Source organism: Somniosus microcephalus, chromosome 4 (assembly GCF_052327205.1).
Source record: "Somniosus microcephalus isolate GS21.2 chromosome 4, FLI_Smic_1.0, whole genome shotgun sequence".
In the NCBI taxonomy this organism is placed as follows: Eukaryota; Metazoa; Chordata; class Chondrichthyes; order Squaliformes; family Somniosidae; genus Somniosus; species Somniosus microcephalus.
The window spans coordinates 184258431-184330519 of NC_140990.1; the positions used below are offsets into that span (position 1 = coordinate 184258431).

Sequence of the window (72089 nt, forward strand, 5' to 3'; positions counted from 1 at the left end):
GCCAGTCTTTTCCTTTTCACATACCTATGGAAGCTTTTACAATCCGTTTTTATATTTTGCGCTAGTTTGTGCTCATATTCAATTTTCCCTTTCTTTATCAATTTCTTGGTCCCCTTTTACTGATTTCTAAAAAGATCCCAATCCTCAGGTTGACCGCTTTTTCTGGCAACATTATAAGCTTCCTTCTTTGACTTAATACTAGCTTTAATTTCTTTTGTTAGCCATGGTTGGATCACTTTTTTCCTTTTGGGTTTTTATGCCCTAGAGGAATATGTTTCGTGCAAATTATGCATTATTTCCTTGAATGTTAGCCATTGTATGTCCACCTTCATACATTTTAGTGTAGTCTCCCAATCTACCATGGCTAACTTGTCCCTCATACCCTTGTAGTTTCCTCATGTTTAGATTGAAGACCTTAGTTTCAGATTGGACTACATCACTCTCAAACTTAATGTAAAATTCAATCATATTATGGTCACTTGTCCCTAAATTCCCCATTACCACAAGATTATTGATTAGCCCTTTCTCATTACACAGTACCAGATCCAGAATAGCCTGTTCCCTGGTTGGTTCCTCCACATACTGATCCAGGAAACCATCTCACATTCATTCCAAGAATTCGTCCTCCACACCATTAGTGGTAATTTGATTTGCCCAGTCAATATGTAGATTAAAGTCCCCCATGATTACCGTATTGCTCTTGTTACATGCACTTCTAATTTCTTGATTGATACTGTGCCCTACATTACCCCTACTGTTTGGTGGCCTATACACAACTCCCACTAATTTTTTCCTCTCTGCTGTTTCTTAGCTCCACCCGAACTGATTCCAGTTCGACATCACGATCTGCCGAGCCAAGATCTTTTATCTCTACTGTACCGATCTCATCCCTTATTAACAGCGCTACACCACCTCCTTTTCCTTTTAGTCTGTCCCTCCTAAATGTTGAGTACCCTGGGACATTCAGTTCCCAGCTTTGGTTACCCTGCAACCATGTCTCTGTAATGGCAATTACATCATACCCATTTACTTCTATTTGTGCCATTAATTCATCCAACTTGTTGCGAATGCTACGTGCTTTTAGATAAAGTGCCTTCAACTTTGCCTGTTTAATATTTTTCTGCACTTTGACCCTCTTTACTGTTGGCCTTTGTTTCTGCTCCCTACTAGTTTTGCTGACTACTTTTCTAACTTGCACTTCCAGCTTTGTTTCTCTCCGTTCTGGGCCCCCTGACAAACTAGTTTAAATCCTTCCCAACAGCACTAGCAAACCCCCCTGCGAGGATATTCGTCCCGGTTCTGCCGAGGTGTAATCCGTCCAGCTTGTACAGGTCCCACCGTCCCCTGAATCGGTCCCAATGCCTCAGGAATTTAAATCCCTCCCTCCTACACCATCTCTCCAGCTACGCATTCATCTGGTCTATTCTCCTATTTCTACTCTCGCTAGCACATGGCACTGGGAGTAATCCTGAGATTACTACCTTTTGAGGTCCTGCTTTTTAATTTATTTCCTAGCTCCCTATATACTGCTTGCAGGACCTTGTCCCTCTTTCTATCTATGTCATTGGTACCGATATGGACCACGATCTCTGGCTGTTCACCCTCCCCCTTCAGAATGTCCTGCAGCCTTTCAGTCACATCCTTGACCCTGGCACCAGGGAGGCAACATACCATCCTGGAGTCACGTTTGCAGCCACAGAAATGTCTGTCTGTTCCCCTTATGATAGAATCCCCTATCAGTATTGCTCTCCCACTCTTTTTCCTCCCCTCCTGTGCAGCTGAGCCACTCGTAGTGCCACAGACTTGGCTCTTGCTGCATTTCCCTGAGAAACCATCTCCCCCAGCAGTATCCAAAACGGAAAATCTGTCGGAGAGGGAGATGGGCCCAGGGGACGCCTGCACTACCTTCCAAGTTCTTTTACTCCGTCTGGCGATCACCCATTCCCTTTCTGCCTGTGCACTCTTTACCTGCGGTGTGACCACCTCATTAAACGTGCTATTCACGTAGATCTCAGCCTCGCGGATGCTCAACAGTGACTGGTTGTGACGTCACTTTAGCGGTTTTGCAGTTGTTGTTGTTTGACTGCTCCCACTCTCTGACTCTTTCCTTGGTATGAAGTAAGAACCAATTCCTACAGGGTGAAAAGTTAGGAAAAGCAAAGGTGAAGCAAGGGAGCTCCTCTTTCCACTCCTCACCTAACTCTCTCACTCACCCAACTCCCAGCACTCGGTGCAAATCGCACTGCGAAGCCTGTTTTTATAGGCCCTGAAACAAAGGAGCTGGCTGAGCCCTGCTACAGGAAAACCAGTTTAATCTAGTTTCCCTAATTAACTGCCTTCAGCTGCTCTGAATTGTAGGCCTTGTATATCCCTGCTTAAGGCTGGGAAATTTAGATTTTAAACAGTAACAGTAAATGTGAAACAAACAAAAGTTTGATTTTTAGAAAACAGTTAAGACTCCCTCACTCACCCAACTCCCAGCCCTCTGTTCAAACCGCACTGTGTGTCTGTGCTGGGTCAGTGGGGCTATGTGTAACTGCTGCGTCAGTGGGGCTCTGTGTCTATGCTGGGTCAGTGGGGCTGTGTGTGTAACTGCTGGGTCAGTGGGGTTGTATCTGCTGGGTCAGTGCGGCTGTGTGTAACTTCTGGGTCAGTGGGGATGTGTGTACTCTTCTGATGGGTCAGTGAGGCTGTGTGTCTGTGCTGGGTCTGTGGGGCAGTGTGTAACTGTGCTGGGGCTGTGTGTAACTACTGGGTCAGTGGGGATGTGTGTGTAACTGCTGGGTCAGTGGGGCTATGTGTGTGTCTGTGCTGGGTCAGTGGAGCTATGTGTGTGTCTGGGCTGGGTCAGTGGGGCTGTTTGTATAACTGCTGGGTCAGTGGGGCTGTGTGTAACAGCTGGGTAAGTCCGGATATGTGTAAGTGTGCTGGGTCAGCTTAAAAAATGCTGGAATTTCAGTTTGTGTTAAGTGAAAGTTTTCCTGACTGTTTAAGAAGTTACAGTATTCCTTTTGTCTGAAAGTTTGTCTTTTTAAAAAAAATAAAAAAAAATTTTAAAAAAATGACTTGTGTGTTTTAGCTCCACCTACTCCTCTGTTTAAAAAAAAAAGAGTTTAAACCTTTTGCCTTGTCTTGAACATTGGAAGTTTTAAGAATGTGTGAATAAGATTGTGCACCCAGAATTGAAACAAAACTTCAAACTACAATTTAAGTTAAGCTGTGTGGAAAAACTGAGAAAAACAAAAAGTTTGTTTAACAAAAGATTAAGTTCCAGTCTAACATTTAACCGTGGAGTCGTGGTTGTCATGGTGAAATCTTCCAAAGCAATTTGATTTGTTTAAATGTGAAAAACTAATTTTTCTCCAGTTGTATTCAATGTTTTTACCGTCATTTGAAAAGGCATCTGAAGAAAGGACAATAAGAAATATGACACAATGTACTGTTTTCTGCAAGCATGTGCTATTTTGTTTTGTTTTATCTGTGTGTTTAGCTAAAGTGTGAAAACACAACTGTCTTTTTCGATATGGAAACTTTTTTTTATATAAATGTATGTGAAGTAATGCAATTGCGTGCGGCTGACAATGTTTTGCTCCACCTTCTTAAAAAAAAACTGCAAAGGAATTAACCCTTTCCACTGACAGCTGTTTAAGTTCACCAAGCAACAACTTTCATATTGCTGAATGAAATTTAAAGATATTGGACGTTATTAAATTTAAGTTTCTTAATTTTAAGTTAATATTTCCCCACAGTGACAGAAGGAAAATTATGATTTGATAAATTAACTCCTTGGGCTCTTGGACAGAGCCACAATGGATTCTCTGCTTTCTTTTGTTATATGAAAGTTACCTTGTAAACTAATTGTAACACTTATGTCTCTAATGATAAAACACCGTGTAAACCACCCAGCCTGGGAATCACTTGTTTCTGAAATCGGAATTGATGAGATAAATTGATAGGTTTTGTCAATGTTCAGTTTCATTTCTGTCAGTTCAACGATACTGCTGTTTAGATTTTGGAATAATTTTGAAATGACAAAATGGACTCGGGCACTATATATTGGGTTACTTTTGGGAAAATAAATGATCCTCTAAAATAATGATAAATAAAAAGTGTTACAATAATAACTTGGACCAAGTGAGAACGTTTAATCTATGTTTTCTATCTTAAATATTGTACTGGACAGTAAAGCTCCTCCAGGGCTCATGAATGAGACATGAATGGTAATTAATGGGACGTGTAAAATGGAGAGAGGAAGTGATTGAGGGTATAAGATAGAAACAGGAAAATTACACTACCAAATAACAATTTTCCTAGCTTTCTAGTGAAAGTCAGAAAAGTGTAGTTACAAATAGTAAATTGATAGCTTTCTCTTGGAGACATTTGTGTCCCTGCATTGACACTTACTCCAACGAGAAACTATCTAATTAATGAAACAATCAGAATAGAGTTAAACACACTGGTACCTGTTAGAGGAATTGAAATTGAAGTTTAAATGGAGAGTCACATGGAATTTGGATTGGACGGCTGAGGGCATCTTTGGGCTTGTGTTCACAATTTCCAGAGGTATGGGCTAGACACAAATAGGATTGCGGGAGGGTCGATATGACACCCGTCATGATCAAGGGGGAAAACCACAAACAATATCCTACTTAATACTGGAAGGTTAAGAGCAGTATCAGATAGCTGAAGAGCAGCATGGGAAGCGGTACTTATAGTCCATAAAGATTGTTAAAGACGGTGGATTAAACCCTGCAGTCGGCATATTAACGGAAGGAGAACATCATTGTGAACTAGCGGTAGAGGATGAGGAAAGGTGTGGGGTAAAAGATAGCCCACTTGAAGGGAATGTGAAGTAATGTTTGTCGATGGTTCTAGGAAATTCATAAGTGGGAAACCCCATACGGGATGGGACTAGAAGGGTGCAATGAAACAGGGCCACTGAGGGATAGAATTACACGGTATGTAGCGGAGCTATGTAAACAGCTTCAAGGGATGAAAGTGGAAGTAAAACAGCAGCAAGAAGTGGCAGATCGACACGGGCGCGGGCCTGGTAATGGTAAAAGGGCTGCCGTCCAAACCGGGACTGGCGCCTCGGTGGCCTGGGCCTTACACAGTCATAATGACCAGCGATACATATGTGTGTTTGGACATACAAAAGTGGGGTAGGTGGAAACATTTGTCCCAGGTTAAGCCATATGACTCACATTCTGTTTCTATCAACAGGAAAGCTAGCAGCAGATCTCTTAATTACTTTGTTTCAGCTAAACCTATCTCGCAATGGCGGCCTGGTGGATGGCCGTGACGATGATCACCCTCCTGACAATTACGGTAGCGTGGGAGGCGCCCACCGTGCACATCGATAAAAGTACTTGTTTGCATCCAGGACAATACATGCAACTGCCACGGGGGGGGGGGGGAAGAGGAATGGGTAAAGAAACCCAATATATGGATCACGGACCAGGTCATCGCATGTACCCATACGACTAAGGTATAGAAAATAAATCCCAAATGTAATATGGGACAAGGATACTGAGACCTACCTGTGGCAGCAACCATGAACTGTCCGCCCCTGGACAACCAGTCCGATTGGAACGGCCTCCCTGCCCATCACAAAGGGAAAGATCAGGGTACCCAGGCGGTTGGTCATATGAACTTGAGGTCCATCCCGGCACCACGCAAGTAGACTCCCTCAACTCGGTCTGGATCCCTGTTGTCAGACCCAGAAGTGACAATTATACACAACTACAAACTAGCGTGGATACTGATGGACATATAACGGTCACTGGCATATATGATGATGCTGGACTGGGACGTTAGTCATATTCCTCCTGCTCACCGCACAAGGGGCAGCATGAAAAAATGATGGGTGTGGTCATCAGTACCATCAACATTATAGCAGGGTGGACTAAATTACACCCATTCATTTGGGAACCAGGACTTGAGGGACAATATTGCCAAGAATTGTGTAGCGATGTTCTTAAGTGGTTGGGACGTACTGATATAAGATGCTTTGATTTAACAACATGTGGATATCAAAAGCCGTTGCGATGTCCCACCACGGTGCCACCTCCAATGGATGGCATGATTAGGGTCGGGGGCCTGAAGGCATTGTTACATGATGTAACTATAGTCACTTTAGAAGTAATCTATAACCTGAGCAGTATAGTGCTGGTGTTGGAGGGCAATTGTGGTGATCACCCAGCATCAATTACTTGGGTGGAGCATAAATTGCAGTGATTACTTAGTGATTATAAGGACCGCATAGCCCCCGAAGTAGGGGCCCCCAAGGGGCGGCGGAGACGGAGTATATTAGGGGAAGTGGGGGGCTTGTTTGGACGTGCCAACTCGGTCCTAAATTCATGGCAAATCACGGGCCTGGATAGCTATGCCTCCTGGGTGGTGCAGGAAAGCGCCAAGGGCCTGCGGTTCACAGCTCAGGGATTAGAGTATGCACTTACGGCAGTAGAGGTGCTTGGAACCGGGTTACAGAGAGGTATAGAGGTCCTAGGGAAAGCCGTAATAAAGGCGACTGATTTACAGTCCAAGGGGTGAGCATGTGACATGCTGGCTCGGGACTTGATTGACAGCGTTGAATCAGACATTGAAGACATCAGGTTTGGGACGGTGCCCCATCATGCGCAGAAGTCAGCGGTCTTAATCTGATTAACTGGGAGGAAGATAGACAGGAGCTCTTGGTAACCCGACCAGCAGGCTGGGGGGCCTGCGGATGCATTTAGATTTCTAATGATGGTGCCACAGGGGCACAAGAATGGGACATGTCGGGGGGGGATGTAAAGTAGAGTCTCTGGGAGTGGTCAGAGGCGAATCGGCATACCGGGTGGGTATCCACAGATACGTAGCACCTGGCAAGAATGGCACCCTGCTTATGACCACGGATGAGTGCTGTACTGAGTCACAGCACTACATAGTGTGTACCTGTAACACCCTGAAACCAATAGATGAGGGCTCAGCAGTGGTGGTGATGGCAGAGCCTCTGGAAGGTGCCTTTAGGGCAATTCAGGCATCTCCAATTCAGTGGTGTTTTCTGACCGACGAGAATAACTACCTCTACGGAGGATTGGTATGTGCAAGTAATCATATATTTCGCCTTCAAGTTTCAGACTCTCATCTTGGGAGATTTCCATCGACCAGGCAGAACCCTCGCCGGCCTGGTCTTCAGCTCATGGTGGGATGACGAGTTGAGTGTGGATGATACACCAGGGAGGGCCGCTAGGGTGGCAGTGGAACAGGCCTTGAATGCCACAATGGAATACATTGCACGGAGTAAACAAGCTCTCACGGGGACGAGTGGAGGTGGACTTGACCAAAAGAACGGCGAGAAGGCTGGCTGCTAAAAGGCAGGGAGCTTCAGCCATAGGCCCAGTAGGAGAGGGCCAAAGACAGCCTAACTGGTGGGACATAGGTAGAATGGCAACTGCCATCGCCACCACGCTCATCCTTATCGTCAGTAGATGCATCTGTTGCTATCTTAAACGGATGATATCCCAAGCAGTGCAAATAGTGGTGATGTCAAATAGGGGATACGCCCCGGTGTCAGTAGCCAAGGTGCCACTCTGAGACTGGGGAAAAGTGGGATGCGTATGCAATATAAATCTGGCCGACTGGGTCCCAAGCACAGCCAAAGTCACTAGGACATCGGTGAGGCTGTAAGAGGACCATGTAATTTATGGATTTGACACTTGCGGGAGTTCAGTTGGATCCCTGGACAATCCAGCAGGTAGAGAATTCGGGGATTTAGTTATGTCCTACCTGGATCAGACGAGGTCTGACCAGGGGCCAACAGATGAAGTGGGGTGAGTACGTTAATTTATACCACCCAGTAGTTAGGTCTGTGGGCACGGCGCAGTCCCTCGGACTATCGGGGATCTCGAACAATACAGAGTCAGAATGGCTGTCATGTAAGCGAGAGAGAGGGCAACATTGCAAAGTGGTTGTGGTCGCCGACGGCCAAGAGAGGGCCGGGGTAGAGAGCTTAACGGGTGTCTCACTGGGGGTAGAAGACCCCCGCGATTTCTAAAGTGTTAAGTTTTGCAAGATGGCCGAGGGAAAGCCGGGTTCTCAGGGATCCATAATGGAGTATTTGTTAAATAAACATGACCAGGTAATAAAAAGAATGGGCAAGGAAGGCTCGGATCCTGAATGGGTTCCCAACCGACAGAAAGAATGGTGGAATAAGGAGGAGAAAACTGTAGTGGTTCTTTGTCAGGTCCACCTGAAAAATGTGTAAGATTGGAGCCACGCAGGAGAAGGAAAAAAGGGAATTAGTGGAACAGTTAATAAAGGTAGGCGCCAAGTGTGCCACTGTAATGAAGGCAAGGTCAATGCAAAGTGGAAGGAATGATAGTGAGGAGGTTGATTGGGATGATTTTGAAAGAGAGGCAGCAGAATGGGAGTGAGATGATGATATCCTCACGCAGGATGATAAGATGTTAGAACAACAAAATCAGATTGAGCTTCTGCAGCGTCAAGTTGCCTCATCTGCTGCGATCATGCAGCAGCAGAGTGTAAACGTGGTTCAGGCAGGCTCCACACTGCAGAATCTTGAGGAAGCCAGGTGTCAGATAGCCACCCTAACAAAAAATCTAATTTGCAGGCTAACCAATCTGAAAACTCAGCAAAGGAAGGGGAAAAAAACAGGGATTTGGAAAGCCAGGGAAAGCTGCTGAGATGCCAATTTAAAGAAAAAAGGAAAAAAAGAGAAATCTAAAGTTTTACCGACATGGAAGTTATTAACGTCTGTGCTGAGACAAATAAAACACCAGATTGCTGAGTGAAAGGAACCTTAAAAAATGCTGGAATTTTAGTTTGTGTGAAAGTGTGTGTTAAAGTGTGAAAGTTTTCCTGACTATGAATGTTTAAGAAGTTACAGTATTCCTTTTGTCTGAAAGTCAAAAAAAGAAAAATGTCTGTTGTGTGTTTTAGCTCCACCCACTTTGTTTTAAAAATAACCTTTAACCCTTTTGTCTCGTCGTGGATTTTGAAAGTTTTAAGAATGTGCGAATAAGATTGTGCACCCAGAATTGAAACAAAACTTCAAACTACAATTTGGTGTGGAAAAACTGAGGAAAAACAACGTTTGTTTAACAAAAGATTAAGTTTCAGTCTAAGATTTAACCTTGGAGTCGTGGTTGCTATGGTGAAATCTTCCAAAGCATTTTTAATGTGGAAGCAAGTCATCCTCGGTTCCGAGGGACTGCCTAAGAGAAGAAGAGAGAAGTTTCAGTCTAAGATTTAACCTTGGAGTCGTGGTTGCTATGGTGAAATCTCCCAAAGCAATTTGTTTAAATGTGAAAAACTGCTTGTTCTCCAGTTGTATTCAATGTTTTCAGTCATTTGGAAAGGCATCTGAAGAAAGGACAATAAGAACTATGACGTAATGTACTGTTTTCTGCAAGCATGTGCTATTTTGTTTTGTTTTATCTGTTCTGTTCATGTTTAGTTGAAGTGTGAAAGTCTTTCTCGTTCGGGATTTTTTTAAATACATTTACGTGCAGTAACATAATTGCGTGCACCTGACAATGTTCGCTCCGCCTTCTTAAAAAACCTACAAAGGAGTTAACCTTTTCCACTGACAGCTGTTTAAGTTCACCAAGCAACAACTTCAGTATTGCTGAATGAAATTTAAAGATATTGGACATTATTAAATTTAAGTTTCTTAATTTTAAGTTAATATTTCCCTACAGTGACAGAAGGAAAATTATGATTTGATAAATTAACTCCTTGGGCTCTTAAACAGAGCCACAATGGATTCTCTGCTTTTTTTTGTTATATGAAAGTTACCGTGTAAACTAATTGTAGCACTTATGTCTCTAATGATAAAACACCGTATAAACCCCATCTATCAAAAACAGATGACATCCCAAGCGGTGCAAATGGTGGTGATGTCAAATAGGGTATACGCCCACGGTGTCAGTAGCCAAGGTGCCACTCTCAGCGACTGGGGAAAAGTGGGACGCGTATGCTATATAAATCTGGCCGACTGGGTCCCAAGCACAGCCAATGCCACTAGGACATCGGTGAGGCTGTAAGAGGACCATGTAATTTATGGATTTGACACTTGCAGGAGTGCAGTTGGATCCCTGGACAATCCAACAGGTAGAGAATTCGGGGATTTAGTTATGTCCTACCTGGATCAGACGAGGTCTGACTAGGGGCCAACATGAGTAAGTGCTGCAGTTACACAGACATCCCCCCACTGACCAAGCACAGCTACACACACAGTCCCACTGACCCAGCACAGCCCCACTGATCCAGCACAGACACACACAGCCCCACTGACTCAGCACAGTAACAGACATCCCCACTGACCCAGCAGTTACACACAGCCCCACTGACCCAGCAGACACACACACAGACCCACTGACCCAGCACAGTTACGCAGACATCCTCACTGAGCAAGCTCAGCCACACACAATCAGTCTGACTGATCCAGCATAGACACACTAACCCAGAACAGACACACACAAAGCTCCACAGACCCAGCAGTTTTACACACACAGCCCCACTGACCCAGCACAGACCTACACAGCCCCACTGACCCAGCACACACAGAGCCCCACTGACCCAGCAGAGACACAGCACCACTGACGCAGCAGTTACGGACAGCCCCACTGACCCAGCACAGTTACACAGACATCCCCACTGACCCAGCACAGTTACACAGGCATCCCCACTGACTCAGCAGTTACACAGGCATCCCCACTGACCCAGCACAGAGACACAGCCCTCCCCACTGACCCAGCACAGACAGACAGCCCCACTGACCCAGCACAGACGCACAGCCCCACTGACCCAGCACAGTTACACACACAGCCCCACTGACCCAGCACAGAAACACACAGCCCCACTGACCCAGCACAGTTACACACAACGCCACGGACACAGCACAGTTACACAGACATCCCCACGGACACAGCACAGTTACACAGACATCCCCACTGACCCAGCACAGTTACACAGATATCCCCACTGACCCAACACAGACACACAGCCCCACTGACCCAGCACAGACACACACAGCCCCACTGACCCAGCACAGTTATACACACAGCCTGATAGGGTAACCTGTAGGTTTGGATAACTTTTACATGTATATTATGGTTGCGTTAGAAGCCATGCTATTAAAATGTTACTGTAACTGCAAGGCATGATGGGAAGTTTGACCAAAACCAGACCAAAGCGTAGTGTCAGCATTTAACAGTAGCAGTAGTTGTAATAAAGTTTCTTCACGAAACCTTGAATCAGGAACAATGAACAAAGATAATGGCAACTGGAGGCCGGATAAGATAAACAAAACTGCAGAAAGGCAGAAGTAAGGACCTTGGGTCCAGGACAGTTGAGATAGCGGGAAACATCTGCCAAAGCCTACGTAACCGGTAATTAACAGTTGATTATGTATAAATAAACTGTCTTGACCATTGTAAATTTGAGAGACTTCGGTACGCTGAAGGCTCTCCCCTGCATGCTTGTAATAAAGTTTCTCTCATATCACAGCCTACCCTTGACTCCAAGTGGTTTCTTTCCACAACAACTATCTAATTAGTGAAACAATCAGAATAGAGTTAAACACATTGGTACCTGTGCTCGCAATCGCTTTTCAGGGTTCTATTCATACACTCCACCATTCTGGAACTCTGAGGGTGGTAAGGTATGTAGAACCTCTGCTTTACCCCCAATAACTGACATGCCCTCTTCATGACCCTACCCGTAAAGTGGGTCCCCTGGTCTGAATTAATTTATAGGGGGACCCCCCCACTGGGGTATCACCTCCTCTGCCAAGATTCTTGTGGCCATATTGGCGGTGCAATTTCGTGTTGGGAAGGCCTCTACCCAGTTCACACTGATGTTCTTCTCCTTCCGTTAATATGCCACCTGCAGGGTTTAATCCACCATTTTTAACAATCTTTACGGACTATAAGTACCGCTTCTCTTCCCACGCTGCTCTTCAGCTATCTGATACTGCACTTAACCTTCCAGTATTAAGTAGGATATTGTTTATGTAGTTTGTGGGTTTCCCCCTTGATCATGACGGGTGTCATATCGACCCTCCCGCAATCCTGTTTGTGTCTAGCCCATACCTCTGGAAATTGTGAACACAAGCCCAAAGACACCCTCAGCTGTCCAATCCATATTCCATGTAACTCTCCACTTAAACTTCAATTTCAATTCCTCTAACAGGTACCAGTGTGTTTAACTCTATTCTGATTGTTTCATTAATTAGATAGTTTCTCGTTGGAGTAAGTGTCAATGCAGGGACACAAAAATGTCTCCAAGAGAAAGCTATCAATTTACTATTTGTAACTACACTTTTCTGACTTTCACTAGAAAGCTAGGAAAATTGTCATTTGGTAGTGTAATTTTCCTGTTTCTATCTTATACCCTCAATCACATCCTCTCTCCATTTTACACATCCCATTAATTACCATTCATATCTCATTCATGAGCCCTGGAGGAACTTTACTGTCCAGTACAATATTTAAGATAGAAAACATAGCTCAGATGTTCTCACTTGGTCCAAGTTATTAACACTTTTTATTTATCATTATTTTAGAGGATCTTTTATTTACCCAAAAGTAACCCAATATATCGTGCCTGAGTCCATTTTGTCATTTCAAAATTATCCCAAAATCCAAACAGCAGTATTGTTGAACTGACAGGTTTTGTCAATGTTCAATTTCATTCTTATCAATTTATCTTATCAATTCCGATTTCAGAAACAAGTGATTCCCATGCTGGGTGGTATACACAGTGTTTTATCATTAGCGACATAAGTGTTACAATTAGTTTACAAGGTAACTTTCATATAACAAAAGAAAGCAGAGAATCCATTGTGGCTCTGTCCAAGAGCCCAAGGAGTTAATTTATCAAATTATAATTTTCACTGTGGGGAAATATTAACTTAAAATTAAGAAACTTAAATGTAATAATGTCCAATATCTTTAAATTTCATTCAGCAATACTAAAGTTGCTTGATGAACTTAAACAGCTGTCAGTGGAAAGGGTTAATTCCTTTGTAGGTTTTTTAAGGCGGCGGAGCGAAACATTGTCAGGCACATGCAATTACGTTCACATAAATTTATTAAACTTTCCCGATCGAAAAAGACAGTTGTTTTTTCACACTTCAACTAAACACGAACAGAACAGATAAAACAAAACAAAATAGCACATGCTTGCAGAAAACAGTACATTACATCATATTTCTTATTGTCCTTCCAAATGACTGTAAAAGCATTGAATACAACTGGAGAACAAGTAGTTTTTCACATTTAAACAAATTGCTTTGGAACATTTCACCATAGCAACCATGACTCCACGGTTAAATCTTAGACTGAAACTTAACCTTTTGTTAAACAAACTTTTTGTTTTTCTCAGTTTTTCCACACAGCTTAACTTAAATTGTAGTTTGAAGTTTTGTTTCAATTCTGGGTGCACAATCTTATTCGCACATTCTTAAAACTTCCAAAATCCAAGTCAAAAGGGTTAAATGCTTTTTTTAAACAGAGAAGTGGGTGGAGCTAAAACACACAACAGACATTTTTCTTTTTTTTAAAGACAGACTTTCAGACAAAAGGAATATTGTAACTTCTTAAACATTCATAGTCAGGAAAACTTTCACACTTTCACACAAACTAAAATTCCAGCATTTTTTAAGGTTCCTTTCACTCAGCAATCTGGTGTTTTATTTGTCTCAGCACAGACGTTAATAACTTCCATGTCGGTAAAACTTTAGGTTTCTCTTTTTTTCCTTTTTTCTTTAAATTGGCATCTCCGCAGCTTTCCCTGGCTTTCCAAATCCCTGTTTTATCCCCCCTTCCTTTGCTGAGTTTTCAGATTGGTTAGCCTGCAAATTAGATCTTTTGTTAGGGTGGCTATCTGACACCTGGCTTCCTCAAGATTCTGCAGTGCGGAGCCTGCCTGAACCACGTTTACACTCTGCTGCTGCATGATTGCAGCAGATGAGGCAACTTGACACTGCAGAAGCTCAATCTGATTTTGTTGTTCTAACATCTTATCATCCTGCATGAGGATATCATCATCTCGCTCCCATTCTGCTGCCTCTCTTTCAAAATCATCCCAATCAACCTCCTCACTATCATTCCTTCCACTTTGCATTGACCTTGCCTTCATTACAGTGGCACACTTGGCGCCTACCTTTTTTAACTGTTCCACTAACTCTTTTTCCTTCTCCCGTGTGGCTCCAATCTTACACATTTTTCAGGTGGACCTGACAAAGATCCACTACAGTTTTCTCCTCCTTATTCTTGCTCTCCTTACTCCACCATTCTTTCTGTCGGTCGGGAACCCATTCAGGATCCGAGCCTTCCTTGCCCATTCTTTTTATTACCTTGTCATGTTTATTTAACAAATACTCCATTATGGATCCCTGAGAACCCGGCTTTCCCTCGGCCATCTTGCGAAACTTAACACTTTAGAAATCGCGGGGGTCTTCTACCCCCAGAGAGACACCCGTTAAGTTCTCTCCCCCGGCCCTCTCCTGGCCGTCGGCGACCACAACCACTTTGCAACGTTGTCCTCTCTCTCGCTTACATGACAGCCATTCTGACTCTGTATTGTTCGAGATCCCCGATAGTCCGAGGGACTGTTCCGTGCCCACAGACCTAATTACTGGGTGGTATAAATTAACGTACTCACCCCACTTCATCTGTTGGTCCCGGAACAGTGTCCTTGTTTCGGAACTAGCAGCGGATTCTACCGACTACGCCAAGTTGTTGTGGAAGAAACCACTCGGAGTCCATGGGTAGGCTGTGATATGAGAGAAACTTTATTACAAGCATGCAGGGGAGAGCCTTCAGCGTACTGAAGTGTCTCAAATTTACAATGGTCGTAGTAGTTTATTTATACATAATCAACTGTTAATTACCGGTTACATAGGCTTTGGCAGATGCTTCCTGCTATCTCAACTGTCCCGGACCCAAGGTCCTTACTTCTGCCTTTCTGCAGTTTTGTTTATCTTATCCGGCCTCCAGTTACCATTATCTTTGTTCATTGTGCCTAATTCAAGGTTTCGTGAAGAAACTTTATTAAACTACTACTGTTAAATGCTGACACTACTCTTTGGTCTGGTTTTGGTCAAGCTTCCCATCATGCCTTGCAGTTACAGTAACATTTTAATAGCATAGCTTCTAACACAATTATAATATACATGTAAAAGTTATCCAAACCTACAGGTTACCCTATCAGGCTGTGTGTATAACTGTGCTGGGTCAGTGGGGCTGTGTGTCTGTGCTGGGTCAGTGGGGATATCTGTGTAACTGTGCTGGGTCAGTGGGGATGTCTGTGTAACTGTGCTGTGTCAGTGGGGTTGTGTGTAACTGTGCTGGGTCAGTGGGGCTGTGTGTTTCTGTGCTGGGTCAGTGGGGCTGTGTGTCTGTGCTGGGTCAGTGGGGCTGTGTGTGTAACTGTGCTGGGTCAGTGGGGCAGTGTGTCTGTGCTGGGTCAGTGAGGCTGTGTGTCTGTGCTGGGTCAGTGGGGATGTCTGTGTAACTGTGCTGGGTCAGTGGGGCTGTCCGTAACTGCTGCGTCAGTGGTGCTGTGTGTCTGCTGGGTCAGTAGGGCTCTGTGTGTGTGTGTGCTGGGTCAGTGGGGCTGTGTAGATCTGTGCCGGGTCAGTGGGTCTGTGTGTGTAAAACTGCTGGGTCTGTGGAGCTTTGTGTGTGTCTGTTCTGGGTCAGTGTGTTTATGCTGGATCAGTCAGACTGATTGTGTGTGGCTGAGCTGGGTCAGTGGGGATGTCTGTGTAACTGTGCTGGGTCAGTGGGTCTGTGTGTAACTGCTGGGTCAGTGGGGATGTCTGTTACTGTGCTGGGTCAGTGGGGATGTCTGTTACTGTGCTGGGTCAGTGGGGATGTCTGTTACTGTGCTGAGTCAGTGGGGCTGTGTGTGTCTGTGCTAGATCAGTGGGGCTGTGCTGGGTCAGTGGGACTGTGTGTGTAGCTGTGCTGGGTCAGTGGGGGGATGTCTGTGTAACTGCAGCACTTACTCACCAATAACTTGCTCACTGATGCCCAGTTTGGGTTCTGCCAGGACCACTCAGCTCCAGACCTCATTACAGCCTTGGTCCAAACATGGACAAAAGAGCTGAATTCCAGAGGTGAGGTGAGAGTGACTATCCTTGACATCAAGGCAGCATTTGAGTGTGGCATCAAGGAGCCGGAGTAAAACTGAATCGGGGGGAAACTCTCCACTGGCTGGAAGATGGTTGTGGTGTTTGGAGGTCAATCATCACAGCCCCAGGACATTGCTGCAGGAGTTCCTTGGGGCAGTGTCTTAGGTCCAACCATCTTCAGCTGCTTCATCAATGACCTTTCCTCCATCACAAGGTCAGAAGTGGGGATGTCCACTGATGACTGCAGTGTTCAGTGCCATTCGCAACTCCTCAGATAATGAAGCAGTCCATGCCCGCGTGCAGCAAGACATGGATGACATTCAGGCTTGGGCTGATAAGTGGCAGGTAACTTTCGCGCCACACAAGTGCCAGGCAATGACTATCTCCAACAATCGAGCGTCTAACCACTGCCCCTTGATCTTCAATGGCATTACCATCGCCGAATCCCCCACCATCAACATCCTGGGAGTCACCATTGACCAGAAACATAACTGGACCAGCCACATAAATACTGTGGCAACAAGAGAAGGTCAGAGGCTGGGTAGGCTGGGTGTCTCTCCTTCTGACTCCCCAAAGCCTTTCCACCATCTACAAGGCACAAGTCAGGAGTGTGATGGAATACTCTCCACTTGCCTGGATGAGTGTAGCTCCAACAACACTCGACACCATCCAGGACAAAGCAGCCCGCTTGATTGGCATCCCATCCACCACCTTAAACATTCAGTCCCTCCACCATCGGCGTACCGTGGCTACAGTGTGTACCATCTACAAGATGCACTGCAACAACTCACCAAGGCTTCTTCAGCAGCACCTCCCAAACCCGCGACCTCTTCCACCTAGAGGGACAAGGGCAGCAGGCGCATGGGAACACCACCACCTCCAAGTTCCCCTCCAAATCACACACCATCCTGACTTGGAAGTATTTTGCCAGACCTTCATCATCGCTGGGTCAAAATCCTGGAACTCCCTCCCTAACGGCACTGGGGGAGTACCTTCACCACACGGACTGCAGCGGTTCAAGAAGGCAGCTCACCACCACCTTCTCAAGGGCAACTAGGGATGGGCAATAAATGCTGGCCTTGCCAGCGACGCCCACATACCATGAATGAATATTTAAAAAAATTATCATATGCTTAATAAATCTGTGAATATCTACCTGTAATACTGTGAATGCTATTATTTTGCGGAGTAACTTATAAGTAAGAACACCGATCCTCTAACAAATTGACACCCCATTAAAGGAGCTATTTTGTAGATATATCATAGAACAGAGACTTAAGGACGCTACCTGATTTCTCTGATTGGTAGAGTCGTGCCTAGAGCCTTCTCACTTTTAGTACTTGCATGTTTCAGTAACATTATTTTAAAGCTATGACTGTACCTAAATCTAAACTAGATGAATGTTTAGAGAAATATATCCTTAAACACAAGGAACTGCGCTTGATGCTGTCCTACAAGCTGATCCATTAGATTAGGTCCAAATTTGCTTTGAGCAAGAATTTATTGTTAAAATTATTAAGGAACAGAAACATTTAAAACAGTGATCACTAGAGTCCAGGAGAAATATATTCCACTAAAAAACAAGAACAAATTCCGCAATAATGAAACACCATTGGGTGAATAAAGAGAGAAGGGCAAAATTGAAACTAAAGAAAAAGGCATACACTAAACAGATAGAAAACAAAGGAGAGGATGACAAAATGGAATGCAAAGAGGTTATGAAAGAAGTCAAAAAGCAATTAAGAAAGCAAAGAGGAACTACAAAATTAAATTATCAAGAAATATAAAAAGAAATAGTAAAGTATTTTACAGACAAATAAATAATAAAAGAAAAATCAGGATCGGGATAGTGCCACTAAAGGATGCACAAGATAAATTTGCAAGTAATGACAGCGAAATGGCAGAAATATTGAATAGTTACTTTGCCTCAGTATTTACCAGGGAGACTAACAAGGTGGACATGAAATTAGAAGAGATCAAAAAAGATGTAACAACATTTAAGATAGAAAAGAGTGTGAATTAATAAACTAACCAAACTTAGGATAAAACCCTTGCTCCAGATGGATTGCATCTATGCATAGTAAAAGAAGCGTTAGCAGAGGCACTATTACATATATAAAAAATCATTAGAAAAGGGAATAGTGCCAGAGGACTGGCGGACTGCGAATGTTATTCCTATATTTGAAAATTAGATAGAACAATTCCAGGTAATGTCAGTGGTAGGAAAGATAATGGAATCTTTACTCAAAGATGTAATAGAAAAACATCTGGACACTGAAAATATAATAAAGTATAGTCAACACTGTTTACAAAAGAGAAGGTCATGCTTGAACAACCTTATTGAATGCTTTGCAGAAGTAACAGAAAGAGTAGACAAGGGTAATGCAGTAGATATAATATATTTGGATTTTCAAAAGGCCTTCGATAAGGTTGCGCATAGTAAATTCACGAATAAGGTAAGAACATGTGGAGCTAGGCCAATGTTCCCTCTAAGGTGCGCGTGGCAAAGCTGTGCAGCAATCGTAAATGTACCACGCATTAAAAGAAAGAGGCCGCTCACTACTGCAGAGATCAAGGCCAACAGCAGAGTCAGAAACCACAAGGCAAGGACTACAGCGGGAGAGGAGAGTGTAAGAATAAGCCATTTGCTGTAAATATTGCTGTGACTTGACCAAAACTGAAAACAAACTTGACCACATTTTGGTATACCAGCATGCTTCGGGAAGGTGAGAGGCTCTTGTGAGAACTTTTGTTCGAAAACTGCTCACAGATAATGACAACCTTGGGCAAGAACAGAACTTTGCTAAATGAATTGTTACAGCTGTAAGCTGTGAAAGGCTGCCAGCTACCTTTTACCAAGATAAGGAAAGCATGCTTTGAGAGTCCTGTGGGAACATCTTCAGACTTTGGAATGTAATCTCGAAGGCCCGTGGATGCCTAACAGACTAGTGATAAGAAGGTATGAGAAACAACTGATGACCATTATGCCGTATAGTTAGGGACACGTACGCAGTGGGAGGGTTGCCAAATTTTGGGGTATAACAGGTGCTGTTTCAAGACACTTGGGGCTGCAGTCAGGAGGGGTGACCTGGTCAAGTGCCAGAAATCATACATCTAGTCACAATCGAATTGACCACTCATTGGTGTTAGTACGTATGTGGTTTCGTTTTTCTTGAGCTTAAAGTAAAGGGATAGCTCTGTGTATGTTTAGGTATAATTGGGAATTATTATACATTACAAGACTATTGGATTACTTCTAATCTCTTGCTGATGTTTAAGTAAAAGAAGTTTTCACAGATTCATTGGGTTTTGTGTTGTCCATTCGATGGGTCTGAACTTTGGAAACGGTTTAATGGGGCGAGGGGCGATTTCCGCACATCTTACAAGAGCGAGGCTTACAGCAGAGTGGGAGACCACAAGGCGAGGACGGCAGCGGGAGAGGCGAGCGAGGCCGACAGTGGAACATTATAAAGGATGAGGCCTGAGAACAGAGCATTGGAAAGGGCGAGGTCCGAGAGCGGAGCATTGGAGAGGGCAAGGTCCGAGAGCGGAGCATTGAAAAGGGCAAGGCCCGAGAGCGGAGCATTGAAAAGGACAAGGTCCGAGAGATCCACTGTTGGGGATAATATATTAGACTGGATAGAGGATTAGCTAACTGACAGAAAACAGAGAGTCTGAATAAATGGGTCATTTTCAGGTTTGCAAACTGTAACTAGTGGGGTGCCACAAGTATCGGTGCTCGGGCCTCAACTATTTACAATCTATATTAATGACTTGGATGAAGGGACCGAGTGTAATGTAGCCAAGTTTCCTGACGATACAAAGATAGGTGGGAAAGTAAGTTGTGAGGAGTACACAAAGTCTGCAAAGGGATATAGATAGGTTAAGTGAGTGGGCAAAAATTTGGCAGATGGAGTATAATGTGGGAAAATGTGAGGTTATCCACTTTAGTAGGAAGAATAAAAAAACAATATTATTTAAATGGAGAGAGACTACAGAATGCTGCAATACAGAGGGATCTGGGTGTCCTCGTACATGAAACACAAAAAGTTAGCATGCAGGTACAGCAAGTAATTAGGAAGACAAATAGAATATTGGCCTTTATTGCAAAGGGGGATGGAGTATAAAAGTAGGGAAGTCTTGCTACAACTGTACAGGGCGTTGGTGAGACCACACCTGGAGTACTGCGTACAGTTTTGGTCTCCTTATTTAAGAAAGGATATACTTGCATTGGAGGCAGTTCAGAGAAGGTTCACTAGATTAATTCCTGAGTTGAAGGGGTTGGGTCTATACTCATTGGTGTTTAGAAGAATGAGAGGGGATCTTATTGGAACATATAAGATTCTGAGGGGGCTTGACAGGGTAGATGCAGGGAGGATGTTTCCCCTAGTGGGGGAAATCTAGAACTAGGGGGCACAGTTTCAGGGTAAGGGGTTGCCCATTTAAACCGGAGATGAGGAGGAATTTCTTCTCTCAGAGGGTCGTGAATCTTTGGAATTCTCTACCCCAGAGAGCTGTGGAGGTGGAATCATTGAATATATTCAAGGCGGAGATAGACAGATTTTTGAAAAACGGGATTCAAGGGTTATGTGGAGCGGGCAGGAAAGTGGAGATGAGTTTGATGATCAGCCGTGATCTCATTGAATGGTGGAGCAGGCTCGAGGGGCCGAATGGCCTACTCCTGCTCCTATTTCTTATGTTCTTATTCTTATGCCCGGGACCAGCTTTTCCAATGTTAAGTTTCACACGTGTGCAGAACTGTGAATGGGCTGCGCAGCCCTTTTAAAGAGGCCACGCACCCAAAAGAAAATTAGGGGGACCATTGCCTGGGTGTATATCATTCTCTGTCTTTTGAGTTTCCAAACTGTTTGTTTATACATTTCCCCTTTCCCCCACATTCGCTCTCTGGCTAAAATGCTAAAGCAAAAGCATGCTGGGATACTTTGACCATTTTAAACCATTTTATGATATTCTAAGTTCTCCTTTTTGAACCTGAATGAAACATCATTCTGAGTTAATTAACTTTCTTTCTGGCTTTACTTTGGATCATCTTGGAGTTTACAGTGGATTAATATTACATTTACAAAAGCACACCTATCTAGTCTAAGCTTAATTTGGTCAATACTATACGTCATGATACATACAGAGAAAATCATAATACATTGTACAGAAAGCTACAGTGTACCATATTATCAAGAAATCATGGACGTAAAAGATTCTCCATCTCTCCCTTTACCCGTATCCATCTTGTGGATAATCCTTGCTAAGTATTATTTCTCCCTAGCCCTCAATTGTCCCAATTTCATTTCAAAGGAATCCAATCCTGAATTCTGTAAATCCAAATTCTACATCCCTCTTTACTTTAATTTCAATCCCTCTGACAGGTACCAGTGTGCTTAACTCTATCCTTATTGTTTCATTAATTAGTCAGTTTCTCTATGGAGCATGTGTCAGTGTTGATTTGCCTTTAACAAATCCGTGCTGACTTTTATTTATTAGCCCATACCTTTTCAAATGCCTATTAATTTTGTCCTGAAGTATTGTCTCTAAAAGTTTCCCCACCACTGACCTTAAGCTGACTGGCCTGTAGTTGCTGGCTTTATCCCTCTCCCCTTTTTTGAACAGTGGTGTAACATTTACAATCCTCCAGTCCTCTGGCACCACTCCATATCCAAGGAGGACTGGAAGATTGTGGCCAGAGGGTGTGCAATTTCCACCCTTACTTCCTTCAGTAACCTAGGATGCATTCCATCCGGACCAGATGACTTTTCTATTTTGAGGACTGCCAACCTTTTAAGTGCCTCCTCTTTATTTATTTTGATCCTATCCAATATCGCTACTACCTCCTTTACTGCTACATTAGCAGCATCCTCTTTAGTGAAGACAGATGCAAAGTGTTCATTTAGTACCACAGCCTTGCCCTCCGCCTCCACAAGAAGACCTTTTTGGTCCCTAATTGGTCCCACCCTTCCTTTGACTACCCTTTTACTATTTATGGGTTGATAAAAGACTTTTGGGTTCCCTTTTATGTTAGCCGCTAATCCATTCTCATTCTCGCTCTCTTTCTGCCCCTTGTATTCCCTTTTTCAGACCTCTGTACTTTCTATTTTCAGCTTGGTTCTTTATTTTATTGTGAACCTTACAATTGTCATAAATCTCCTTTTTCTGTCTCATTTTAACTTCTACATCTTTAGTCATCCAGGGAGCTCTGGCTTTGGATGCCCTTCTTTTCCCACTCATAGGAATGTGTCTACTCTGTACTTGAACTATCTCCTCTTTGAAGGCCTCCTACTGTTCAATTACTGTTTTGCCTACCAATGTTTGATTCCAATCTACCTGGGCCAGATGCCTTTTCAATTGACTGAAATTAGCCCTTCTCCAGTTTAGTATTTTTATGCTTGATTGAACCTTGTCCTTTTCCATAACTATTCTAAACCTAATGATATCGTGATCACTGTTCCCCAAATGCTCTCCCACAGAAACATGCTCCACTTCATTCCCCAGAACTAGATCCAGCATGGCTTCCTCACTGGGCTGGAAACACACTGATCACACATTTCAGGAATTCCTCCTCCTCTTTGCCCTTTATGCTGTTACTATCCCAATCTATATTAAGATAAAGGGGAAGCTAGATAAACACATGAGGGAGAAAGGAATAGAAGGTTATGCTGATAGGGTGAGATGAAGAGGGATGGGCGGAGGCTCGTGTGGAGCATAAACACTGGCATGGACCAGTTGGGCCGAATGGCCTGTTTCTGTGCTGTACATTTTTGTAAATCTATATAAGCTATCGATGACTTCCATGGTGCTCTGATTGTGCCAGATCTGGTTTGGTATCGGAAGAATAGGCTTAGTTAGTACTTGGATGGGAGACTGATGGCAACTACCAGGTGTAGTAGTCTTCTCTTGCCACCAGAGGGTGCTCTCAGCTCTGCACGTTCACGCTGCCTTCAGTCAGCAATCTTTTTGCTGCATGTTCCTGCACTCACTCACTCTCTCTCACTTCCCTTTGCCCCATTTCTACACTGTACATTTTCCTGCTGCTTTCCAGTTCAGCGCGAGAGTAGGAAGCAGCATCAACACAGTCATCAATGGACCGGAAAAAGTGGTGAGGGGGGGTGGGCAGCTGAGTACCACTGGAACAAAGAACGTTCCACATATTCCATGAAAAAACAGGCATTGCTAGGATTCATACAGGTTCCCATAGCATGATAAATAAGGTTGGTGAGCTGCAGGCACAAGTTTCCACATGGGGTTATGATATAGTGGCAATAACGGAGAACTGGCTCAAACAAGGGGAGGATTGGGAACTTATATTCCTGGCTACAATGTATTCAGGAAAGATAGGGAAGGAAAAAAAGGTGGGATGGTGGGTGGTGGTAGGATTTGTCAAAGATACTGTTGCAGCCCTGGTAAGGGATGATGTTCTTGAGGATTCAAAGACAGAATCTATGTGGATAGAGCTGAGGAGCAGAATAGGAGCTTCTTTGCTGCTGGGTGTACACTGTAGACCACCAAATAGTGGGAAGGAGAGGGAGGAGCAAATCTGCAGGCAAATTTCAGAATGATATAAAAGCAATAGAGTAGTGACAATGGGGGACTTCAATTATCCTAATAGAGACTGGGGGGTGGGGGGGAAGGGGAAGGAAGTCCTGAATTGTGTACAGGAGAACTTTCTTGATCAGTATGTTTCCAGCTCAATGAGGAAGGAAGCAGCGCTGGATCCAGTTCTGGGGAATGAAGTGGAGCATGTTTCAGTGGGAGCGCATTTGGGGAACAGTGATCACTATATCATTAGGTTTAGAGTAGTTATGGAAAAGGACAAGGAAAAAAAATCAAGGTGAAGATACTCAACTGGAGGAGGGCTAATTTCAGTGAGTTGAAAGGGGATCTGACCCAAGTGGATTGGAATCAAAGATTGGCAGGTAAATGAGCAATGGGAGGCCTTCAAAGCAGAGATGGTTCGGATACAGATTAGACACATTGCTATAAAGGGGAGATGAAGGGCATCCAAAGCTAGAGCTCCCTGGCAGACTAAAGATATAGAGATTAAAATGAAACAGAAAAAGGAGGCTTATGATAAATGTCAGATTCATAATCACAGAATCACAGATCACAGAAACCCCACAGTGCAGATAGAGGCCATTTCGGCCCATCGAGCCTGCACTGACACATATCCCACCCGATCCCCGTAACCCCTACACCAACACATATCCCACCCTATCCCCGTAAGCCCACATATTTTAATCCCCCTAACACTAAGGGTCAATTTATCATAGCCAATCAACCTAACCTGCACATCTTTGGACTGTGGGAGGAAACCGGAGCACCCGGAGAAAACCCACGCAAACACGGGGAGAATGTGCAAACTCCACACAGACAGTCACCCGAGGCCGGATTCGAACCCGGGTCCCTGGCGCTGTGAGGCAACAGTGCTAACCACTATGCCACCGTGCTGCCCATACAGTGGAGAATCAAGCAGAATACAGAAAGTGTAAAGGAGAACTGAAAAACGTAATAAGAGGGGCAAAGTGTATGAGAATAGATTAGCAGGTAACATAAAAAGAACACTAAAGTCCTTGAAAAACATATAAATAGTAAAAGGGTAGTCGATTCATGGACAGAACCAGTGATAGAACAGTGACAGGTATAAAGGCCTTGTACCAGGGAAGCTAAAAATGAAAGAGATAAAGTAAATTCCAATGGGGTGAAAAACTATAAACAAGATAACACTGAACATGGTAAAGTTGGTGGAAAAATACTGGAAAGGCGGGATGCTACCTTAGTCTGAATGACAATGGTATTTTGACCATTAGAACCAATTAAAAAAGGTGATTTTGTTAAAGACCATATACGGACACTGGCCAAACCAACTTTTAATAAGAAAAGGGTTAAAACCTCGATACTCAAAGAACTACTTTACACAGACGTACTGCGAGAACAAAGGAACAGACTTAAGATGACATCATCTGTGTCCGAGAGGTTCCAGAGACCAAGGGAAGCGAGCTACTCATTAAAACTATCGCCTAATAAGTATATTACACTGTATGCTTAATAAATCTTGATCTATTGCTCAAACATACTGACTGCTGCCTATTGGTGTCTTGTCCAAGGACTCAGAGATCATTAAGATCTTACAGATACATGGACAGATCCATGCACGGATGCACTGGTGGATCCACTGACGGATCCATTGACAGATCCATTGACAGATCCATAGACATCTCCATTGACAGAACCAGTGACAGATCCATTGACAGATCCATTGAGAGAACCAGTGATAGATCTATTGACAGATCCATGGAGAGATCCAGTGATAGATCTATTGACAGATCCATGGAGAGATCCAGTGACATCTCCATTGAGAGATCCATTGACAGACCCATTGACAGACCCAGCGACAGATTCATAGACAGATCCATTGATAGATCCATGGACAGATCAATTGCAACAAGACCTGGACGATGTTCAGGCTTGGGCTGTTAAGTGGCAGGTAACATTTGCACCACAGAAGTGCCAGGCAATGACTATCTCCAACAAACGAGAGTCTAACCACCGCCCCTTGACATTCAATGGCATTACCATCGCTGTATCCCCCAAAATCAACATCCTGGGGGGGGGTCACCATTGACCAGAAATTTAACTGGACCAGCCACACAAATACTGTGGCAACAAGAGCAGGTCAGAGGCTAGGTATTCTGCGGCGAGTGTCTCACCTCCTGACTCCCCAAAGCCTTTCCACCATCAACAAGGCACAGGTAAGGAGTGTGATGGAATACTCAACACTTGCCTGGATGAGTGCAGCTCCAACAACACTCAAGAAGCTCAACACCATCCAGGACAAAGCAGCCCATTTGATTGGCACCCCATCCACCACCTTAAACATTCAATCCCTCCACCACCGGTGTACCGTGGCTGCAGTGTGTACCATCTGCAAGATGCACTGCAGCAACTCGCCAAGGCTTCTTTGGCAGCACCTCCCAAACCCACGACCTCTTCCACCTAGAAGGACAAGGGCAGCAGGCGCATGGGAACACCATCACCTCCAAGTTCCCCTCCAAGTTACACACCATCCTGACTTGGAAGTATATCGCCAATCCTTCATCGTCACTGGGTCAAAATCCTGGAACTCCCCCCCCCCCCCCCCCTAACAGCATTGTGGGAGTACCTTCACCACACAGACTGCAGCAGTTCAAGAAGGCAGCTCACCACCACCTTCTCAAGGGCAACTAGAGATGGGCAATAAATGCTGGCCTTGCCAGCGATGCCCAGATCCCATAAGCGTATTAAAAAAAAGATCCATGGACAGATCCATTGACCGAACCATGGACAGAACAATTGATTGAAACATTGACAGAACTATTGATAGAACCATTAACACAACAATAAACAGATCCATTGACACAACAATAAACAGATCTATTGACAGATCCGTGGACAGATCTATTGACAGACATATGGACAGACCCACAGACAGATCCATGGAGAGATCCATTGACGGATCCATTGAGAGATTCATAGATAGGATCATTAAGAGGCCCTTGGACAAAGCCTTGGAGAACCATTGATAGCACTATTCATAGATCCATGGACAGATCCATTGAGAGAACCGGTGACAGATCCATGGACAGATCTACTGACAGATCCATTGACAGACTTATGGATAGATCCATTGACAGACTTATGGATGGATCCATTGACCGATCCATTGACGGATTCATGGACAGAACCATTGACAGATCCAGTGACAAATCTACTGAAAGATCCAGGGACAGAGCTACTGACAAATCTACTGACAGATCCATTGACAGATCCAGTGACCGATCCAGGGACAGGTCCATTGACAGATCCAGTGACAGATCCATTGGCAGATTCATGGACAGACTTATGGATGGATCCAGTGACAGATCTACTGACAGATCCATTGACAGACTTATGGATGGGTCCATTGACAGCTCCAGTGACAGATCCATTGACAGATCCAGTGACAGATCTACTGACAGATCTGTTGACAGAGCCATTAATGGACTTATGGATGGATCCATTGACAGATTCAGTGACAGATCCAGTGACAGATCTACTGACATATCCATTGACAGATCCAGTGACAGATCTATTCACAGATCCAGTGACAGATCCGTTGATAGACTTATGGATGGATCCATTGATAGATCCAGTGACAGATCCATTGACAGATCCAGTGTCAGATCTACTGACAGATCCATTGACAGACTTATGGATGGATCCATTGACAGATCCAGTGACAGATCCATTGACATCTACTGACAGATCCATTGACAGATCCAGTGACAGATCTACTGACAGATCCATTGACAGATCCAGTGACAGATCTACTGACAGTCCAATGAAAGATCCATTGACAGACTTATGGATGGATCCATTGACAGATCCATTGGCAGACTTATGGAAGGATCCATTGACAGATCTACTGACAGATCCATTGACAGGTCCAGTGACAGATATACTGACAGATCCAGTGACAGATCCAGAGACAAATCCATTGACAGATCTACTGACTGATCCATGGACAGATCCATTGACAGACTTATGGATGGATCCATTGACAGATCCAGTCACAGATCCATTGACAAATCCAGTGACAGATCGATTGACAGATCTACTGACAGATCCATTGACAAATCCATTGACAGACTTATGGATGGACCCATTGACAGATCCATGGAGAGATCCATGGACAGAACCAGTGACCAAATCATTGTACAAATCATTGAGAGGATCATTAACAGATCCATTGACAGGAAAATTGACAGATCCATGGACAGATCCAGTGACAGAGCCAGTGACAGATCCATTGACTGATCAATTGACAGATCCAGTGACAGATCCATTGACAGATCCATTGACAGATCCATTGACAGACTTATGGATGGATCCATTGACAGATTCATGGAGAGATCTGTGGACAGAACCAGTGACCAAATCATTAGATGAATCATTGACAGGATCATTAACAGATCCATTGACAGGACAATTGACAGATCCATGGACAGATCTACTGACAGACCCAGTGACAGATCTACTGACAGATCCAGGGACAGATCCATGGACAGATCCATTGACAGACTTATGGATGGATCCATTGACAGATCCAGTGACAGATCTACTGACAGATCCATTGACAGACTTATGGATGGGTCCATTGACAGCTCCAGTGACAGATCCATTGACAGATCCAGTGACAGATCTACTGACAGATCTGTTGACAGAGCCATTAATGGACTTATGGATGGATCCATTGACAGATTCAGTGACAGATCCAGTGACAGATCTACTGACATATCCATTGACAGATCCAGTGACAGATCTATTCACAGATCCAGTGACAGATCCGTTGATAGACTTATGGATGGATCCATTGATAGATCCAGTGACAGATCCATTGACAGATCCAGTGACAGATGATTGACAGATCCAGTGTCAGATCTACTGACAGATCCATTGACAGATCCATTGACAGACTTATGGATGGATCCATTGACAGATCCAGTGACAGATCCATTGACATCTACTGACAGATCCATTGACAGATCCAGTGACAGATCTACTGACAGATCCATTGACAGATCCAGTGACAGATCTACTGACAGTCCAATGAAAGATCCATTGACAGACTTATGGATGGATCCATTGACAGATCCAGTGACAGATCCATTGGCAGACTTATGGAAGGATCCATTGACAGATCTACTGACAGATCCATTGACAGATCCATTGACAGGTCCAGTGACAGATATACTGACAGATCCAGTGACAGATCCAGAGACAGATCCATTGACAGATCTACTGACTGATCCATGGACAGATCCATTGACAGACTTATGGATGGATCCATTGACAGATCCAGTCACAGATCCATTGACAAATCCAGTGACAGATCGATTGACAGATCTACTGACAGATCCATTGACAAATCCATTGACAGACTTATGGATGGACCCATTGACAGATCCATGGAGAGATCCATGGACAGAACCAGTGACCAAATCATTGTACAAATCATTGAGAGGATCATTAACAGATCCATTGACAGGAAAATTGACAGATCCATGGACAGATCCAGTGACAGAGCCAGTGACAGATCCATTGACTGATCAATTGACAGATCCATTGACAGATCCATTGACAGATCCATTGACAGATCCATTGACAGACTTATGGATGGATCCATTGACAGATTCATGGAGAGATCTGTGGACAGAACCAGTGACCAAATCATTAGATGAATCATTGACAGGATCATTAACAGATCCATTGACAGGACAATTGACAGATCCATGGACAGATCTACTGACAGACCCAGTGACAGATCTACTGACAGATCCAGGGACAGATCCATGGACAGATCCATTGACAGACTTATGGATGGATCCATTGACAGATCCAGTGACAGATCTACTGACAGATCCATTGACAAATCCATTGACAGATCTATTGACAGATTGATGGACAGATCCATTGACTGATCCATTGACAGACTTATGGATGGATCCATTGACAGATCCATGGAGAGATGCATGGACAGAACCAGTGACCAAATAATTGACAGGATCATTGACAAATCCATTGACAGGACAATTGACAGATCCATGGACAGATCCATTGACAGATCTATTGACAGAACCATTGACAGATCTGTTGACAGATCCATTGAAAGACCCAGTGACAGATCCATTGAGAGATCTGTTGACAGATCCACAGACAGATCAATGGACAGATCCATAGACAGATCCATTGAGAGAACCGCTGACAGATCCATTGACATATCCAAAAACAGATCCATGGAGAGATCCATCGGGAGATCCACTGAGAGATCCATGGACAGAATCAGTGACTGAATCATTGGCCAAATCATTGACCAAATCATTGACAGATCCATTGACAGATCCATTGACAGAACAATTGACAGATCCATTGACAGATCCATTGACAGATCCATTGACAGAACCATTGACAGATCCATTGACAGAACCATTGACAGATCCATTGACAGATCCATTGACAGAACCATTGACAGAACCATTGACAGAACCATTGACAGATCCATTGACAGAACCATTGACAGATCCATTGACAGAACCATTGACAGGAGCATTGACAGATCCATTGACAGAACCATTGACAGATCCATTGACAGGAGCATTGACAGATCCATTGACAGGACCATTGACAGAACCATTGACAGATCCATTGACAGATCCATTGACAGGAGCATTGACAGAACCATTGACAGGAGCATTGACAGATCCATTGACAGGAGCATTGACAGATCCATTGACAGAACCATTGACAGAACCATTGACAGACCCATTGACAGATCCATTGACAGAACCATTGACAGAACCATTGACAGATCCATTGACAGGAGCATTGACAGATCCATTGACAGATCCATTGACAGGAGCATTGACAGATCCATTGACAGAACCATTGACAGATCCATTGACAGAAGCATTGACAGATCCATTGACAGGACCATTGACAGAACCATTGACAGGAGCATTGACAGGAGCATTGACAGATCCATTGACAGATCCATTGACAGGAGCATTGACAGATCCAGTGACAGATCCATCAACTGATCCATTGACAGGTCCATTGACAGGAGCATTGACAGATCCAACGACAGATCCATCGACAGATCCAGTGTCAGATCCATTGACAGATCCAGTGTCAGATCCATCGATAGATCCATCGACAGAACTATTGCAGAACAAATTAGAGATCTATTGACTGAGCCATTAACAGAATGATGGAAAATACCCTGGAGAGAGCCTCAGAGAAAGACATGGAAAGAACCATGGACAACACTATTGACCAAACCATAGACAGAATTATAGACAGGTACATGGACAGCAGCATGGCCAGAGCCATTAACACATCCATGGACAAAAACTCAGAGTAATATTGCCAGATCTATGGACAGCTCCATTGACAGATCATAAATGGAACCATGGACGAAGCCATTTGGACAGCCATTGACAGAACCATTTGAATGCATTCTATGAACTTGTCCTCCAGACTACCTTTGCCAATTTGATTTTCCCAGTCTATATGGAAATTAAAGTCCCCTATGATTATTGTATTATCTTTGTTACAAGCTCCTGTTATCTGTTGATTAATACTCTGTCCAATGGTATAGCTATTGTTTGGGGGCCTATAAATTATTTCCACCAGTGTTTTCTGCCCCTTATTATTTCTTACCTCCACCCATACTGATTCTGCTTCCTGATCTTCCGAACCAAGATCCTTTCTCACGACTGACCTTATGTCATCCTTTATTATTAGGGCTACCACCCCCACCCCTCCCCCTGCCTTTTCCATTCTGCCTGTCTTTTCTAAACATCAAGTACCCTGAAATATTTAGCTCCCAACCTTGGTCACCTTGCAACCATGTCTCTATAATGACTGTAAGAAGTCACACAACACCAGGTTATAGTCCAACAGCTTTATTTGAAATCACAAGCTTTTGGAGCGCTGCTCCCACTTCACCTGAAGAAGGAGCAGCGCTCCGAAAGCTTGTGATTTCAAATAAAGCTGTTGGACTATAACCTGGTGTTGTGTGACTTCTTACATTTGTCCACCCCAGTCCAACTCCGGCATCTCCACACCATGTCTATAATGACTATAATGACTATTAGATCCACGCCATTTATCTCTATTTGTGCCACTAATTCATCTATCTCATTACGAATTCTATGTGCATTCAGATAAAGAGCATTTAATTTTAACTTTTTACCATTTTTCGCTGCTTTGACCTTATTCGCTGATGCACTTTTACCGTGAAACTATCTGTCCCTTCCTGTCACACTCTACTTATCTTTACCCAAATCGCTGCACTGCTCCATTGCCTTGAATTTTCTCTTTAGATTTCTAAATTTCCCCTCTCCTGACTGCCCCCCACCCCCATTTTTAGTTTAAAGCCTATCTACAGCCCTAGTTATTCGACTCACCAGGACACTGGTCCCAGCCCGGTTTAAGTGGAGATGGTCTCAATGGAATAGCTCCTTTTCCCCCCTGTACTGGTGCCAGTGCCCCATGAATTGAAACCCCTTCCTCTCACACCACTCTTTGAGCCACACATTTAACTCTCTGATCTGCTTGTCTCTGTGCCAATTTGCATATGGCTCAGGCAACAATCCAGAATGCATACCAAAAATAGTGGGGAACCAAGGGGCTAATAAGAGTGAGGAACTTAAAGTAATTAATATCAGTAGAGAAAAATTACTAGAGAAACTAATGGGACTAAAAGCCAACAAATCCCTTGGACCTGATGGCCTACATCCTAGGGTTCTAAAAGAGGTGGCTGCAAAGATAGTGGATGCATTGGTTGTGATCTTCCAAAATTCCCTAGATTCTAGAATGGTCCCAGTGGATTAGAAGGTAGCAAATATAACCCTGCTATTCAATGAAGCAGGGAGAGAGAAAACAGGGAACTACAGGCCAGTTAGCCTGACATCAGTCATCAGGAAAATGCTGGAATCCATTATTAAGGAAGTCTTAATGGGGCACTTAGAAAATCATAATATAATTAGGCAGAGTCATCATGGTTTTATGAAAGGGAAATCGTGTTTAACAAATTAATTTTTTGAGGATGTAACTGGCAGGGTAGATAAAGGGGAACCAGTGGATGTAGTATATTTGGATTTCAAAAAGGCATTCGATAAGGTGCCACATAAAAGGTTGCTATGCAAGATAAGGGCTCATGGGGTTGGGGGTAATATATTAGAATGGATAGAGGATTGGTTAACAGACAGAAAACAGAGTAGGGATAAGCGGGTCATTTTCAGGTTGGAAGGCTGTAACTAGTGGGGTGCCGCAAGGATCAGTGCTTGGACCTCAGCTATTTACAGTCTATATTAATGACTTCGATGAAGGGACCGAGCGTACTGTATCCAAGTTTGCTGATGATACCAAGCTAGGTGGGAAAGTAAGCTGTGATGAGGACACAAAGAGCCTACAAAGGGGTATGGAGCGGTTAAGTGAGTGGGCAATAAGGTGGCAGATGGGGTATAATGTGAGGAAATGTGAGATTAGTTACTTTGGTAGAAAGAATAGAAAAACAGAATATTTTTTAAATGGAGAGTAACTATTAAATGTTGGTGTTGAAAGGGATTTAGGTGTGGTCATACAGGAAACACAGAGAGTTAGCAGCAGGTACAGCCAGCAATAAGGAAGGCAAATGGCATGTTGGCCTTTATTGCAAGGGGGTTGGAGTATAAGAGTAAGGAGGTCTTACTACAATTGTACAGGGCTTTGGTGAGACCACACCTGGAGTACTATGCACAGTTTTGGTCTCCTTATCTGAGAAAGGACATACATATCTTAGAGGCGGTGCAACAAAGGTTCACTCGATTGATCTCTGGGATGAGAGGTTGTCCTATGAGGAGAGATTGAGTAGTTTGGGCCTATACTCTCTGGAGTTTACAAGAATGAGAGGTGATCTCATTGAAACATATAATATTCTGAGGGGGATTGACAGGGTAGATGCTGAGAGGTTGTTTCCCCTGGCTGGAGTATCTAGAACTAGGGGGGCATAGTCTCAGGATAAGGGGTCAGACTTTTAAGCCTGAGATGAGGAGGAATTTCTTCACTCAGAGGGTTGTGAATCTTTGGAATTCTCTACCCCAAAGGGCTGTGGAAGCTGAGTCTTTGAGTATATTCAAGGCTGAGATAGATAGATTTTAGTATTCTAGGGGGATCAAGGGATATGGGGGCTGAGCGGGAAAGCGGAGTTGAGGTTGAAAGTCAGCCATGATCTTATTGAATGGCGGAGCAGGCTCGAGGGGCCATATGGCCAACTCCTGTTCCCAATTCTTATGTTCTTATGTTCTTACCATTCACAAAGTATGGACTGAACCATTGCCAGATCCATTGACCAAACCATTAACAGAGCCATTCACATAGTCTGGACAGAACATTTGACAGACATATTGACAGGTCTATGGTCAGAGCATGGAGGAGTCCCACTCCAACTTGTGTCAAGGCTCCACGCAGGACGTGGAGTGAGTGGTCCGCTCGATCTACATGACAGTGGCATCCACCATGGCGGTGCCCTTTCTGACAGCTCTCACTGCTGCTAAGGAAGCTCAGATGGCTGCCATTTTGGCTTTGGGGACCACTGTTGACAATGGCTTCCAGAGTGTCACGTCACTCCTGCACTCTGCTCTCACACAGAGCCGAAGTCCCAGGAGAGTGACCTTGGTGCCATGAGAGAGGCACCTGCTGTCCTCTCTCAGGAAAAGGGTATGCCTGCTCCCCCACCACCCACTCCACCTTGTTAGTGCTGCACACCTAGCTGGGCCAGCCTGCCTCGGCCCACACCGAGGTACTGTAGTCTGTAGCCGAGCCCTCAAGGGCCAGAACTGCTCGAGGATAAGCTTGGAGAGGGCATGGTGGGAGATGGGAGAGAAACTATAGCCAGATACAAGTTTAGGCCTAGAGCAAGGGGAAGCTTTGGCAGAAGCTTGGCTTGGTGGGCTAGGGGAAGGGAGGTAAGCGGCAGAGGCAGTTGAACAAAAGAAGTGCATGAGATCCTTGCACTTGTTGTTGGAAGTGAGGGTGGAGGAGGCAGGGGAGGGGGTTTAATGAGATGGTTGGTAGTGGAGAAGAGAAGCCGGGGTTAGCTTTCCATTCCAGATGGTCCTGGAGAAGTGATCAGTTTTGGCAGAGGAGAGCAGGGCCCGATCGTGCTTGATGTAGTCCAGCTGGATTGGCGATGAATGGCTAAATCAGCTATGCACCATAAATGTTCAAATCTGCGTCCCTTGGACTTAAGGGAATGGAGAGAGAGGTCGTACCAATGGGAATGACCAGTGTGGGAGACAGTAAGGGTTTTATAAGGAAAAGGGGCATCTAAAGTGGAGGTAAGGGTGTGATTGAGCAGATCGGTAGCTCCAGTAATGTGGTGAATGGAGGGTCAAAGGCTAGACAGTTGGGAGTTTGAAATTACCGTTGTAAGTGACTTAAGCGAGATTTTTTTCCCAAGGCGAATGCAGAAGGAAATGGGGTTACAAGAGCAAAGCGGGATGAGTGATGAGGAATACAATGACCTGATCAGAGATGGCTTTGTCTGTGATTTGAGGTTAACCTATTGGTTTGGGGGTTAATCTGTGAGTTTTGGGGTCACTTTGTGATGTTGGGGTCAGTCTGTGGAGTTTAGGGTCAGTCTGTGAGTTTTAGGGTCAGTCTGTGGAGTTTAGGGTCAGTCTGTGGAGTTTAGGGTCAGTCTGTGGGTTTTAGGGTCAGGCTGTGGGTTTTAGGGTCAGGCTGTGGGTTTTAGGGTCAGGCTGTGGGTTTTAGGGTCAGGCTGTGGGTTTTAGGGTCAGTCTGTGGGTTTTAGGATCAGTCTGTGGGTTTTAGGGTCAGTCTGTGGGTTTTAGGGTCAGTCTGTGGGTTTTAGGGTCAGTCTGTGGGTTTTAGGGTCAGGCTGTGGGTTTTAGGATCAGTCTGTGGGTTTTAGGGTCAGTCTGTGGGTTTTAGGGTCAGTCTGTGGGTTTTAGGGTCAGTCTGTGGGTTTTAGGGTCAGTCTGTGGATTTTAGGATCAGTCTGTGGGTTTTAGGATCAGTCTCCGTCACTCGGAGAGTTAAATCGTTCAATCAGACGGTATTTTGGGGAGAGGAGCTGACTGTGAGCCGGGGGAGGAGTCCCGTCCTTGGGGCAGACTTTAAATAGCGGAGGAGCGGAGGGTTTGGCCAGGCTGGGATTGGCTGACAGTCGCGGGGAAGTGCGGCTCGGTTCGGCTCCTGATGGCTCCCTGGATCGGCCGGGTCCTCGGCCTGCTTCTGCTCGGTAAGTCGCTGCCTCTGCGGCTCTGGCTGTCCCCGGTTCCCCTGTCTCTTGGAAAGGCTGCGAGCGGCGCCGTGCTGCTACGGGGCAGGCGAGGAGGGTCCGCGGCTGGGCACCAGTCCCGGCTGCTGAGGTTTCGGTGCCGATCTCTGCACTCCCCTACCTTCTGCTCCCCTGCTTTACAGGATGCCCGCTGCCCACCACTGTCGGCCAGTTAGTAAGAGAGGGAGTGAGGTGACGTTAGTGGGCAAGGGGACACCGAGAGACCGAGTGAGTTACAGCACCGAGTGAGACACAGGGTGAGGGACAGCACCGAGTGAGACACAGAGTGAGCGACAGCACCGAGTGAGACACAGAGTGAGTTACAGCACCGAGTGAGACACACAGTGAGGGACAGCACCGAGTGAGACAGAGTGAGGGATAGCACCGAGTGAGACACAGAGTGAGGGACAGCACCGAGTGAGACACAGAGTGAGGGACAGCACCGAGTGAGACACAGAGTGAGGGACAGCACCGAGTGAGACACACACTGAGGGATAGCACCGAGTGAGACAGAGTGAGGGATAGCACCGAGTGAGACACAGAGTGAGGGACAGCACCGAGTGAGACACAGAGTGAGGGACAGCACCGAGTGAGACAGAGTGAGCGACAGTACCGAGTGAGACACAGAGTGAGTTACAGCACCGAGTGAGACACAGAGTGAGCGACAGCACCGAGTGAGACACAGAGTGAGCGACAGCATCGAGTGAGACACAGAGTGAGTTACAGCACCGAGTGAGACACACAGTGAGGGACAGCACCGAGTGAGACACAGAGTGAGACACACAGTGAGGGACAGCACCGAGTGAGACACAGAGTGAGTTACAGCACCGAGTGAGACACAGAGTGAGCGACAGCACCGAGTGAGACAGAGTGAGCGACAGCACCGAGTGAGACACACAGTGAGGGACAGCACCGAGTGAGAGACACAGTGAGGGACAGCACCGAGTGAGACACAGAGTGAGGGACAGCACCGAGTGAGACACACAGTGAGTTACAGCACCGAGTGAGACAGTGAGTTACAGCACCGAGTGAGACACAGTGAGGGACAGCACCGAGTGAGACACAGTGAGGGACAGCACCGAGTGAGACACACAGTGAGTTACAGCACCGAGTGAGACAGTGAGTTACAGCACCGAGTGAGACACAGTGAGGGACAGCACCGAGTGAGACACAGTGAGGGACAGCACCGAGTGAGACACAGGGACAGAGAGTGAGACACAGAGTGAGTGCCACACAGGCAGAGACTGAGACACAGAGATAAGACAGTGGGCTACAGAGAGGCACTGATACTGAGTGACACACACACAGACAGACAGATACAAAGTGAGTGTACACAGTGGGACACAGAGATCGTCAGTCACGCACCCTGGGAGATACCGAGTGAAACAAGGGCTGTTTATGCTGCAAATAATTGCCCGATAGATTCCCACTCACTCCGCACAGTGGGTGGCACTGGGTCTGCGCTTTAATATTGAAGATGCAGTAAAATTCTGACAATGACGGAAACTAACGATTTGGGTCAAATCGCTGGCGATCAGCTCCCGCTGCTGGGCGACCACTTTGTAAACTTCATGCAGACCCTGCACTGTGCATGGTTGGGATGCAGCGTATGAGTCCAGCAAGGACTGACCTGTGCGTCCCCTAACTCCTGTGATAGTGGAGAGTGGAAGCACCGTTCCCACAGCTCTCACTTGCAGCTCACTTTCTTTTTATTCGCTTATGGGATCTGGGCGTCGCTGGCAAGGCCAGCATTTATTGCCCACCCCTTCTTGCCCTTGAGAAGGTGGTGGTGAGCCGCCTTCTTGAACCGCTGCCGTCCGTGTGGTGAAGGTAGTCCCACAGTGCTGCTAGGGAGTTCCAGGATTTTGACCCAGCAACGATGAAGGATCGGCGATATATTTCTAAGTCAGGATGGTGACTTGGAGGGAAACGTGGAGATGGTGGTGTTCCCATGTGCCTGCTGCCTGTGTCCTTTTAGGTGGAACAGGTCGCAGGTTCGGGAGATGCTGCCGAAGAAGCCTTGGCGAGTTGCGGCAGTGCATCTTGTAGATGGTATTCACTGCAGTCACGGTACGCCAGTGGTGGAGGGAGTGAATGTTTAAGATGGCGGAGGGAGTGAATGTTTAAGGTGGCGGATGGGGTGAATGTTTAAGGTGGGGGGGTGAATGTTTAAGGTGGCGGAGGGGGTGAATGTTTAAGAAGGTGGGGGGGTGAATGTTTAAGGTGGTGGAGGGGGGGTGAATGTTTAAGGTGGTGGAGGGGGGGTGAATGTTTAAGATGGCGGAGGGAGTGAATGTTTAAGGTGGCGGATGGGGTGAATGTTTAAGGTGGCGGAGGGGGTGAATGTTTAAGGTGGCGGAGGGGGTGAATGTTTAAGGTGGCGGATGGGGTGAATGTTTAAGGTGGGGGGGTGAATTTAAGGTGGGGGGTGAATGTTTAAGGTGGGGGGGTGAATGTTTAAGGTGGGGGGGTGAATGTTTAAGGTGGCGGAGGGGGGGTGAATGTTTAAGGTGGCGGAGGGGGGGTGAATGTTTAAGGTGGGGGGGTGAATGTTTAAGGTGGTGGAGGGGGGTGAATGTTTAAGGTGGGGGGTGAATGTTTAAGGTGGTGAGGGGGGGGTGAATGTTTAAGGTGGTGGAGGGAGTGAATGTTTAAGGTGGCGGAGGGGGGGTGAATGTTTAAGGTGGGGGGGTGAATGTTTAAGGTGGTGGAGGGAGTGAATGTTTAAGGTGGCGGAGGGGGGGTGAATGTTTAAGGTGGGGGGGGTGAATGTTTAAGGTGGGGGGGTGAATGTTTAAGGTGGTGGAGGGGGGGTGAATGTTTAAGGTGGCGGAGGGGGTGAATGTTTAAGGTGGTGGATGGGGTGAATGTTTAAGGTGGTGGAGGGGGGGTGAATGTTTAAGGTGGTGGAGGGGGGGTGAATGTTTAAGGTGGCGGAGGGGGTGAATGTTTAAGAAGGTGGGGGGGTGAATGTTTAAGGTGGCGGAGGGGGTGAATGTTTAAGGTGGCGAAGGGGGTGAATGTTTAAGAAGGTGGGGGGGTGAATGTTTAAGGTGGTGGAGGGGGGGTGAATGTTTAAGGTGGCGGATGGGGTGAATGTTTAAGGTGGTGGAGGGAGTGAATGTTTAAGGTGGCGGAGGGGGGGTGAATGTTTAAGGTGGGGGGGGTGAATGTTTAAGGTGGTGGAGGGAGTGAATGTTTAAGGTGGCGGAGGGGGGGTGAATGTTTAAGGTGGGGGGGGTGAATGTTTGAGGTGGTGGAGGGGGGGTGAATGTTTAAGGTGGCGGAGGGGGTGAATGTTTAAGGTGGTGGATGGGGTGAATGTTTAAGGTGGTGGAGGGGGGGTGAATGTTTAAGGTGGTGGAGGGGGGGTGAATGTTTAAGGTGGCGGAGGGGGGGTGAATGTTTAAGGTGGTGGAGGGGGGGCCAATCAAGTGGGCTGCTTTGTCCTGGATGGTGTTGAGCATAAATGTCTTGCACCAACAAACAGCCTCAAACACTTCACTTAAAGCTTTGTTTCCAAATCTTATTGGGTATATTTACCAATTGTGTTGGCTGGTACTAGTTTTTTCCCCCCTGTCCCCCCCCATTAACACCTGCTACAGAGCTTGCTTCAGAGAAATGAATGGATAAAGGGATGTTTCTCGCGTGTCGTTGAAGGAATTGTCTGTATTGTTCTTTGCTGAGCACATCTTCCTTTGTTCAGAGTGCTGATTTTGAAAGTAACCTTAAAACATGAAGCCAGGTAGTTAACAGTCATTGGTGGGGCAATACATGGATTTGCCTCTTTCAGAGGTTGAGGTAAGTGAACAGTGGTCTGATTTAATGGGCAGTAAATGTGCAGTCTCTGGCACTGGTTACATTGGCAATCTGCAGCTAAGCTGGAATGCTTTTGAATTTTGAATTTAGTTGGTGGAGATTAATTATTGATTAAAATACAGGAGCAATTTGTTCACTTAGAGTTAAATAATGATCTTTAGTTAATTAAATTTATGTAGACAGTGCCAATGCTGATCTGTATATAGTGACATACAGTAATATAAAACTATTTAATTAAATACCAAACAGCTTCAAGATAATTTTAGACCCATATTTATACAGTTGAATAACACAGAATATGTTATGACCAAGGCTTGGAAATCATAGAATTCTACAGCACAGAATGAGGCCATTCGGCCTGTCATGCCTGTGCTGGCCCTTTGAAAGAACTATCCAAATAGTCTCAAACCCCAGCTTTTCCCCCATAGCCCTGCAAATCAGACCTCTTTAATAAAATAGTTAGTCCCTGCTTGGGATCAATACTATTCTTGAGCCTCGTGTGTTTAACCCTTACACTGCCAGCAGATTCAGAGAAATTCCACTGATTTTGCTTGTTTGGAGCTCAGGAATTGACTGTGTAATGAAAATTGACAGTAGAGTTATAAAGATTAATAATATACACAACAATAATAATATAAACACTAATGGCACAATAATTTACACTAAGAATAAAATATTAAATGCTAATAGTATTAAACAATAAAGTAGAATATACAGTACACAGTAATGATCCTGTAATAAATTCCAATAAAAACCAGTAGTACAATAACATGCTATTGCTCCAAATGACACAAATAATACAAGAAACCCTAATGATACAATAATAAAAGCTAATAATGCAAAAAACATTAATAGTGGTAACCACTAAAAACAATGGTAAACACTAATAGTACATTCATAAACACTAATATTACATAAAGTTCTGTACATGCTGAAACACAATTTGACACTGAGCCATATAAGGAGCTATTAGGGCAGATGACCAAAGGCTCGGTCAAAGAGGTAGGTTTTAAGGAAGGCCTTAAAGGAGGAAAGAGAAGTAGAGAGGTTTAGGGAGGGAGTTCCAGAGTTTAGGGCCTTGGCAGCTGAAGTCACGGCCCCCAATGGTGGAGCGATTAAAATCGGGGATGTGCAAGAAGCCGGAACTGGAGGAGTGCAGAGATTTTGGAAGGTTGTGGGGTTGGAGGAGGTTACAGAGATAAGGAGGGTTGAAGCCATGGAGAGATTTGAAAACAAGATGCGAATTTTTAAATTGAGCCTTTGCCAGACTAGGAGCCAATGTAAGTCAGCAAGCACAGGGATGATGGGTGAACGGGACTTGCTGCAAGTTAGGATACAGGAAGCAGAGTTTTGGATGAGCATAAGTTTATGTAGGCTGTAAGATGGGAGGCCGGCCAGATGTGTGTTGGAACAGTCAAGTCTAGAGGTGACAAAGGCATGGATGATGGTTTTTTGGGCGCTGTTTGAACTACTAAGGCCCCAATATGACGGGCAGGAAGTGACTGCACACTTCTAGCCAGACATGTGCCACCCGCCAGATTGGTTGCGGAGATTGCGATGTCAGGAGGAGCACCCGCCATAATGCTTCAGGAGGTTATGATGTCAGGAGTGCCCCGGCACAATGGAAGTAGCCAAATAATTAACGTGCTGCGTGTCTTTCATGAGGCCATTTAAATTTTTGTGTTCCCCAGTGTTTCACCCGCCACTTGCTGACCCCACTACTCCGCCCCTTTGTAATCCAGCCCCCTTGAGATAAAGTCAGCATTCCAGTCGCCTTTTTGATTACTTTTTGTACCTATACACTGGCTTTTAATGATCTGTGAACATGGACACCCTGATCCCTTTGATCCACCAAAGCTCCCAGTCTCTAGCCATTTAGAAAATATTCTGTTTTCTCTTTCTCGGGTCCAAAGTGGATGACCTCACATTTCCCCACATTGAACTCCATCTGCCACAGTTTTGACCACTCACTTAATCTGTATGTCCCTTTGTAACTCCTTCCTCCCATCTACACAACTTGCCATATACCTCCTAACTTAGTGTCAACTGCAAACTTGGACACAGATCATAGAGTGATACAGCACAGAAGGAGGCCATTCGGCCCATTGTACCTGTGCCGGCTCTTTGGTAGAGCTAGCCAGTTAATCCTACTCCCCTGCTCTTTCCCCATAGCCCTGTAAATGCTTCCCCTTCAAGTATTTATTCAAATAGGATATAGATTTTTATATCAATTATTTTCTGCTTAATTGTATTTAAAACTTTGTTAAAATATTTAGGGAAATATAATTTATTTTGTTCCATATGGGGAGTTCCATTCATTTTGTGCTGAGCTCGATAATACAATAATGTTCACAAAAGGATATTGAAGAAATATACTTGAGAATAAGATTCTACCAGCGTTTCACTTCCAGTATCCAAGTTAATACATTCACACCACTAATTCAATCCTTAGCTAGTTACATAGATGACAAAAGCCAGGGGTCACCAGCAAACAGCCAACTTGTATATCTAAAGCGCATGTGGTTTATAACATTCAACAATAACAAAATAACCACTGTCCTCTCATTTCCAGTTGTCCATTATTTTCAAATAATAAAGATGCTGGAAATCATGGGGCAATTCCATTGTACCTTTTCCCGAGAGATAGCCGGTACCATGGCTGACATGATCGTCAGGATTTATATATTGCAATCCCTGCGAGTTCGTAGAGCGATAAATAATCGTCGAGAAAGTAAATTGATTGTACCAAGGATATACTTATTTCCATAACCATCGTCACTCTATAGTGGCATGCGACAGCTGGGTACATGTATACACCGAGGCATCTCTTACTTATTTCCAAAGCAGAAGGCAGCGTGTACAACAGCTGAGTGCTGCCCTTCCAGCAAGTCACCTCGGGCCCTGTCACCAACACTCCTGACGCTGGCTCAGCTCGGGCCTTCAGTGTAGTGATGAGCAGACTGCACCGCGAGGGATGCGGAAGCTCCACATGGAATGAAACTTCATACTGAAGACCAATAAGGAGCAGCGGGAAGGGGCAATGTGAGAACGCTCGTGGCGCCAGCACCCCGGGCAGTGACGGCCTGGAGCCCGTTCAAATCCTCTGGCATTATGGCACAGCGCGACGGTCTTCCTGCTCCAGTCGCCAGCCGCGGCTCTTCCCGGGAATCCTGTGCCCTGAAGCCTTCCTCCCCTGGTCCCACTGCAGAGGCGCACAGGCTCCTGCTGGAACTCGCGCGTCCAATGCTCTGGCGTAAATTGCACCTTCTCCCTAAAAGCTCCAATCTCTACCTGATTTCTTTTCCTTCCCGTTCTCAAACTCTACTCATATTAATAATATATATAGTGAAAAGCTGAGGACCCAGTACATATCCCTGGTGAACAACACTTGCCACATTCTGCCAGCCAATCGGAGAATATCCCTACTTTCTGCCTCGCCTCCTACCAACCAACCAATTCCCAACCCATTACCTCTAAGCATATGCGCGCTCACTTTTGCTAATGATCTCTTGTGCGGAACCTTATCAATGCCTTCTAGAAGTCTATCACAGCACTAGACTATCCTGTGGGTTCTATTAAGACAAAATCCATATGGATAGAGTTAAGAAATAAGAAGGGAAATGGTGCAATTCTCGGTGTGCATTACAAGTAACCAACCAGTGGAGATAAGATGGGGCGAGATCTGGACAGTTCAGAAAGAGAGAGATGCAAGAGCAACCGGGCAATAATACTGGGTGATTTTAACGATCCCAAGTTAGACTGAAATAATAAAGGTAATATGGGTGGGCAAAGTGGGGACTAATTCCTAGATCAGTCTGTTTCTAGTCCAACAAGCACGAAGCATTGCTTGATTTTGTTCTAGGAAATTAAATGGGCAAATAACTGATATGAGAGCAGGAGAACAATTGGGAAACAGCAGCAATATCATAATTAGGTCCAATATAAGAATTGAAAATTAGAATGAAGAGAAAGGTAAGTGTGCTGGACTAGAAAAAGGCAAAGTTCAGTGACATAAGAGGGGATCTGGAACAAATTAGCTGGGCAGCAAAGTTAGCAGACAGGATCATGGATTGGCAGTGGGAAAGCTTCAAATACAAGACAAAAATAGTATGAAATAAATATATTCCTATAAGCCAGAGGTAGGTTTAACAAGATACATCAAGGAATAAATAGAGAAATTTAAACCAAACTAAAACTATTATATTATCTGCTAGCCTTTTTTCACATCACCTTTTAATCTCCCTTTTCCCCTCCCCATTAGACTTTCTATACTCATCATGATTATCTTTAGTATTATTAGCACTACCTTTATCATGTCTCTCTCTCTCTTGTAAGTTTCAGTTTAGTTTAAATCTCTCTATCTTTCCACAGAACATTATCCTTAGATAAAGCCATAAAAATGGCAGCAGCATTTAGAGTTTGATAAATAGAGAATGCAGGAGTAAATAAGTAACAATAGATTTATACAAATGATTGGTTAGGCCACAGTTCGAGTATTGTGTGCAGGTTTGGGAGCCCCATTGTAGAAAGGACATTAAAGCCATAGACAGCGTACAGCACAGATTCACTAGGTTGATGCCAGGGATGGGAAACTATAGTTATGAGGAGAGACTTGAGATACTGGGACTGTTTCCACTGGAGCCGAGAGAGATAAGAGATTTAACAGAGGTTCTTAAAACTATGAAATTTTTTTATTCTGTGAATGTGGAAGGACTATTTCCCGTGGTTGGGGAGTCAGAGATGAGGCTCATTAATTTAATATTGACACTGAGAGTGAAGAGGGAGAAATTTCTTTATACAGAGGGTTGTTGGAGCATGGAATGCTTTGCCAAGGGAGTGGTTGAGGCAGATCTTATAGTATCTTCTAAAGGAAATAATTGAAGCAGAGGAAGATGAATTTCGCTCCCAATGAAATGGAATGTGGTTATACTAGGACACGCAACTCCTGCATGGCCTGGAAAGAAGGGAGAATAGGGACATATTCTCTGGGAGAGCTAAAAAAAAGCAACAACGTGTTACAAAGAAATTAATAGCTGCAATATGGGAATATTAAAAAAACATGCAAGTGATATCAAAGCTAACAGCAAAAGTTTTTATGTTGCTAACTATATTAAGGGAAAGAGAGCAGTAAAGGGGAATGTGGACCCATGAAAGACAGATGCAGGTGAGATCATAATGATTTATAAGGAAATGGGAGACTTGTTAGATGAATACTTTGTATCTGTTTTCACAGTGGAGGGAGAGGACAAAATACCAGGGAACCTAAAAAAATAAGTCAGAGGTACTTAATGGATTTAATATAAATTTTTTAAATGGTAATGGAGAAAATAATGGGACTTAATATAGGCAAATCTCCAGGACCTTCTAGTTTCCACCCTAGGGTATTAAAATAAACTGCAGATGCATTAGTCATAATTTAAGAATTGTGTCCTTGGATTGGAAAATTTCAAAATTTCACTCCATTATTTAAGAAGGGAGCGAGGGAGAAACCAGGTAACTATTGACCCATCGATTTAACAGTTGTGGGGAAGTTACTGGAATTTATCATTAGATAGAGAATGACTAAACACTTGGACAAATATAAGATGATCAAAAAGAGTCAGCATGAATGTGTGAAGGGGAGATCATGTCTGACTAATCTAGTTGAAGTTTTGAGGAGGTCACTAGCATAATAGATGGGGAAATGCCTACGGATGTTGTCTATATGGACTTGCAGAAGGCAATGGATAAGGTTCCACATAAGAGCTTATTTACAAAAATGAAGGCATATGTATTTGGAGGTAACCTTGTGGGGGGTGGTAATTGGTTAGGAGGTAGGAGATAGAGAGTAGGGATTAAGGGAACATTCTCTGATTGGTGGGATGTGACAAGTGGTGTTCCTCAGGGATCTGTACGAGGGCCTCAGCTTTTTAACCATATAGATCAATGACTTGGATGCAAGATTAGAGAGTCCTATATCCAAGTTTGCAGGTAACACTGTTAGGAGGCACAGTAAGTTGTGTCGATTGGAGCAGGAAGTTATAAAGGCATATAGACAGACTAAGTAAGTGGGCAAAACTGTGCCAGATGGAGTTCAATGTAGGGAAGTGTGAGGTCATCCCCTTTGGATCCAAGAAAGACAAATCGGAATATTTTCTTAATGGTGACGAAGAGCTGTGGAAGAGGAAAGGGATTTAGATGTCAATCTACACAGATCACTAAAAGCTAGTGTACAAGTACAAAAGTAATCAAAAAGGCTAATGAAATATTGGCCTTTATCTCTAGGGGGCTAGATTAGAAAAGGAAAGAGGTGATACTTCAGTTGTATAGAGCCTTGGTGAGACCCCAACTGGAGTATTGTGTTCAGTTTGGACACCGAACCTCAGGAAGGATATATTGGCCTTGCAGGGGGTACAGTGCAGAGTCACCAGAACGATACCGGGGCTACAATGATTCTTGAGACTCTTGCTGGGCTATATTGCAAGGTTTATTCAGGCACCTAAAACAAGTCTTCAGAATGCTTATAGTCTGCTCTATAACACTACTTGTAGTGCAACGAGTTTCATTATATCTGTTGCCCCCCTCTGTCTGTGAAGTCTTACTGGAGTCATCAGCCATGACTATCCTGATCATCAACCAACCATCCTGATAGATGGCTCTGAGTCATGAGGGCTGATATACATAGAAGTTACAACACAGAAACAGGCCATTTGACCCAACTAGTTCATTTTTGTTTGTTTTTATCCCCCACATGAGCAAATAGTTTAAATCACATTTACCCATCCTGTTCTTATATCCCTTCATAGAAAGAAAGACTTGCATTTATACAGCACCTTTCACAACCACCAGACATCCCAAAGCACTTTACAGCCAATGAAGTACTTTTTGAAGTGTAGTTACTGTTATAATGTAGGGAAATGCGGCAGCTAATTTCCGCACAGCAAGCTCCCACAAACAGCAATGTGATAATGACCAGATAACCTGTTTTTTTTATGTTGCTTGAGGGATAAATATAAATAACTCCCCTGCTCTTCTTCGAAATAGTGCCATGGGATCTTTTTTACATCCACCTGTAGCCCCAGTATCCTTCCCTTTTCCTTCATCCACCTCACCAATCTATTCTTGAATGCTGACATTGTTTCTTCCTCAACCACTGACCCTGGAAGTGAATTCAAGAGCCTCACAACCAACGTTCCCTCTCATTTATTTTTCATGCGTGGTCCCTTTAAATTTGCAGTGCAGCTGCGCCAGCATGGTATCTTTCAGCGGCAACGGCTTGTGAGCGGCTTGTGCAGGGCCTCCAGATTAACATAGAAACATAGAAGATAGGAGCAGGAGTAGGCCATTTGGCCCCTCGAGCCTGCTCCGCCATTCAATGCGATCATGGCTGATCATCCAATTTCAGTACCCGGTCCCTGCTTGATTGATGTGTGCCCGCGTACCTTAGGGGGAACATTGCTCACAACTCTGCAGAAGTTTCTCTTGATCTCTGCTCTGAATCAATTCAATTCAATTCAAATCGCTTTATTGGCATGACAAGTTACATCTTATGTTGCCAAAGCATCGAAAAACATTCATGTTTGTACACAAAAATACAGATCTATCCATACAGTGTATAAACAGATATATCCCTGAGTGTATAAATATACTTTCATATAATTTATATATACTCTTTTCTTTTATTTAGTGGTTGTCCCTCTGTTTATGGCAAGCTGTAACATAGTGTGCCGCTAGTGTTACACAATTTCTCTCTTCCCCTAGTAGGTATGGGAGTTTTTGGTCATCATTCAAATTTCTGAATTCCGGGCATATTTTTGTGAATTTTGGGTAGAAATTCTCCCTTATGCCCTGATACTTTCTACAAGCTGTGAGGAAGTGCATCTCTGTCTCTACCACTCCCTGACTGCAGTGAGAGCACATCCTGTCCTCTCTTGGTAGCCGGGTCTGCCTGTGTCTACCTTTTTCGATCGCCAGGCTATGTTCACTAAGTCTGTACATTGTCAAGGTTTTTCTCAGTTTGCTATCCTTTACCATGGTCAGGTAATCAGCCATGTTGTATTGTCTGTTTAGGGCCAAGTAGCAATTGAGTTTGCTTTGGGTTTTTGTTGTTTCTGCCCAATATGACAGATATTTTTCCTTTTGCTTAGCGACGATTGTGTTGGGTCGAATTCTTTGTGTTACGCTGTCACTGTCCTGGGGCTGGTTATTGTTAGTAGTGTTAGTAGTTACTTCACTGAGTCCCAAGACTAGTTGACTGAGGGTATTCTTCTTTATGGTCCTCTCTTGGCATTTCAGGGCGTCGTAATGATAGCATTGGGGGTTGCTCTTTAAATCTTGCATCTGTGGACCCTCGTTCTTGACCCCTCAACTATTGGAGATGGTCTGTTTCTATCTACCCCCATCCTATCCTTTCATCATTTTAAACACTTATTATATCACCCTTTAATCTGTGTTGTTCTAATGAAAATAATACCCAGTTTTTAAAGTCTTTCTTTGTATTTGTATTTCCTCATACCAGGCAGCATCTTAGTAAATCTGAGTGGTACCCTCTCTAAAGCCTCAATATACTTCCTATAGCGTGGAGCCAAATACTGCACACAGTCCTCCAACTGGGGTATAATTTAAAGCTTTATATAGGCTCATCATTGCCTCTTGGCTTTTATATTATATACCTTGTGATAAAACCTGCAATTTAATTTCTTACGGCCTTAACAACCTGAAGTGCTGGTTCTTTCTACCCTGACCCATCCTTTTCTAATTTTTAAAATTTCTATCCTATTTTGTCATAATCTGTATCATTCTAATGAAAAAAGATCCAATTTTTCAAGTCTTTCTTTCATATTTGTGTTTCCTCATATCAGGCAGCATCCTAGTGAATCTGTGTTTTACCTTCTTTAAACCCTCAATATGCTTCTTATAGTGTGGATCCCAATACTGAACGCAATACTCCAACTGAGGTCTTATTAAGGTTTTATATAGGCTCATAAATGCCTCTTAGAGAGGGAGAGAGGGAAGGAGATAGAGAAGAGAGGAAGACACCCCGGGGAAGGGGCTGGACTCAGAGCCCGGCGGGTGAAGAAGGGCGGCCGCCATTTTGTGAGGTCGGGGGGAAGTTTGAATTGTGGCGGCTGAAGAAGGCGAGCTCTCCCTCCCTCTCCCACCCCTTCACACTTTCCCTCCCTCACCCTGTCTCTCTCCCTCCCCCTCTCTCTCTCCCCTCTCTCTCTCTCCCTGCCCCTCTCTCTCTCCCTCCCTCTCTCTCCCTCCGACTCACCTCGGTACCAGAACGGAGTCAGTCCGACACCAGGAGGCCGGGTGCCCATCGCTCAGAAGCGAGCCCGGGGTTCCTCATGTTTAACCAGGCGGGCCTTTGGACCTGGTTGGCCGGGCGGCAGTCAAAGGCCTTTCTCTCCGGACTCCCATGTCCAAGAGGCCGGCCGGTGAAGAAGAGCGGCCGCCATTTTGTGAGGTCGGCGGGAGAGAGAGAGAGAGAGAGAAGGAGAGAGAGAGCCGCCGCTCCTCCGGTCGATGTGTTGCGGGCCGACCCCTGATGAGCGCCCGATCCGCTGAGCCGGAGCCCTCTCCACTGCTCGCTGTCTCTCGGGCCGTGTAGTTCTCTGTTGTTCCCGCGCAGCCGGCCAGAGAGAAGAAAAACAAAAGAGATGAAGAGAGACGCGACTGAGTGAACAATCTAATTTAAAGCAGCCTCTCCCCCGCTAAAAGGTGAGAGCCGGAGGGAGATTTTGCGGGTGAAGAAGGGCGGCCACCAGCGCTTCAGGCCCGGCTGGTCTTTAATGGCCGCCACTCACCTCAGCTCAGCTCCCACTCGGCAGTTTGAAGGATTGGCCCCGCCCACAAACACCATGAAATGCGCCCCCCCCCCCAATTGGTCAACCATCACGTCACTCAACGCTAATGAGCCGTAGGATTGGTCAACCGCTAATGAGCGGATTTTTGAAAGTTTTTTGTATACTGTCCGAACAATTTTTGTCTGACCAAAAAGTAAATACGCCTATGACACTCCCCTGATCATCAGCTTTCTTTTGATATAACATATGTGTAGGTACGCTCTAACTTTTGAGTGTATAGCGGACATAAAAAAGCAGACAGACAGACAGTTCTTGTGATAAAACCTACAATTCCATTAGGTTTTTTACAGCCTTATCAGCCTGAGGTGCTGCCTTTAGTGACATGTGAACTTGTCCCCTCTAAATCCCTCTGCTCTCCCACAGCACCAATTCTACTTCCATTCACTGTATAAATACTGCTTTTTTTTTAACCAATATGTATCACCTCACACTTACTGACATTAAATTCCATCTGCCACTTTTTAGCCTATTCCCCAATTTATCAAAGTGCCTTTATAGCTTCCTTTAATCTTCTAAAGAATTAACTGTACCTCCTATTTGGGTAACATCTGTAAATTTCCATACCACTCCGTCAAGGCCTATATCTAAATCATTGATACCCACAGTGAACGGTCGTGGCCCCAGAACTGAACCCCTGGACACCACTACCCACAGCTCTGAAAAACTGCTCTTAACTCTGCTCTGGTTTCCTCCCTTCAAACCAATCTTGAATCCAATTTTTTGCACACCCCCCACCTCCTCCCTGCCCAAAAAAAAATCCATATCCTTTAATCTTCTTTAGTAATCTCCCAAATGGTACCTTGCCAAAGGCTTTCCTAAAGTTCACGTACACTACATCACTACAGGGCTAGACAGACTGGATGCAGGGAGAATGCTTCCCCTGGCTGGGGGGTCTAGAACGAGGGGTCACAGTCTCAGGATACGGGGTAGGACATTTAGGACTGAGATGAGGAGAAATTTCTTCACTCAGAGGGGTAGTGAACCTGTGGAATTCTCTACTACAGAAGGCTGTGGAGGCCAAGTCACTGAATATATTTAAGAAGGAGATAGATAGATTTCTAGACACAAAAGGCATCAAGGGTATGGGGAGAGAGTGGGAATATGGTATTGATAGAGGATCAGCCATGATCATACTGAATGGCAGAGCAGGCTCGAAGGGCCGAATGGCCTACTCCTGCTCCTATTTTTCTATGTTTCTATCCACAGAATTTCCCCCATCAATCATATCTGTTACCTCCTCAAAGAATTCTGAGGTTTATTGAGCATGATTGTCCCTTTTGAAATCCAGGCTGGCGACTTCTATTTTCTCTTTATCTAGATAGATGGTAATTTCATCTTTAATTAATGGGGCCTCAGCTATTTACAATCTATATTAATGACTTAGATGAAGGGACTAAGTGTAATGTATCCAAGTTTTATGACAATACCAAGCTAGGTGGGAAAGTAAGCTGTGAGGAGGACACAAAGAGCCTACAAAGGAGTATAGACCGGTTAAGTGAGTGGGCAATAAGGTGGCAGATCGAGTATAATGTGAAGTTATTCACTTTGGTAGGAAGAATAGGAAAACAGAGTGGGGGAGAAATTGGGTGAGTAGCGCCACCTGTTAGCGCCTAAAGAGGCAGTCAGTGGCTGTAGCGCCACTGGCTGCGTCTCCCGCGATATTAAGTAGGGGCGCTAATGGTGGCGTTAGGCTTTTGCGCTGCGCCGCCACCGATGACGTCATCGGTGTGCGCAGCGCCCCATTCGTGCCCCGTTCGCGATATTTGGTAGCGAACGCCGCAGTTGCGCCACTCGCTACCCGCGCCCGGCCTTACTGTGCCGGCAGCGGCGCAAGTTAAGGTGGAGGTGCGGGGCGGCCGCTTTTTCGGCGGCCGCCTGCCAGCACCTCCGTCCCCAGCCTCCTAACCGCCCCCTCCCACCTTGGTGCTGGGCTCATTTGCCGGCACTCGCGAGCGGGGATCGCGCTGTTGCATGCACCTCCCCCTTAACAGTGGGAGGAAGGCCTGCAGTACCGCAGCGTGGTGTGGCGCTGCGGCACGTTGCGCTGCGATAATCAGTTTCAGCGCCCTAAGAGGGACGCGGAGCGCCTCGAGCCTCGCCCCGTGTCCCTCGAGTGGCACTGAAACTGAATTTCTGGCGATCGGTATCACTCCGATTGCTGCGCTAAATCCTGCGCTCAGGCGACTTTTGCGCCACTTTGGCGCCCCAACCCAATTTCTAGGCCAGTATGTTTTAAATGGTGAGAAACTATTAAATGTTGGTGTTCAGAGGGATTTGGATGTCCTTGTACAGGAAACGCAGAAAGTTAAACATGCAGGTACAGCAAGCAATTAGGGAGGTAAATGGTATGTTGGCGTTTATTGCAAGGGAATAAGAGTACAAGTGTAATTGTTGCAATTGTGTAGGGCTTTGGTGAGACCACACCTGGAGTACTGTACACAATTTTGGTCTCCTTATCTGAAGAAGGACATACTTGCCATGGAGGCAGTGCAAAGAGGATTCACTAGATTGATTCCTGGGATGAGAGGGTTGTCCTACGAGGTGAGATTGAATAGAATGGGCCTATACTTTCTGCAGTTTAGAAGAGTGAGAGGTGATTTCATTGAAACATATAAGATTTTGAGATGTCTTGACGGGGTAAATGCTGAGGGGCTGTTGCCCCCGGCTGGAGAGTATACAACTAGTCTCAGGATAAGGGGGTCGGCCATTCAAGGCTGAGATTGCTAAATTTTTGGACTCTAATGAAATCAAGGGATATGGGAATCAGGCGGGAAAGTGGAGTTGAGGTTGAAGATCAGCCATGATCTTATTGAATGGCAGAGCAGGCTTGAAGGGCTGTATGGCCTACTCCTGCTACTAATTCTTATGTTCTTAATTAAAAAAACTAAAATTTTCTCCACCACAGATGTTAAACTAACTGACCTGTAATTACCCAGATTAGCTCTGTCTCCCTTTTTAAAACTGGGATTAAATTGGCCACTCTCCAGTCCTCCAGCACACATCCACTCTCCGTAGAGCCTGAAATATAATTCTCAGACCTCTTCAATTATCTCCCTCAGCATCCTAGAAGGTATCCTGTTGGGCTCTAGTGTTTTGTCTTCCTTTAGCTTAACTAACGTATCTAAAATTTTCCTTTCATCCATTAAAATGTCACTCATCTCACACTCAACCACTTCAGGATTCACCCCCTCTCTGATATCCTTCACTTTAATAAAGGCCGATGCAAAGAATTTATTGAACACCTCTGCCATTCTTTTTATCATCCCTACAAATTGACAAACCCCTTCTCTCGGGTCCCACCTCACTTTTAACAATTCTCTTTTCACTGATACATTTGTAAAATACATCACTATTCCTTTTGCTGTTTATTGGATTTTTCTTCATGCTCCCTCTTGGCTTTCCTTATCCTCTTATTTTCTCATATTCTCCTTTTAGTTTTTTCATTAGTATTCTTATAGTCCTCAGACCCTCTTCAATGTTAATTGCTTTTGAACATCTTTATTTATCCATGATATCCTGATGCCAATAGTAATTTCCTTTTTTTAATGGAATATACTTATTCTGTAACTTTGCAATCTCTTTTTCCAAAACAGTTCACTGTTGCCCTACAGATCTGTGCCAATTTCTCCTTCCACCTCACCTCAGCTAGCTCACTCATCTTTCTAAAATCTTCCCTAATCCAATATGGCTTTCTAGTTTTTGTACTTTTTTTTTCCATTTCTAGCTGGATCTTAAACCTTAAGATATTGTGGTTACTGCTCCCAAGGTGCTTACCCACGTTTATCTCATCAACTTATCTATTTCATCGCTCATAACCAGATCTAACAACACTTCCACCCTTGAAGGCTGTCTAACATATTGCTCAAGGAAGGAGTCCTGTACAGTTCAGGAATTCCATTCCACTTCCTCCCTGTCCCAATTGATAATTAAAATCTCCCAGAACAATAATTTTATTATTCCTACTCACCCCACTCTAATCTGATTGCAGAATTCCTCTTGCATTTCCTTCCCACAATTTGGAGACCTGTAATACACCCTCCTCCCAACACTATTTATTTTCCTTTTCTTTTGTCTATGCTAAGTCTTTACTTCAGTCTTTTCCCCATTTAAAATGCGTACATTTGATTTTATTTCTCTACTCCAAATTCCTCCTGCTAAATTGCTTCCTGAATGCATATTATTATCCTCATTTATTTCTCCCTTCACTATTGGATGATTCTGGTTGATTTTATTTTCCCAGCCCCCTCATTCCTAATTTAAATCCTCATCACTTCCATATGTAACCGTTTTGTACCTTGGCAACCTCTCTGTTCAGATGTAGCCCACCCTTGTAGAATAGATTCTCTGTCCAAGAACTGGTGCCAATGTCCTACGAAATGGAATCTCTCTTCCTGATACCATGCTTTTAGCCAGGCATTGATTTCCCTAATCTTCCTGTCCTTCCCTATTCTATCACGTGGCTAAGGAAGTAATCCTGAGATTACCATCTATGTAAATTACCATCTGTGACGTTCTACTCCTAAACTCATTTCTTAATCTCCTAAATTAATTTTATGGGACCTGAAACCTTACTCTGAAACCCTGTTTCTCTCTCTACAGATGCTGCCTGACCTGCTGAATATTTCCAGCATCCACAGTATTTTGCTTTTGTATTGTGGTCAAGTCTCTGTAGTGAGAATTGAACCCTCAACCTTCTGACTCAGTGGCGAGAGTTATAAGTTTATTAGGGCTCTATTTGATCTACTAACATTGCTATCAACGTCTGTTTGCAGCACATCACCTTATTCTGCTCACTGCCTGCAATGAAGCCTATTACTCCTATCTTATCAAACATATTTGCTTGGAGGCCTACAGATTTCAGATGACAGATGTTGGACAGAGGTTCTGGTGCGACTGGGAAGAAACACTAAGGTACGTTGGGAATTCTTGAAAACTTGATTTGAAGCTCTTTTCACTTGCACTGTTTTCATTATGTGTTGTCATCAAATCCTCCCAGGCTTTCTGCGTAGCTGAACAGTGAAGCTGAAGGATCTGTTGAGTAAATGCACTGTCCTGTCTTGTATTGAGCTCTACAGGATAGGAATCTCTCCGCTTCCATTCCTGGTCTGTGCTGAGTTAACCTGTGCAGCACTACAGACTCCTCCGATCCCTGCAATAGGGAAGGAAAATAAAAAATTAATCTGCATTCCCACTCCTGATCACGGTTCAGTGACTCCTGCGGGAATGCATGAGTGCGCATCCGTGTGAATCTGTGTGCATGCACCTGAGCAGTGTGTGTATGTGAGCGCGTGTGCATATAAACACGCATGTCTGCATTTGCATGTAAGTGTCTGCATGCATGTTTGTATATATCAGTGCGTGTATGTATTTGTGTGTGTATGTATGTGTATCTGCGCACTGTTGTGTATCTACATGTGTGCATGCATCTGTGTGCGTGTGTGTGTATCTGCATGCATGTGTGTGTAACCCTAATCATTTCCCTGGCTGAAATCAGCAAACTCAACATAACCAGACACATTTCTGCTCTATGTAGCTTGGTGATAAGTTTGGTGGTGTGCATTTAGCAAGGAGGAACTGAAGCTTGGGGCCTGGAGTGGGGAGGAACACAGATAATAAAAAGATTTCTTCCTAGTAATACTTTGTTACTCAGTGACATCAGTTAAGCAGAGTGACTTGGGCCTGTGACCATTATTGCTTCAAAACTTTGTCAATAAACACTGACAAGAAAGAACATTTCTATAGCTCCTTTCACAACCTCAGGATGACCCACAGCACTTTACAGCCAATGAACTAATTTTGAAGTGTAGGCACTGTTGCAATGTAGGAAATGCGGCAGCCAATTTGCGTACAGCAAGGTCCCATAAACAGCAATGAGGCAAATGATCATTTTTTTTAGTGATGTTGGTTCAGGGATAAATATTGACCAGGACACCGGGGAGAACTCCCCTGCTCTGTTCTTCAAATAGTGCCATGGGATCTTCTACAGCCATATAAGAGGACAGACGGGGTCTTGGTTTAATGTCTCAATGACAAGGCTGAAGCATTTGCAACTATCTTCAGCCAGAAGTGCCGAGTGGATGATCCATCTCGGCCTCCTCCTGAGGTCCCCAGCATCACAGATGCCAGTCTTCAGCCCATTCAATTCACTCCACGTGATGTCAAGAAACGGCTGAAGACACTGGATACTGCAAAGGCTATGGGCCCTGACAACATTCCGGCAATAGTACTGAAGACTTGTGCTCCAGAACTAGCCTCACCTCTAGCCAAGCTGTTCCAGTACAGCTACAACACTGGCATCTACCCAGCAATGTGGAAAATTGCCCAAGTATGTCCTGTCTACAAAAAGCAGGACAAATCTGACCCAGCCAATTACCGTCCCATCAGTCTACTCTCAATCATCAGCAAAGTGATGGAAGGTGTCGTCGACAGTGCTATCAAGCGGCACTTACTCAGCAATAACCTGCTAACTGATGCCCAGTTTGGGTTCCGCCAGGGCCACTCAGCTCCTGACCTTCTTACAGCCTTGGTCCAAACATGGACAAAAGAGCTGAACTCAAGAGGTGAGATGAGAGTGACTGCCCTTGACATCAAGGCAGCATTTGATCGAGTGTGGCATCAAGGAGCCCTAGCAAAACTGAAGTCAATGGGAATCAAGGGGAAAACTCTCCATTGGTTGGAATCCTACCTAGCACAAAGGAAGTTGGCTGTGGTTGTTGGAGGTCATTCATCTCAATCACATGACATCACTGCAGGAGTTCCTCAGGGCAGTGTCCTAGGCCCAAGCATCTTCAGCTGTTTCATCAATGACCTTCCCTCCATCATAAGGTCAGAAGTGGGGATGTTCGCTGATGATTGCACACTGTTCACCATTCGAGACTCGTCAGATACTGACGCAGTCCGTGTCCATATGCAGCAAGACCTGGACAACATTCAGACTTGGGCTGACAAGTGGCAAGTAACATTCGCACCACACAAGTGCCAGGCAATGACCATCTCCAACAAGCGAGACTCTAACCATCTCCCCTTGACATTCAATGGCATTACCATCGCTGAATCCCCCACTATCAACATCCTGGGGGTTACCATTGATCAGAAACTGAACTGGACCAGCCATATCAATACTGTGGCTACAAGAGCAGGCCAGAGGCTGGGAATTCTGCGTCGAGTGTCTCACCTCCTGACTCCCCAAAGCCTTTCCACCATCTACAAGGCACAAGTCAGGAGTGTGATGGAATACTCTCCACTTGCCTGGATGAGTGCAGCTCCAACAACACTCAAGAAGCTCGACACCATTTAGGATAAAGCAGCCCGCTTGATTGGCACTCCATCCACCTTCAACATTCACTCCCTCCACCACCGGCGCACTGTGGCTGCAGTGTGTACCATCTACAAGATGCACTGCAGCAACTCGCCAAAGCTCCTTCAACAGCACCTTCCAAACCCGCGACCTCTACCACTTAGAAGGACAAGGGCAGCAGACGCATGGGAACATCACCACCTACAAGTTCCCCTCCAAGCCACACACCATCCTGACTTGGACCTGTGTCGCCGTTCCTTCACTGTCGCTGGGCCAAAATCCTGGAACTCCCTTCCTAACAGCATTGTGGGTGTACCTACACCATATGGACTGCAGCGGTTCAAGAAGGATGCTCACCACCATCTTCTCGAGGGCAATTAGGGCTGGGCACTAAATGCAGGCCTAGCCAGCCAGCGACGCCCACATCCCATCAATGAATAAAAAAAACCCAAAAGACGGCACCTCCAACGATGTAGCACTCCCTCAGTACTGCACTGAAGCGTCAGCTTGGATTATGGGCTGAAGTCTCTGGAGTAGGACTTGAACCCACAACCTTCTGACTCAGGGAGGAAAGGGAAATCCATGACACCTACATTTCAGATGAAGGACTTTGGCCTATTTGATCCCATCCTTCCAGAATATCAATCCTAGTGTGTTCTTAGCATGGAGCTAGTCCTTAAATGAGTTCCAGCCTCACCCACCCTTTCTGGAAACTCTGTCAGCTGTACACCCTCTGTGTAAAGAATACTTCCTGGTTTCATTCCTAAACTTACCCTTCACATCCTGACCCTGTGTCCTCTTGTCCTCCTGCCCTGAGGTATCCAACAGTATTGTTCTATATTGTTTCCGGGGATGAGAGCACTGTCCTTTCGAGGAGAGATTGCGTAGAATGGGCCTATAACATCTGGAGTTTAGAAGAATGACATGTATAAAATTCTTAGAGGCCTTGACAGGGTAAATGCTGAGAGTCTGTTTCCCCTGGCTGGAGAGTCTAGAACTAGAGACCATAATCTCAGGATAAGGGGTCGGCCATTTAGGACTGAGATGAGGAGAAATTTCTTCACTCAGAGGGTTGTGTATCTTTGGAATTCTCTCCCCCAGAGGGCTGTGGATGCTCAGTCGTTGATTATATTCAAGACTGAGAGCGACAGATTTTTGGACACTAAGGTAATCAAGGGATATGGGCAATTAGGGATGGGCACTAAATGCAGGATATGGTGATATTGCGGGAAAGTGGAGTTGATTTAGAAGTTCAGACATGATCCTATTGAATAGCAGGCTCGAGGGGCCGTACGGGTTACTCCTGCATCTATTTCTTTGGTTCTTATGTTCCAGGTTAGTTTACGTTATCCCATTCAGTACCTTACAACCCTCTAAGAGCCCCTCCTGCCCTGGGGTATCTGACAGTATTGTTCCAGGTGTATTTTCACTATCTTGCTCAGTATCCTATAATTCTCATTAAGGACCCCTCCTTCTATTCTTCATTTGGCGAGTCTCCGGTTTTCTATAAGACATACAAAGATTAATGAAAAATGTTGGAAATACATAGGCCAATGAAAGATACTCATTTAAGTTTCAGGTGTAAACCATTTCTCAGAACAGGTGGCCAAGTCGCATCAGAAAAATACTAAAGTAATTTTTCTCTTTTAGATTCTTATGGGCCTGCTGTTCATTTTACCATTCTTCTCTTTGTAAATTCTATTTTCCTTTGGTGGATCATTTATTTAATGAGCTCTATTTTCATGTGCACCCAATTGTTTTCAGCAGTGACCATTGTACTTGGCCTTGCTAATGAATGCTTTCTCTTTCCTTGCAGCTCCTATGGAGATCTCACCAACTGCACATTCTTGATCGCTAAAAAGATGGACTGTTTTTGGCCAAACCAGGTGGTGGACCAATTCTTCGTCACCATCCACAAGGAATACTTTCCAAACTGTTCCATCTCTGGGAGAGCCTTGGGGGATCCCCCAAACAACATCATAGGGCCCTTCATTGTGATCCCAGTGATGATTACTCTGCTTATGACAGCACTTGTGGTGTGGAGAAGCAAACGGAATGAGGGCATTGTCTAAAGACTAATTTTACAACCCCTTCTATTGGGTTAAAGGACACTTATGGATTTTAATTTTGATCTGGAAAAGCAATGATACTGTTTCAACCAACTTTACATTGGAGGGGGTGAATGTCTGAACTGCAGAGTCTGAAGCTGAACCAAACTCACTTTTGAATGGTTCTTTGGTGTCTAAACAGCAAGTGGAAAACTTAAGACATTCTAGGCACTCACTGGTCCTAATCAGGGATATTGCTCGTGTTTAACAAACCGTTCTGCAACATTCTGTATTCTCTTTCAAACCTTAGTACTTGGGCGCAGTGAAGTTTAAACCACCTGGACTGGGCCACTAAATATTTATGACTTTAGTGGCTATGATTTTGACAAATGTTATAGCTTATGTGTTGGGTAACCAGGCTGGTTTCTCACTGCATGTATGACAAACCATGCTAATGACTGAACTCCCATCTGGAGACCATACCAGGTACTCAATGCATGTGTGGACATCTATGTAATTTTTTGATTCTAAGTAATGCATTTGTACAAAACCCATTGATATACTCATGCAGACTTTTGATGTCCATACTGACACACATTAATTTTGCTTATTGAATGAGAATGAATTGGCTAAACATTCTGAAGGAATAACGAACAAAATTATGATCATGGAACAACAAGAAGAATCAAAGGAGGGAAGAAAGAACCAAAACATTTTGTTTCAATCCAGAAGGTTTTCTAATCTTATCAGTGGTTTTTCATTATTTTGGATGTTACATCCAACCAGATGAGCAGTCTGCACTGCATTCTGGAAACAAAGCATTACATGGGGGCTCCAGTCCTGAATTATCAGGGGCGGAGAAGGTGGGTGAGGTGCTGGTACGGTACTGAGTCATTTAAAGCAGGAACGGCCAAGCTTCCATTCCAATCTATGCTAAAATACCTGCTCTCGACCAGTTGCTTTCAGTGCCCTGGATCAAGGAGCGCAATATTGTGGTATCTTGCTGCTATTGACTATCCATCATCCCTGCTGGAAAGAGTACATTTGGATGTCCAATGAGGTCAGAATTGGATTAGTCTGTGTCTGCTGTCAAATACCCTCGAACACTCATTGTCTGGGCTAACAGATAAAGAATGGAATTATTTCCCAAAAAGATATAGCACCTCCGAGAGAAGGGGAGAACAATGGGAGAAAATTGGAAAGGAATATTTTTGTAAACATTGGTTCATTAAATAAAATGTACATCTGTCACACTGATTAAAGGTACAGTAAACCAACATAATGCAATGGAAGCTCTGAAATATTAAACAGGAAATAGCAGTAAAAGATTAGAATAAAAACAGAAAAGGCTGGAAACACATAGCTGGTCAAGCAGCATCAGAACTGGAAGTTAGAGATTTAACAGTTTTTAAGCAAATACAGAGCTAGAGGGGTGAGGCAGAGGTGGAGGGGAGGGAAAGAACAAAAGGTTGCATCTATTTGCAATGCCAGATTTCTGACCCTTGGAGGACAAGACACATCCAGCAGTTTATCTGGAATGTGTAATTAGATCCTGCCTGCCTAAGTAATCAAGTACTTGCAATGTGTATTTCGAGCCATTCATTTTCAGTGCCAGGCTCCAGACAGAGCGCAGAGAACAGACAGGGCTCTCCCCGCCCCCCACCCCCTGGCAAAAGGTTCCTAACCTTCCCCCCCACTCCTCAGAGTTTCTGATCTTTTCCCTCCCCAACAAATTCCTGGCCTTCTCCAAGTCCGTAACAGTCCACCACACCACCCCACAACCGGGTCCCTGACAGTCTTCTCTCCTCGCCCCAAATTCCTGATCTCCCCATCCCAACTTCCTGACCATCCACCTCGAACCCCCCCCACTCCAGGCTTCCTGATCTCCCCCCAAGTTCCTAACCTTCCCATCACCCCCATAAATGGGGCATTGTGTGTGGGTCGTAGATTGTTAACAGGTTTATTGGGTATAAAGTGAATAATGACAGTGTCAAGACTCCCGGATTTCATCCAGTCCAATGATGACACTTGCCACACCCGGGGCTTTCTGAAAAATCAACCAGGTCTGTGGGGGTGGGAAGAATGTGATCTACGTCTAACAGAGGGGGGAGAACGAGATCTATCTTCCCATCTGGATCACATTCTCACTCTCACCGCGCCACCCCCCCCCCCCTTCCGCCACTTTAGGCCTGGATCACATTCTTCCCCTATCCCCACTGTGCTCTTTATCCCCCCCACCAAACTACCTGACATTTTCTCCCCCTTTGATCACCTTTCTCTCCCCACCGCCACCCACCCCCCCGGAAGTACCTGACATCTTCTCCCCCTTCAATCACCTTTCTCTCCCCACCGCCCCCCTCCTTCAATCTCCTCTCTCTTTCCGCCCCCCGCTTCGATCCTCTCTCCCCACCTCCACCCCGCCCGCCCACCAACAGATCCCCTGACCTCCGCACGGAGCCAAGGAAAGCGTGTTGTGCAGGCCGCAATAGTTGTTCACTGCACATGCATGGCTCCGGCATACTGCGCACATGTGCAGAAGGGGAATCAGGCCCAGGTATACTGTGCGCATGCGTAGAAGGCCGCAAAGGTGTTTGTGCAAATAATCAGTGAGAAGAAAAGGGAAGTTCTGTGGTACAGTGGATGGCAGGAGTGATTAAAAAGAAAGACTTGCATTTATATAGCGCCTTTCACAACCGCTGGATGTCTCAAAGCACTTTACAGCCAATGAAGTACTTTTGAAGTGTAGTCACTGTTGTAATGTGGGCAACGCGGCAGCCAATTTGCGCAGAGCAAGGTCCCACAAACAGCAATGTGATAATGACTAGATAATATGTTTTGTTATGTTGACTGAGGGATAAATATTGGCCAGGACACCGGGGATAACTCCTCTGCTCTTCTTCGAGATAGTGCCATGGGATCTTTTATATCCACCGGAGAGAGCAGACAGGACCTCGGTTTAATGTCTCATCCAAAAGACGGCACCTCTGACACTGCAGCAATACAGCACATTAAATGACAAATGGGATGATGGAGTAAGGCAAAAGGAGGTGGTAATGGGATAAGTAAAGAAACAAAAAATGGGTCCAGAGGAGGTGTAAATGGTTACAGCAGAATAGTAGAGGGGGAGGGAAGCATGGGAAATCTGGCAAAGTGGTCCAGGAATGTGGCAGAGAAAGGTAGGTAGACACCAAGGGTGTGGACCACCCCCGGCCGTGTACTAACAGGGGGTCCCCACCCCAAGCACCACTCCTGACCTCCTCCATTCCCAGTGGCTCTGGTGCAGCCATCCTCAATTACCAGTACCTGCTTTCCAAGAGAATGGAAGTGGTGACCAAGAACTAAAGCTGTTGAACTCAATGTTAAGGCCGGAAGGCTGTTAAGTGCCTAAGAGTAAGATGATGTGCTGTTCCTTGAGCTTCTGTTGAGTATCATTGGAACAGTGTAGGAGGCCGAGAACAGAGGGGTCAGCTAGGGAGTGGGCAGAGAATTAAAGTGGCAAGCAACCAGAAGCTCAGGGTCATGCTTGAAGATTGAATGGATGTGTTCAGCAAAGTGATCACCCAATCTGCGTTTGATCTCCCCAGTGCAGAGGAGACCGCATTGTGAGCAGTGAATACCAATTTTGAAGAAGTACAAGTAAATCACAGTTTCACCTGGAAGGAGTGTTTGGGGCCCCTGCCGGCTGGAAAGACAGGAGGTGAAAGAGCAGGTCTTTCATCTCCTGCGCTTGCATGGGAAGGTGCCGGAGGAAGGAGGTGATGGACGATTGGGCCAGGATATTGGGGAGGGAATGGTTCCTTCAAAATGCTGAAAGCGGAGGGGAAGATGTGTTTGGTGGTAGCATCACGTTGGAGGTGACAGAAATGGTGGAGGATGTAGTATCACATGTCACGGACTAGTAACTGCACATGCAGTATCATTTGTTATAGACTAGTAGCTGGACACACAGCATCACATGTCATGGACAATTAACTGGACATGCAGTATCATATGTCATGCACTATAACTGGACCTGCATTATCACGTAACTAGTAAGTGGACACGCAGGATCATGAGAACTCCATCACCTCCAAGTCACACACCATCCTGACTTAGAAATATATCGCCGTTCCTTCATCGTCACTGGGCCAAGATCCTGGAATTCCTTCCCTAACAGCACTATGGGAGTACCTTCACCACACAAACTGCAGCAGTTCAAGGTGGTGACTCACCACCACCCTCTCAAAGGCAATTAGGGATGGGCAATAAATGATGGCCTAGCCAGCAACACCCACATCCCATGAACGAAAGACTACAAATAGGACATGCAATATCATGTTTCATGGACTAGTAGCTAGACATGCAGTATAACGTCATGGACTAATGTGACCTGCAAAATCACGTCATGAACTAGTAAGTGGACAGGCAGTATCACGTGTCATGGAGTAGTAACGGGACATGCAGTATCACGTGTCATGGACTGGTAGCTGGACATGCAATATCACGTCTCGGACTAGTAACAGGACTTGCAGTATCACATGTCATGGACTAGTAACGGGACATGCAGTATCACGTGTCATGGACTGGTAACTGAACATGCAATATCATGTGTCATGGACTAGTAACGGGACATGCAGTATCACATGTCATGGACTAGTAATGGGACATGCAGTATCACGTGTCATGGACTCATAACTGGTAAGGCATTATCATTTGTCATGGACTCGTAACTGGACATGCATTATCTTGTGTTACTGATTACTCAGTATCACATGTCACGGACTAGTGACTGGGCATGCAGCATCATATGTCATGGACAAGTGAGTGGGCATGCAGTATCACGTGTTTTTTCTTTATTTTGATATGGATGTCACCTGCAAGGCTGTCATTTATTGCCCATCTGTAGTTGCCCTTGAGAAGGTGCTGGTGAGCTGCCTTCTTGAATCGCTGCAGTCAATGTGGTGTAGGTGCTCCCACAGTGCTGTAGGGAGTACCAGGACTTTGACCCAGTGACAATGAATGCAATATATGTCCAGGTCAGGATGATGTGTGACTTGGAGGTGATGGCACCCTATTCATCTACTGCCCTTATCTTTCTAAGTGATCGAGGGCGATGGTTTGGAAGGTCCTGTCGAAGAAGCCTTGTTGAGTTGCTGCAGTGCATCCTGTAGATAATATACACTACACTGGTGGTGGAGGAAGTGGATGTTTAAATTGGTGGTTGGGCTATTGATCCTGGATGGTGTCGAGCTTCTTGAGTTTTAGCTAGTTTCTCTACATTGGTCATGAACCTTCAGTGATCTGTACATAATAACACCAAGATTTTTTTTTCTCAACCTCTCAGTATTGTTCCCTGCAAATGATACATACGTATATTCTGCATTGACCCTACATTTATCTAAATTAAACACCATTTACCATTGTGTAGGCCACTCCCCTAGCCTATCTAAGTCTTTTTCAATTTGATTGCACTCTTCACACCTGCTTATGTGGCGCAAATGTTACTTGCTGCTCATCAACCCAAGCCTGTATGTTGTCCAGGTCTTGCTGCATGCGGACATGGACTAGTTTATTATGAGGAGGAGTTAGGAATAGAGCTGAACACTGTGCAATCATCAGCGAACAGCCCCACTTCTGACCTTGCGGCTGAGGAAGGTCATGGATGAAGAAGCTGAAGATGGTTGGGCCTAGGACGCTGTCCTGAGGAACCCCTGCAGCAATGTCATGGGGCAGAGATGATTGTCCACATTATCGACTAGATGCCAGTGGTGTAGCAGTACTGGAACAGCTTGGCTAGAGGCACAGCTAGTTCTGGAGCACAGGTCCTCCGCACTACAGCTGGGATGTTGTGGGGACCCGTAGCCTTTGCTATGTCTAGTGCACGCATCTGTTTCTTGATATCATGTGGAATGAAACCAATTGGCTTAAGGCTGGTATCTATGCTGGTGAGGACATCAGGAAGAGGCCGAGAAGGACCATCCACTTGGCACTTCTGGCTGAAGGTGGTGACGAACCACTTTTGCATTCACGTGGTGGGCTCTGCCATTATTGAGGATGGGGATACTAATGGAGTATCCTCTTTCCGTTAGTTGCTTAATTATCCACTACCATTCACAACTGGATGTAGCAGGACTGCAGAGCTTTGATTTGCTGCGTTGGTTGTGGGCTCGCTTAGCTCTGTCTACAATATGTTACTTCCACTGTTCCTCTAATGAGGCCATATGGGTAGAACTTAAAAACAAAAAGGGGGTTAGTACTTTGGTGGGAGTGTACTATATGCACCCAGTCAGGGGGAGATAGAGGAACAGATATGTAGGCAAATCTCAGAGAAGTGTAAAAATAATAGGGCAATAATAGTAGGGGATTTCAACTTCCCCAATATTAACTGGGATAGTCAGAGTGTGAAAGGCTTAGAGGGTGTGGAATTTTTAAAGTACATCCAGGAGAGCTTTTTGAGCCAGCATGTAGAAAGTCCTACAAGAGAGGGGGCGGTACTGGATCTAATTCTAGGGAATGTAGCCGGGCAAGTGATAGAAGTGTCAGTAGGAGAGCATTTTGGTGACAGTGACCATAATTCGGTGAGATTTAAGGTAGTTATGCAAAAGGACAGAGATGGACCGGAAATAAAGGTTCTAAATTGGGGGAAGGCCGATTTTAATATGATAAGGCAGGATCTGGCCAAAGTGGACTGGGATCAGCTACTTGTAGGAAAATCCACATCAGAGCAGTGGGAATCATTCAGAAAGGAATTAGAGAGAGTACAACGCCAACATGTTCCCGTAAAGATCAAGAGTGGGACCAACAAGCCCAGGGAACCCTGGATGTCAAGGGCTATACAAGAATGGATTAGGAAAAAAAGGGAGGCTTTTGGCAGATACAAAGGACTAAAAACAGTGGAAGCCCTAGAGGAGTATAGAAAGTGCATGGGGTTACTTAAAAAAGAAAGTAGGAGAGTGAAGAGGGGGCATGAAAAAACACTGGCGGGCAAAATAAAGGAAAATCCCAAGGTGTTTTATAAGTATATTAAGGGCAAGAGGATAACCAGGGAAAGAGTAAGGCCCATTAGGGATCAAAGTGGCAATGTGTATGTACAGCCGGAAGATGTAGGTGAGGTTTTAAATGAATATTTTGCATCTGTTATCACTATGGAGGATGATGTAGGCACATATATCAGGCAGGGGGATTGTGATATACTTGAACAAATTAGTATTGAGAGGGAAGAGGTACTAGCAGTTTTAGCGGGCTTAAAAGTGGATAAATCCCCAGGCCCAGACGAGATGTATCCCAGGCTGCTACGAGGCAAGGGAGGAGATTGCAGGGGCTCTGCCACAAATTTTCAGAACCTCTCTGGCCACAGAGGAGGTGCCAGAGGACAGTTAAGGGTAGTAGGGATAAACCAGGGAATTACAGGCCAGTGAGCCTAACATCAGTGATAGGGAAATTATTGGAAAAAATTCTGAGGGACAGAATTAGTCTCCACTTGGAGAGGCAAGGATTAATCAAGGATAGTCAGCATGGCTTTGTCAGGGAGAGATCATGTCTAACCAATTTGATTGAATTTTTCGAGGGGGTGACTAGGTGTGTGGATGAGGGTAGTGCAATTGATGTAGTCTACATGGACTTCAGTAAGGCTTTTGACAAAGTCCCACATGGGAGACTGGTCAAGAAGGTAAGAGTCCATGGGATCCAGAGCAATTTGGCACATTGGATCCAAAATTGGCTTAGCGGTAGGAGGCAGAGGGTGATATTCGAAGATTGGTTCTGTGACTGGAAGCCTGTGTCCAGTGGTGTATCGCAGGGATCGGTGCTGGGTCCCTTGCTGTTTGTAGTGTACATTAATGATTTAGATATGAATGTAGGAGGTATGATCAGTAAGTTCGCAGATGACACGAAAATTGGTGGAGTGGTAAATAGCGAGAAGGGAAGCCTCAGGCTACAGGACGATATAGATGGGTTGGTCAAATGGGCAGAACAGTGGCAAATGGAATTTAATCCTGAAAAGTGTGAGGTGATGCATTTTGGGAGGACTAACAAGGTAAGGGAATACACAATGAATGGTAGGATCCAAGGAAGGACAGAGGATCAGAGGGACCTTGGTGTGCATGTACATAGATCACTGAAGGCAGCAGGACAGGTAGATAAGGTGGTTAAAAAGGCATATGGGATACTTACCTTCATTAGCCGAGGCATAGAATATAAGAGCAGGGAGGTTATGATGGAGCTGTACAATACGCTAGTTAGGCCACAGCTGGAATACTGTGTGCAGTTCTGGTCGCCACACTATAGGAAGGATGTGATTGCATTGGAGAGGGTGCAGAGGAGATACACCAGGATGGTACCTGGGCTGGAGCGCTTCAGCTATGAGGAGAGACTGGACAGGCTGGGGTTGTTTTCCTAGGAGCAGAGAAGGCTGAGGAGGGACCTGATTGAGGTGTACAAAATTATGAGGGGGAAAGATAGGATAGATGGAAAGGAACTTTTCCCCTTAGTAGAGGGGTCAATAACCAGGGGGAATAGTTTCAAGGTAAGGGGCAGGAGGTGTAGAGGGGACTTAAGGAAAAATGTTTTCACCCAGAGGGTGGTTGGAATCTGGAACTCACTGCCTGAAAGGGTGGTAGAGGCAGGAACCCTCACAACATTTAAGCAGCATTTAGATGAGCACTTGAAACGCCATAGCATACAAGGCTACGGACCAAGTGCTGGAAAATGGAATTGGAATAGACAGGGCTTAATGGCCGGCGCAGACACGATGGGCCTCTTTCTGTGCTGTATAACTCTATGACTCTATGTTTAGCATGCATGGAGGCCTGTGTTGTAGCTTCACCGGGTTGGCATCTCTTTTTTAAGTACGTCTAGTGCTGTTCCTGGAACGCTCTTCTACTCTCATCATTGAACCAGGGTTGGTCACCTGGCTTGATGGTGATGGAGGAGGGAGGAATATGCCAGGCAATAATGTTAGTTTGCTTCTTGAAATGACCATTTCATGCCCAGTGTTTAAGCAAGGTGATGCATTCCAAAATCTAGCTCCTACCCGTAATATCAGGACCATACAAGAAGTGCTCATAGAGCACATCTATATGCCTGACCTGTTGGTCTGTAGCCTGGAAGAACAAGAGAGGTTTCAGCCTGATACACCATGCTGCACTGGATCTTGAGATACTGTGTGTGCAGGGGTGATGTGTTACATGTGAGATGACCAATATGCAGAATGCATGATGAAATTGCACTGAAGAACAGGTCCCTGTCATGTACTGTCACACTGACAAGGATACAACATGACATGGTAAATGTGGTTCAGGTGAGTGAGAATACTTATTTTATCACAACCAATTTGAACACTTTCACTTATGGTGTGCGTCAATGTCGCATAAGGAAACCAATCTTCTGTATACAAATTAATAAAACAGATAGGATATTGGTGAAACACACTAGTAACTATCAGGGGGATGGAAATTCAAGTAGAGAAAGATATAAAATTAGAAATTCCAAAATTAAGGTGGATTCCCCCAAGTTGACACTAAAATTAGAACAATTAATGCCCACGAAAAAGGATCTTTTGATTAAGATTATCCACAACATGGATAACAGTAAGAGTATACTGGAGGATATTTTAAGTCCATAGGATGACCTTTTGATATATGGCAGTACTTGGGAAGAAATAGGCATTCAGCCTTGTTCGCCATTCAATACACAATGATAGTCATAATATTTCTGGTAATATGTTATGTAAAACAAATGGGTAGAAATTTGCATGGCAATAGATCGAGATAGATACATGATGCTGATGAAATAATGTTTAGAGTTGGCCTTAAATATCTCCAGACCAACAAGGGGAGAGCTATCAGGAAATGGTTAATCAGATCGTACTGCTATTGATTTCTAACTTTTCAATTGTAGCTGATCTCACTAGCTGTTTGATTATCCCTTTGATATAAACAGACTCTCTAACTAACTTGTAACAAGCCCTTGAGTGTTTAGAGACTCGATTGGGTGTGCAGACAAAGCGGCATCTTTTAGGCTATTCATCTTTTAACTTCACAGGGATGCAGGATCTGAGAGACATTTTTATGATGGTTAGATGAAGGTGGCAGGAAAGGGCTGTATTGATCAGACATAAACCGCTGCATGCGAAGGCAACCTTGGAAGGCTACATCTGTCAAAGGGATATGGTCCAGGATGATCACAGAAGGTTAGGAGGCCTTTGTTAGTTTCAATTTCTGTAACTGGCACCCGCCTAAAGATTTGATTCACAAATCAATCAGGATGTGTAAAACTGAAGTTATTGGTAAGGGGCATGAAAGGAAGAATAGGTAATGTTGAAACATATTTGAATTGGATTGGATTGAAAAAAGGGTATAAAAGAGTGGGTGCTGGGGAGTTTTCTCAGAATTCAATGAGGCCTGATCAGCCTTGAAAATCCTCAAGCTCAAAACTGTTAACGTGTATGAATTCTCTGGTGAACTCACAAGGTTTTGCCGTAAATGCTGCTGTTCAGTGTATGTTTAACTATTGTCAATAACAGTTATCATATGCTTCTGTGAATATCTACCTGTAATACTCTGAACCCTATCATTTGAGGAGTAACTTGTAAGAACACCCATTCTCTAACAGTATGACTTTGTCAGGCTGTTTATTGACCAGTCTGTGGAACAGCTCTCGCAACTTTAGCACCAGTCCCCAAACATTAGTGAAAACTTTGTAGGATCACCAGGGCTGGGTGTGCCTTCATTGTGTCTGGATTTGATGCCCAGGTCGCAGCCAAGTGGTCTGGCCGGTTTTATTCTTATTCCATTTTTTTTTTAAAAGTTTGATACTATTGCTTACAAGGTAATTTCAAAGGGAAGGCAAGAGTCAACCACATTGGTGTGGGACTGGAATCACATATAGACCAAACGAAGTAAGGAAGGTTTCCATCCCTACAGGACATCAGTGTACCAGTTGGATTTTTATGACAAGCCAATAGCTTCCTGGTTACTTTACTGATAGCAGCTTTTTATTCCAGATTTTTTTAGTTTAAAAAAAATCAATTCATATTCCAAACTGCCATGATAGGATTTGAACTTGCATTCTCTGGATTACTAATCCAGTAACATAACCACTTCACTACCATACCTGTTTCATGTACTTGTAACCGGACATACAACATTACATGTTGTAACTTGAAATTCAGTATCACGTGTCATGGACTAGAAATGTGGCATGCAGAATCATTGGAGATGTTTTAGCCTATGTTGCTGTATGTTTTACAGCATACATTGGAGATGGTTTACAGCATATATTGGAGGTGTTTCAGTGTGCATATTGGCATTGTTTTACTGCCTGTTGCCATTTGTTTAACATGTGTTGGACCTTCTTTTACTGCATATTGTTTATTATATGTGTTGATTATTTCACCAGATATCGTGGTTTATTAAGCAGGAAGCTGGGCAGTTTTTGCTGGTTACAATTCGGCAGTGCTGCAGCACCAAGTTGGCAGTATCTAAACCTTAGTTACGCAAATTACTGGTAGCTTGCTGCTTGCGCAGTTAGACCACCTTTCCCACTAGCAGTTTGGCCTGCAAGTTATTTGGAGCCAAATAGAAATACTACCAGCACCCAGTAACATGTCTGTCTTTGTACATGAGTTTGGAGGATTCAGGCTAGTTTGTAAAATCACATCTTCCTGACCATGATCCCCTTCACAATTGGGCCGCCCCCTCATCAGTGAAGCGTTTCCCTCTGTTCTGCAACGTGGTTTTGTTTCAAAACACTATCTTGCTGTAAATGCTGTTCAGCGACACACAAGCCTTAAGCTCCTAATCCCCCCACTCATTTTGGTGCTTAACTATGTGTTTCAATCTATACACGGACTGGAAGTCTTCATTTACAACCATCAATAAGTTCACACAGCAGATTACACGATTTAGAGAGCACTTACCACTTACCAGGAGTATGGAACAGGATTTAGCACTCGGCCCACTCAGCCCACCTCTGCCATCCTGCGTGCAATGACAGCTGTTTGATCCTGATTTTGATTCTTTCTCCATATCCATCAACATACTTACTTTCCAAATATGTAGTGATATCCTCCGTAAACACCAGCCCAACAGTGAGAGGCAGCTGGATTAACATCAGTAGAGAAACAGTCAGTAACACAGGGTGCTGGCTGAATACTTGGGGGAGGGGTTAGTGCTCTGCGGGTGGGGGGGGGGGTCGGGGGTCGATGCTGGCGCTCTGCGGGCAGGAGGGGGGCCGGTGCTCTGCCGAAAAGGGGGGGTGGGGGTCACAGCACTGCCGGGGCGGGGGGGGGGGGGGGGGAAACAGTGCTCTGTGGGGGGGGTCAGTGCTCTGTTTGCGGGGGGGGGGGGGTCAGTGTGTGGGGGGGTCAGTGGTCTGGTGGGGTCAGTGTGTGAGGGTCAGTGCTCTGTGGGGGGGGGGGGTCAGTGCTCTGTGGAGGGGGAGGGGTCATTGCTCCGTGGGGGGGTCAGCGCTCCGAGGGGGGGGGGTCAGTGCTCTGTGGGGGGGGGGGGAGGGTCACTGCTCTGTGGGGGGGGGGAGGGGTCACTGCTCCTTGGGGGGGGTCAGTGCTTCGTGGGGAGGGTCAGTGCTCTGTGGGGGGGGTGGGGGGTCAGTGCTCCTGGGGGTGGGGGGGTCAGCGCTCCGTGGGGGGGGGGGGGGGGAAAAGAGTGGTCAGCGCTCTGTGGGGTGGGGGATCAGCGCTCCGTGGGGGGGGATGTGCTCCGGGGGAGGGGGGGGGTGTCAGCGCTCCGTTTGGGGGGGGGGGGGGGGGAGTGGTCAGCGCTCTGTGGGGTGGGGGATCAGCGCTCGTGGGGGGGATGTGCTCCGTTGGGGGGGGGTCAGTGCTTTGGGGGGGTGGTCATCGCTCCCTTGGGGGGGTCAGCTGTCCGTTGGGAGGGGGGGTCAGCGCTCCGTGGGGGGGGGGGTCAGCCGCTCCGTGTGGGGGGTCAGCGCTCCGTGGGGGGGGTCAGCGCTCCGTGGGGGGGGTCAGCGCTCCGTGGGGGGGGGGTCAGCGCTCCGTGGGGGGGGGGGGTCAGCGCTCCGTGGGGGGGGGGGTCAGCGCTCCGTGGGGGGGGTCAGCGCT

General features: G+C 45.1%; 1 protein-coding gene and 1 long non-coding RNA gene across 3 annotated transcripts; one reads left to right on the top strand and one right to left on the bottom strand.

Moving 5' to 3' along the window:
- The first annotated feature begins 35869 nt into the window (after nucleotides 1-35869).
- ramp1 (receptor activity modifying protein 1) lies at nucleotides 35870-60311 on the top strand. 2 transcript variants are annotated; one of them, XM_085985587.1, is made up of 3 exons: nucleotides 35870-35978; nucleotides 54457-54595; nucleotides 58798-60311. In XM_085985587.1, exons 1-3 carry the CDS (start codon nucleotides 35936-35938, stop codon nucleotides 59051-59053), a joined length of 438 nt encoding a protein of 145 aa, XP_085841713.1. In that variant the 5' UTR covers nucleotides 35870-35935; the 3' UTR covers nucleotides 59054-60311. The 2 variants fall into 2 exon arrangements, with proteins under 2 accessions (XP_085841713.1, XP_085841712.1); XM_085985586.1 differs by lacking the exon at nucleotides 35870-35978 and adding an exon at nucleotides 36919-38087.
- LOC147120064 (uncharacterized) lies at nucleotides 40506-57831 on the bottom strand. The gene is made up of 2 exons (XR_015078119.1): nucleotides 57755-57831; nucleotides 40506-54833 (listed from the first exon to the last, which is right to left on the bottom strand). It is a non-coding gene; the product is annotated as an uncharacterized LOC147120064 (long non-coding RNA).
- Nucleotides 60312-72089: the final 11778 nt, after the last annotated feature.

Excerpts from the sequence above, each read along its gene's own strand:
- ramp1 (XM_085985586.1), top strand. The coding sequence starts at position 37,955 with ATGGTGGTGTTCCCATGTGCCTGCTGCCTGTGTCCTTTTAGGTGGAAC. Across the intron at positions 38,088-54,456 it reads TGGTATTCACTGCAGTCACG|CACATCACCTTATTCTGCTC; the intron begins GTACGCCAGTGG and ends GTCTGTTTGCAG. Across the intron at positions 54,596-58,797 it reads GACTGGGAAGAAACACTAAG|CTCCTATGGAGATCTCACCA; the intron begins GTACGTTGGGAA and ends CTTTCCTTGCAG.